Source organism: Cupressus sempervirens, chromosome 9 (genome assembly GCF_028749045.1).
Source record: "Cupressus sempervirens isolate cs-2001-9-10 chromosome 9, ASM2874904v1, whole genome shotgun sequence".
Classification (NCBI taxonomy): Eukaryota; Viridiplantae; Streptophyta; class Pinopsida; order Cupressales; family Cupressaceae; genus Cupressus; species Cupressus sempervirens.
In genome coordinates, this window is record NC_143126.1 from 758,319,760 (window position 1) to 758,391,848 (window position 72,089).

At 33.0% G+C, this 72,089-nt stretch overlaps 2 pseudogenes; both read right to left on the reverse strand.

The window, feature by feature from the left end:
- Positions 1–9,210: 9,210 nt before the first annotated feature.
- LOC149540891 (uncharacterized) lies at positions 9,211–32,495 on the reverse strand (annotated as a pseudogene).
- Positions 32,496–44,840: 12,345 nt separating this feature from the next.
- LOC149540892 (O-fucosyltransferase 9 pseudogene) lies at positions 44,841–45,361 on the reverse strand (annotated as a pseudogene).
- Between the last annotated feature and the right edge of the window lie 26,728 nt (positions 45,362–72,089).

The following is a 72,089-nucleotide window of genomic DNA, read 5'->3' on the forward strand; positions in this document are numbered from 1 at the left end:
ATGAGGCAATCAAAGAACTCTTAGAAAAGAATGGATCCCTATAAGAAGAGGTAAGAAAATTTAAAAGAGAACAAGAAATTTAGTCAATAAGATTGTGTGAAATTTTGGAGCAAAGGAATAAGGACAATGAAAACTTGGAGACAAGAAACAATGAAACTCAAAATCAATCCCTTCAGCAAGAAAATCTTATCAATCATCTCTCCAATGCAAATGAGGAAATCATGAGTCTTAGATTTGAAAATGAAAGTTTAAGAAATGATTTAAGCACTAAAAGGAAAATCAATGAAAGATTGAAGGTTGATCTAAATTCTAAAAATCAACTCAATGAAAGAAAAAAGAAATCCCAAGAGGACATGGATCAATTGAATTAGCAAAGTGAGCAGAATCTTTATAGGAAAAAGGGTAAAGTAGGACTTGGATACAAAGAAGAAGGTGAATCCTCCAAACAAGGTGTTCAAAGGAATCAAAGACCTACTTGAAATCACTATGGTAAGATAGGTCATACATCAAAAAAATGTTGGAGCAATGGAAAGGAAAAATTCAATGGAAAATGCTACAATTGAAGTCAACATGGTCATAAAGCAAATGAATGCAAAGAAAAACCAAAGTTTGAAGGTAAATGTCACAAATGAAAGAAACAAGGTCACAAGGCATTTGAATGTAGATCTAAACCATTCAATCTAGGTAAACAATTTGTAAAGAGAATATTTGGTTGGGACTAAAATACTTGGTGTAGATTTCATTACTGTGGATAATATAGACACATTGGCATAAATTGTGCAAGGCATCATTTGAGAAGAAAGGATACTACAATAAGATGTTACACGTGCACTGAACTTGGTCACATAGGTAAGAATTGCATGAATATAGGTAGAGTTGAAGATAAAAAGAAAGCTAAAGCTGATAACATAAAGAAGAAGATGAGACAATAGTGGATTCCCAAATCTACCAAGCAAGCAAGTTCAAATGATGATCATGTCACTCAAGAAGTGGGTGACTCCACCATTTCTAATTAAGTTCTTAGGGAAGAACTAGAACTATACTCTTAGGGTCACATCTTAAATAGTTCCAAAGAAAGGAAGCAAAAGATCCAAATTAGTATTTTAGATATAGAGGGATCACAAAAGTTTAGCATCAATATACACTGAGCAAGGCTAGATCATACTGAGTGAGCTCGGGAATAACAAAGTTTTGTTTGGTCACGGAGTTACAAGGTTCTACCAAGTTATCTAGATAGATAGTGGATGATAGCCTATCAAGCACTATGGCTCTCATCATATTGAGCATTAATAGAAGAATTTTTCATCAAAGGAAAAATTTTGAATTCATTTTCACTATGAATTTAGTATATCTAGAGTAGAGAAATTTACAGAGCATCCAAGCAATCTTGAGCAAAATTTTCAGTGAAGTTTCCAAAGAAAATTTTAGTAGTCTACTAAGCAATCATGGCATCCACTAGTAGTAGTAGCAAGGTGAAGAAAGGTTTTGAGATGTTGGTGCAAGGTGTTGAATGGAAGGCTCCGAACTTCAAACTAGTGCTAATAATTGTGAAATCACTTGATCCTAATGGAGCTCAATCACAAATTCCACAAAAGGTACTCCTTATAAATGATATTTGTACTCATTTTAAATGTTTTGTACAAGAAATTAGAACCCTAGAAATGGAAACTGCCCTAGGAGAACTATGTGTAGATGGAAACCTAAAACCTAATCATAAACATCTAGAGGAAAAAGGCTTGACCCACATTTTGCACCTGCTAAGAAACTTCCAAATCAAATGGATTAGGTATATTTTGAGCCATGTGCATGATGTTTAGTTGTGGTCAAAGCATCCCATCTTGAAAAAAAAGAAGATGATTTACAGAATCACAAGTCTCCCCATGCTTAATAAGGCCAAAGTTACCAAAAACCTAGGTTGAGATGAGCTACAGAAGAAAACCCTAGCTGAGTGGGATGATAGAGGACTAAAAATCAGTAATTTATCTAATGTGGAACTTAGGTTTGGTATTCATATCATTGTGCATAAGATATAAAGCTCCAATCCACTAAATAATGTGTCGTGTGAGGCTGTGGACCTAGCTTACAAGGTAGTAAAGAAGAATTTGGAATTTGATTTAGCAAACTTAATGTTGAAATAGTTGAACAAGAACATGGAAAGTATTAGGACTTCAAAGAATAATCCATGTAAATTTGGGTCTTTGTTAACTTTCCTATTCCTTTATGTTCAAAATATTTTCCCCTCCAAAGGATCAATGGTATGGAGAAAGGATACTCAAGTTTTGTACAAAATTAATGAGTTTATTGCAGAAATGGGTAAAATGTTGACAATATAATGGACAACTATTTTGAAGTCTTTAAGGAAAAGATGAATAACAAGTTTTGAATTCTACCAAAACTAGTTGAAGACTACAAGGATGATGTTTTTTTCATGGTTGACTATGACAAAGTATACATTTAGGTAGTAAGGCCTAGAATTGTATGGGTGAAACCTCTTCCTTATGAGATTAATATTGATGAAACCAAGGAGATAATTGAAGCCCTAGTGAATGAGCTAGCTGATCCAAAGGTAGCCATTTTTGGAACTTATGATGAAGCAAAGGGCATAATAGAGCTTGAGATCAAGCTATCATAGGTAGTAAGTAAAGGTAATTAGGAAGATAGTAAAGTTGAAAACCAAAAATGCTCCTCTTATGCTTACCAAGGGTGAAGGAGAGGATGAAGAAGAATCTAAGGATGAAGAGCACGAATCAGAAAAGGAGGAAGAGCTTATGAAAAAGAAAGGTAGGATGATTATCACTAAGCCACCTAAGGCCTCAATAGCTATGTTTACCAAAAGATCTAAGAAGAAAGGAGATAGTGAATTTGTGTTTAATAAGCCTCCTTCCATTTTTTAGGAAAGACTCAACCAATTAAGAGTAGGTGCTAGAATCAATAACTTCAAAGCACTCAAATATGAAACCAAGAATCCAGTAGAATAGAAAGAGGTTGAAGACCTAATCAAGGACAAGTTAGGAAGATGGAAATTCTCTCCTGGTCAGTTTTCTTCAAAAATCCTTTTAGTTTTGTTAGACAAGGTCAAGGTTAGATGGGAATCAACTATGCAGATAGCCAAGGATATATATGATAAATATTTGATATAGTTGATACTAAATCTTACCAATGCTAAGGTTAAGGAAGAAATGAAGAAAAATGAAGAGAAGATGATGATGAGATTTCATACTTGTTTGATTTTGGTGAAAGATATTGAGCATGTAGTCAAGGATGCTACATCTATGTGGAAAAATGTTTATTATATGCATAAGCCAAGTGAGGATCCAATGGAAATAAATGATGATGATGATAGTGATAATGAAGATGATAATACACCTTGTGTCATTATTGATGCTGAGGATTATTAGGCATTGAAGGATGGTGAAGAAGAGAAATAGGAAGAAGTTGAAGAAGAAGATAAGGAAGGAGAAGAAGAAGAGAATGATCTAGTATGGATAGATGCACAAGTTATAGCCTCCCTTCCTCACTCTCCTCCAAAAACTACTACATAATTTGGCATAGAGATAGCTACAGAAAGTGTGATTCTAACCTCAATAGATACATCATCTTCTCAATCACTCTTTACACCCTCTTAGCTCTAGGCATCATTGATGGAAGTATCTACCACTTCATCCACACAGTTGCAACCCTCCTCTTCTTCAACTCCTGATCAGGGACATCAATAGTATGTACAACATCTAGTTCTACAATTTTGTCTCTTTCAATTTTGCATGCTCCTATAAGTACTTCATTTGTAAATATTTCTATCAGTGCTCCTATTGCATGTACTCCTGTAATTACTCCAATTTTGGGTAGCACATCAATTTTGGATTCTCTTAGCACTCCAGTCAGTATTTCTTTAGTAGGCCCTATATAAGTTTTTATAGCAAGCCTTACTATTTCTACCATTGTTTCTATTTTGAAGTCCAAAGTAGTAATATCAGAAGAGGAACCAAGGACACCACTTAAACTTCTAATTACTGGAAAAGAAATTGATGAAGATATAGATTTGGAAAAAGAGATTGAAATTCCTAAGTTGGACTTTGATAATGCCACTGTAGAAAAAATGAGATTGGTTAGCCAACTTTTGGAGCAAAAGGCTAGATAAAAGCAATTAAGAGAAGAAAGGGATAGAGAATACCGAATTATAGAAAGGGCAAAGAATATCTTAATAGAGGCTATAGGAATGGATGTTGATTCATGTCAACATATTTTGTTATAGTTAGAAGAAGTAGTTAATAAATTCAATGAGGACTCTACTGGTCAAGAAAATTTTATAGAAAAGGCAGAGAAAAAGTTTGACAATAAGGTGCTTGAGCACATTGCTCAGCACATTTCTATTCATTAGGTAGATCTTTCCTTAATTTTGTCTAATCTTGAAATTTTTTTAACAAATGTAACATGTCTTTTTGCCAAGCTATGTGATGTTACTGAGTACACTAAGGAAATAAAAGAAAAAATAAATAAGATAGATGAGGATCTAAAGGCCAGTGCTCAAAAGCTATAGCTTGACCCTAGCTCAAGCTCAACACATCACATGAAGGTCAGATTCCTATCTAAATTGTAGGCTAAATTATTGAGAGAGGAAGCAAGGATCAAGTCTACATTTCTAGACATCCCAAAAATGATGCTTCCAATTGTGTACTTAATGCAGAAGCACATTACCTATTAAAAAATATTGATCCATGATAACAATTTTTCAATTGTAGATCATATAATTGAACTCTTAGTAGAAGTCCAAGTGGCACTTCAAACCTGCAATATTTTGCAAGAGAATGGGATAAGAAATTAGCTCTTATTCTCAAGGTACACTCTGATTTTCTCTCACATTTTAGTGTCTCTATATAAGTATGTTCTATATAAATATTTGGCATTACTATCAAAAAGGGGGAGAAAGATATATTTGTGGAGAGACATATGTACAGTACAGAATAAAGAAGGAGAAATTAAGAAGAGATATTTGTATATTTAGTATGGTATTATGCCTTATATAATATGTACATTATATGGGGGAGATTTGTGCAAATGCATTACAAAGAAAATTTTTGAAAAATCAAAAAATCAGTATGTCACTATACATAAGTTTTGGCTAATAAGTGTTTTTGTCACTAATGCCAAAGGGGGAGATTGTTGGCACTAAGTTATGTTTATCATTAGTGAAAACACTTATTCATAATTTTGTATGGTTACTGAGTTCATCATTTAGTCTCTAGTGTTTACTGAGCATTTAGTGGTTGCAAAGTGAGTTCAATAGTTCAACAGTTCACACCGAGCATTCTAGAGGTTACCGAGTGAAAATAAGCAGTGTGAAGTCTAGTAGTTATCACCAAGCAGTTAGTGGTTATTGAGCTTCAAAGTGTCTACTAAGTCATTAGTTTCTATGATTTGATGCCATTGTCAACTAAGTGATGGATGAATAGTGTTTACTAAGTGCAAGCAAGGTAAACATAGTATTTAGTTTCTACTGAGTTACACTATATCCACCAAGTCTCCAATGTTCGCCGAGTTTGAAGCTACATTGAGTGATTAGTATGGACCAAGCCTCTACTTCTATTGAATGCATGATGATTCCAAGTAATGTAGTAGATGTTGAGTATTAGAAGGTCACCAAGTCAGCTTATAGAACCCAAGTTTCTATATTTGGGCCAACTCAATAATATTTGTGTTAACTTGTGTTTTAGCCGACCTTGTAATTATGAGAATTGGGATGGTATATATGTAATGTATTGTATCATACCCAAGCATGATGAAGAAGTAATATTTTGAGGAGAGAGTGCAAATGTGAATCAACAATAGAGAAAGGCATACAAAAAGGTCAAATTAGGAGTAGTAAAGTTTTATCTATCACAAGAGGTGATTAGCATTTCAAGGATCTAATAAAAAATTCAACTAAAGTTAGATCTACTATTTCATCCTAACAGGTGAATTAGTTTCTAAATCCTTTAATAGGGTAGACTTAATAGTCTTTTCTTTAAATCTCTTAATAAAGTGCATACTTCATTGTATGTTTGTAAAAATTCTAAAAAGGTGGACCTAGCAGTCCTAATTGCTCCTAACAGGGAAGATCATCAAAAGTGATCATTATAAACCTTAATAGGCCAAATTTATACTATAGTATTGAAGTTTTGTGGGTATCATCCCCACCCCAATTTTACTTTCTATTTGGAAGGTTTTTGGGTCACAAAATATTGTGTTCATGTACCATAAATGTTTATCTTTTAGTTTCTCATGCATGTAGTAGATTAGATCAATTAATGGTGAATTAATTATGTTGTTAAGTTCTAAATTTTGTCAAAAATTTTGAGGTTACTGATTCACCCTTCCCCTCTTAGTAACCTAGCTAGTCTTGATTATTTCCAACAATGGAGTAGTAGAGACATATCTATCATAGAAAGGTGATTAGTATACAAAGGAATCTCTTTCAGAAAATCCAATTGCAAATTAGAGATCTACTGCTGCTTCATCCTAATAGGTGAACTAGTCAAAATCCTTTAACAAGGTAGACCTAATAGTCTCTCATAAATCTCTTTACTAATTGCATACTTCATTGTATTTTTGTAAATCCTCTCACAAGGTGGACCTAGCAGTCCTAATTGTTCCTAATAGGGTAGATCATCATAAGTGATCAATGTAAGCCTTAACAAGCCAACTTTATGTTGCAATACTAAAGTTTGTGGGTATCATCCCCACCCCATTTTTACTTTCTATTTTGAAGGTTTCTAGGTCACCAAATCTTTGTCAAAGTGTTATGGATGCTTTCATGATTTTAGTTTCTCATGCATGCAATTAGATCATATGTGATGAATTAAGTGCTAATTAGATTATTGGATTAAGAATTCAAATTGTTAAATTTTTAGAAGCTATTGATACACCCCTCCCCTCTTAGTAACTTAGCATAGTCTTGAATATTTCCAACAATCTTAGCAGCTACAACTTGACCCTAGTTCAAGCTCTGCACATTTCAATAAAATTAGATTTTTGTCAAACATGCAAGCTAAATTGCTAAGATAAGGAGTAAGGATCAGATCAACATTGATTGACATATTAAATATAATCCTTCCAAACATGGATGCAATGTAAAAACATATTGTATATTCAAAAACTTTGATCCATGATAATAACTTCTCTATCGTGGACCATATGATTGAACTATCAACAAAGGTACAAATTGCACTTTATACATGAAAGTTCCTACAAGAAAGTTGGGATAAAACCTTGGCAATCATTCTCAAGATACATTTTGAATTCTTATCCCATTTTGGTGTTTTTATGTAAATAAGTTAGAATAAATCATTGGCATTATTGTTAAAAAGAGGGAGAGACACATAGTATGAGGAGAAACACAGAAGACGGTATGGGGGAGAACTTGTAATAAGTGTGAAATGATCATTAAGACATGTTGTATATAGAAAAAGATGTATAGTATACTATATAAATCTTACAAAATACAAATTCAATTTTGAAAATTCAAAAAAAAAATATAGTATACTCTACTGAGCTAGTATTACATGGTGATGGATACAAGGTATTTAGTTTTTGCTAATAATTTTTTTTTTGTCAATAATGCCAAAGGGCGAGATTGTGGACATATCAGTCAAGTTTGTTAGTAGTGACACACACTTATTCAAATTGTGTATAGCTACTGATCTTATTGAATAGTTTATCAGTGTTTAACAAGAATTGCAATGTCTACTAAGTTTGCAGTTCATGTGATGCGAAGCCAATGCTAACCGAGCTACTTTATGATAACCAAGTGATTTAGTGATTTCTAAGTCAAAAAATATCTACCAAGTCACTAGTGTAAACCAAGTTAAAGATTACTTGAAATTAATTAGTATGGAATGAGCTTCTATGTCTACCAAGTGCATGATGATGTCAAGCATTGACAGTGGATGATGAGTATCAGAACCTCACCGAGTCAGTCTTCAGAACCAGAGTGTCTTCATGTGATCTGAGTTTGTAATATTTGTGTTAACTTGTATCATGGCTAACTTTGTAATTTGTATAATTAGATTTATATATATGTAATGCATTGTATCATTTCTAATGTATGTATGGATGTAATGTGAATGTGGATGCAAAAAGTTCAAGTTGTGAATGCAGTAGAAAAAGAGTGAATTATAAGGCCATAACAACATAAGGAGTAGTAGAGACATATCTATCATAGAAAGGTGATCAATACACAAAGGAATATCTTTCAACAAATCCAATTGAAAATTAGGGATCTACTACTGCTTCATCTCAACATGTGAACTAGTCAAAATCCTTTAACAAGGTAGACCTAACAGTCTTTCATAAATCTATTTACTGAGTGCATACTTCATTTTATGTTTGTAAATCCTCTCACAAGGTGGAATGAGTAGTCCTAATTGCTCCTAGTAGGGAAGATCATTAGAAGTGGTCAATATAAGCCTTAACAAGCCAGCTTTATGCTACAGTACTAAATTTTGTGGGTATCATCCCCACCCTAGTTTTACTTTCTATTTGGAAGGTTTCTAGATCACCAAATCTTTGTCAAAGTGTTATGGATGCTTAAATGTTTTCATTTTCTCATGCATGTAATTAGATAAAATGTGATGAATTAAGTGCTAATTAGATTATTGGATTAAGAATTAAAATTGTTAAATTTTTAGAAGTTACTAATTCACCCCTCCCCTCTCAGTAACTTAGCATAGTCTTGAATATTTCCAAAAATCTTGATAAAAAAAATTATTATTATTTTAAATCCTAGACAAGAACTATATGGTTTATAAAATAATGATATTTAACAAAACATAGAAGCTCATTCAATTTTATCAATCATCTAATCAAGAAAAAACCTATGTATCAATACAATTTTTTTACGGCTGTGTTGTATGACAAAACATCACAATATTTGGCGCAATAAGAAGTTTCTCTTCAATGGTACTTGGAAGGCATATGTATCCTAAAACTTTAAGAAAAATTAATCAAAGATAACCCTTAGCAATCAATAATTTTCCAATGGCTAATCAGCTATGTTCTAGCCATTGGTGAAACTCTGCCACCTATTTATGATAGAAACCATAATCCAAACTTCTTCCAAAACACCTAAAGGTGAGATTGCCTAGCTAGTTTACATGTTTCTAAATATGGATCTGAAGATGCTAGGAATCAAATCAAATAAGATAAGCTATAGTGAGTTGTGCTCAAATCAATTGTCTATGAATTTATTGCATATTTCATTTGTAGTGTCAAATCCTTGATTCTAGCATCATGTAGAAGTTTGGATACTTGAGTCCCAATTGAAGATATATCACTTCTAGTAAAAATGTGAACACAAAGAGTCCCTACAACTTCCTTGTTCGTGAAGCTCCAAACATGCATATTTTGAAATTCATGCATACCTTGTATTCTCTGTATACATTTAAAGGCCTTCTTTATGTCATGCTCATGGACTCTAGGTGCTCTCTATAACAATATTTCAATAGCATTCCTAAGTAGAGGAATGATAGATGAAATAATCAAAATGGATATGAATATCAAATAGGTTTGAACTACTATAAGCCAGCCTTTATATTTTATCACAAGAGTAGAAGCTACTACTCCCACACTTCCCAAGGTATCAACAAGTACATGCAAGAAAATTCCTTCCATATTATGATCAATGAGACAATGTTCTTTGGATGAATGATTTCCTACCAAATGACTATGTTTCAAGTGGGAATCACCATGTAGATCACTATGCTCCAAATGTGAGTCACTATACAACTAGCTAGGCTTCAAATGAGAATGAATATGCTCCAAATGTGAATTTCTACATGAATAGCTATTCTCCAAATGAGAATTATTGTGTGAACAACTATGCTCCAAATGAGAATTCCCATGCGAATGGCTATGCTCCAAGTCAAAATTGCTATGTGAATGGTCATTCTTCAAGTGAGAATGACAATGACCCAAATGTGAAGGAGAATAAGAGTGAGCATGGACATGATCATGATCATTTTTGTCATGTGAATGGTCATGCTTTAAGTGTGAATTTCTATGTGAATCACTATGCTCTAAGTGAGAAAGGCTATGCCCCAAATGTGATGGAGAATGAGAGTGAGCAGGCACATGATCATGATAGTGTTTGCAATTGTGATGTTGTTCATCATGGTGAGCTAAGCACACATCTTTTACTTGCTTACCCAAAATTAAGTGTTTTTTTCTATCCAAATGATCATTGTCACTTTAAATCTAATGACTAAGGTTGTTGTGACCATCATATTTGTGTGATGATACTACTAGTTGTTGCTACTCATAGGTGATCTATTTAGTCTGGCTAATATGACCATGCCCTTTACAATTTCCACCTTGAAAACTTTGATGGTGATTCTCCTCCTCATTGTGATTGTGGCTTATATGTATATGAGATTTGGGATGGTCCTCTTGCATGTTAATTTGGCATACTTTTTGGATGTCATGATCTTCATGCAAATTATTTGAGGAACTTAATCCATTTTTCACAAGACTGACACAATGCTTTTCCTCCAAACCTCCAAGCTATAGGGAACAATCTTAATTGTGTAGGTGTGGTGGTGATCATGATCTTTGGTTTCATGTGAATGGGCATGAGAGTGAGTTCCATTAGAATGAGAATAGCTACCACCTCCATGGGCATGATTGTGCTCCTCATGAAAAAACACCAACCCCACAATAATTACCAAAAGCCCTCCAATAGAAACAAGCTACAAGCTTTCTATAGAAATTTCTTGTGGATCCAAGATCCTTTCTAGAGACTCTAGCATAATAAGCGAGCCAACAAGTACCAAAAACATAGCATTCACATACCCAAACAAAATCTTGAATCTCACATACCCACAATTAAACTTATTATTTACAGGAAGCCAAGAAATATATGATGCATATAGTCTAATCACAAGGGCCTCAAAATCAAACAACATATAGCAGGCATTTGAAAGAAGACCCAGTTGTTACTCATAAAACGAAAAAAATAAATCAACCACCATAAATTTGGTATTTATGAAAAGAAAAATCACAATTTTCCTTAACTTTCTTTCACTGAGAATATGATGTAGTAGGTTCTTTACCAAGGATAAAAATATTACAAATAAATCTAACTAGGATTCCAACCTAAAGGGTTTTTATGGTTTTAACTTCCACTTCCCAGTTTTAATAAATATTCCCTTCTGCTACAAAGACATAAATAGGATATGAAACAAATTATAGAGTTAGAACATAAATCAAGACCATTAAAGGTCACATTCAGTGAAGAGTCAATGTGGAGAATGCTATGTTGAATGGTGGGGAGTCTAGTTGGCCTTCATCCCTCAATTAATCTAATGTAAGTCCACAAAACTATGGGAAGTGAGGCCAAAAATTTCCCTTTTACCTCTCAAATATTTTAGTCAAGACTTAATTAAAAGGGATCCTTTGATTACCCCAAGTGTCCCTAGGGAGTAAGAGAACACAAAGACAAGAAGATGTCTGATTATTTATAGGCATGGACCTGAATTTCCAATCAGAATTTTTGAAAATTCTTAGTTGTTATATAAAGAGGCTTAGAAGACCAAGAATGAAAATAAATGACATGCATTATCTATTGTTGCAAGAGGTGAAGGTTCTATAGAGCTCTCTTCATTTGACTCTCAAACTCTTATTGACCTAATACTATTTGATTATCTTTTCATAAGAAAGTAAGGGATTGCTTAAGAAATGGAAGGACAACATCATTGAAAAGGGTTATACAATTAGCTTAAATATGTGTGTGTTTATGAAAAAAAATATTATTAAGCACAAAAGGTTGCATAATAGAATGGATGGAAACAAAAGTATCCCTTGAGTTATTAGAGGTGACAACAAGCTCTGATAAATATTAATCAAAACAATATTATAGGAACCCATGTTTTACTTACCTCAACTAAATGGTTTATACAAATCAATTTTATAACCATCAATCCCATTATGGATGCTTTCAAATCCTCTTGAAAATAACCAAATATTCCAGTGACCCAAAACCTCAAATTCCATTATTAAAATTTGTGTCATTTGATACTGTACAAGGACACTTCTTTGTAGGCATCAGAAGAAAAGGGTATATTAAAGTAATTAAAGACATGAAGTATTTGATGAGTTAGAAAACATAAAATAATTCTTTTATTTCCTTATGTCATGAGAAAACTTATAGGGAAAAACACAACTACATTTTTTTTCTAACAACATTTAAATTATACATCAAATATTTTCCAATAACAATGATAATCAGATAAGGAGTTCATACTAGCATTAGGTTAAGGTTTTCTTATAAGTATGACTGATATGACTAAGAGTATAGATTTTGAGTTTCAAAGACTCGTTGATCATTGATTCTCTGCCTTCCAAGAATCACAATCATCATATATATCAATCAAGATGGCAAGGAACTTGTCAATACATCACTAAATAATCTAATTCTTACATTGAATATGATCATGGCAATGGGGTAAGTTTCATATGGTACCTTCAATCCTATTTCTAGAGAGGATAAGGTCAGCTAGGTAATGGTAAGATTATCATCTATTTCTATTGCTTCACAAACTAAAGTTCTTACCCCTAACCTACTTAAGATTGTACATCATAATTCTAGTTGTGGAACATTGTAGATGATTGAGGATCTCTAACTAAAAAATGATTATATCTAGATATGTATTTAAATCCTAAATAGAGTATTTATCAATGTAATTTCTAATTGTATAGGTGTGAACATGACCCCCTAGACATATTCATATTTACCTTAGATGAAATACAACATTATGTTGATACATAGGAATCTCCTTGCATTCACATATCAATATGAAGAGCTTAAGTGATTTCTAGATAATAATGACTAGGGACCACTCATATATAGACTTAATACATGTATCATGATTTACTTATATTCTAACTATCTTCTTCTAGGATTATTAATATTAACTAGCTTTCAATCAATTTCATTCTACAATTTATTGCTAATTCCTAAGATTACTCATGATACTCGTCTATCAACTACTTGTCGGGTCCTTATCAACCCTTACTAGTTCACCACTATTACTTCATATTATTAAAGGTATAACTTATATAAATCCTTAGTTCATAACAGCTTCAAATCTCTTTTTTGAATTCTCATTAACTCTTGATTTACACTATTTACAAGTTATCATTATCACCAACAATTTTGGTACTCACAACAATAGTTCTAATTTATTTCCTTAGTTATTCCTCTATTACAAATTGAATGATGCTTCTCTATATGCATTATCAATCTATTTGATTATGTATACCTAATCCATTATTTGCTACTCAAATTTTCAATATTTTTCTCTTTTCTTTTCACTATCTTATTAGTGCCTTTTTCTTACTAAGTTATTACTAATGATTTATTTACTATCTAATTAATACTTCTTACTTACTAATTTATTACTAATAATTTAATTTTGTTAATTAGAGATTAACATCTAAAGGAATAATCCATTATTCCCTAATCACAAGGTGACCCACTAATTATAAAATTGGATTACATGACTATCAATTAAATTATACTTGCCAACAACTATAACCCAAATTACCTTATTACCGTAGACATCTCACATTAATTTAATACTTAAATTCTTAAAAATCCACTAGCATTACTAACCTAAACTCCCTTAGCCTGTACCCTTTAGCATACAATGAAAAAAACACATATCTTGGCCTTTGCTTAAAATTCCTTTATTAAGTGCATAACCCTTGACATGACCCCTTAAAAAAACTTAAACATACCTCCATGTGTGTTTATCCCCCAAGATATGGGCCCCACTTCTCCTAGCTGACCTAGGTCTTTTCTTATGGTGGGAAACCTTTTTAAGGTGAGATGGGGAGATTATTTCCTAACTTATGTCAGGTTGATCAATGCTTAAGAGCTTGGAAGGCATGAGAGGGGGAGATGGGAAGGTGGGACCCCTTCCTCCCTCTTCCCCATACTATATTTTTTCTTGTGTGTTTGCATAGCATTGATTGCCTTGACTTCTCCACTTTTCAAGTTTAGTTTTTTTTTTTTGCAATCTGCTCTTCAACATGGTTAGCACCTAGAGCCCTAGAAGGGCATGCTTTCCTTGGCCTGAGGTGGCAAAGCTTGGGAAGTGGGGGTTTGACTTAATGTTAGATTGTTCCCTCCCTTAGTAATAGTGCCAAGTTTTGCTAGGTGGTATTTGAATTTATACTTTTTTTTTTGTGTTCATTTGCAACTTAATTCATGATTGGTGGGGATGTCTTAGGGTACATCCTAGTTATCAAGTGCGCGTGACATAGGTACCTAGCCTTTGTTTAAAAAAAACATAATCTTTTTTTTTTTTTAATACTTTTATATTGTTTCCTAAATGATTACATGACCTAAGAGGGTCTTTTCTCATGGATAAAATTAGGGACTAGGCCATTTTTATAGTTTAAGTCTTTCTCCATGTATTATTTTATTAATATTTAAAACAAAAAATTTCTAGTACATTCCCTTGAGTTAAATATTGGTTTATAATCTAGGGAAGGAATTATTTTCCTTCCATACATTTTCCAGAGGACCAATTTTACACCTGCAGGAGTTGTTTTTATGTTTTGGAATATGTATCTTTCTAACAATTTTTCTTAAATCCTACTATAGAGTTAAGGTGTATTTTAGTTGGTGATGTGATGGTGTGATTTATCCTAAGAACTATTAAATTCAAGAACCTAAATGATCTAATATTCATGCACATGTAATAATCTACCAATTAGCATATCTTTCTCCCATTAAAATTGAATACAAAACATGTATAATTACAAATTTTAACCATTCATGCTCTAAACTAAATCAACTATATCAAAAGTATAACCCCTACTAAATATTCACACTAATTGGATTGTACAAAGTAGTGATTTTTTTACATGATTCTCTATTTTACATCAAATTAAAAAATGTGAAAACTCCCAACAAATGTTTCCTAACAAGGAAACTCTATGAGTAAATTTTCTTGATCCTTCTTTATACATTTTCAACTATATACAATAATGAGGATATCCCTCTTTACATCACCATGGAATGAACATAGAAGAATTAACATCTTGACAAATTTCTCACAATTGAACATAAGGTGGTATCTCTTCCTTTCAACATTACATAATGTAAAGATCTCTACACAAGATGATGCACAATCCTTCTAGTGACAAAAGAATAGGAGCAATATTAGAACTTGTCAATCACAAATAGAAACTCATAACAAGATGAAGCTTGTTGCTCCATCATCAAACCAACTACAATAGTATTTCCTCCTCTTATGCAATGAAAAAATTCATGTATTCCAAATACCCAAGTGCATCAAAACCTACAAAGGTCAAAATTATAAAACCATGGAAGCTCACCTCCCAACCTAGGCCTCAAGGAGACCATCCCTGCACTAGACGAAACAAGGCTCAACTGGGATACATTCAAACAACATAAAAATAATAAGAACCAACATTAATACCACAATTTAACAACACATTTACAATCCCCAACCAAGGCTTGCATAATGATTCACGGTTGGAATCATAAACATTGGGTGAAGGTGGGCTCTTCAAGGAGGAGAATGCCATATCCTTGTGAAACAAAAAATCTTGCAATTGCAATATTCCAATAAGGCTTCCAATAACATGCCACAACAAGGCTATCAAATATTACTCCTCTTCACTTACCCTCACTTATACCTCCCATAGAATGATAGAAAGGCATATGGCTTCAATGGAGCCCATACTCCATGAAAACTATCCCCTCTCCGAGAGAAGGATTTCTCAACTACAATGTAAGGCCTAACTAACCCCTTCACCCCAAGGCTTCTCTTCCCTCCTAAGGGTGAGTGAAGCCTTCACACCCAACACAACATTCAATCCACAACCACAATCCAAGAAAAAACAAAACCAAATGCAAATAGATTCAACATGCTCACTCACATACACAAACATTTACAACATGCACCATATACAGAAACATAGATCCTACAAGAAACACTCCTTCAATTTCCATCTTCAACTTTCATGAAATGAAAGAAAGCATTGCATGAAACACTAACCTCCTTCCAAGCTATGGTTATGAAATGGTGATGAAGATATTTCCTTCTTTGGCTTCCAAGCTTCTTCTTCCAAAACCCTATCTGTCTCTACAATTAGAGAGTGGGTAAACAACCACTAAGTTTGGCACAAGCTCCCTAAAATACCTCCACTTCCATCCCAACCTACCCCTCTTACACCCTTCTACTTTTCTACCAATAGGAACTTAACCAAGTGGTGGGATGGGGGAAGAAGTCATGTGAGACTCTGATTTTCGAATTGGCTTGAAAATGACTAGTTTAGAGGGTCTCCTAATTCCCCTAGGCCAACTTAGGATTATATTTAGACCCCCAACCTAAACTACTACAATGTGGGTGACTTATTTTCACCAAAATAACACTTGGGAACCACTTTTAGGCTCTCCAAAGTTCCTATCAAATTAAAGTTGAATTCCATCATTAAGGTGATTCATCCTAACACTCTCCTAGGTGGGTTAATTTAATTCCATAATGGGATTAAGTTTAGGTTAAGTGACTTCATGCCTAAAAATCCTATATGACATGTCATTTACACACACACACACACACACACACACACACACACACACACACATTAAATACCTTACACATCATGATGACATGTCACTAATTAATCATGATCTTTGAACTTATAACACCCATGCACAATCACATTACAAAATTAACACAATACAAAGAGGTTTTGAATCTTCCAAAGATTCACCTTGGCTTTACCATGTTCACATAGGTTTGAACCTTGTTTCCCCAAATAATATCCATGGTTCAACTTTCCTACACACTCAACTTAATATCAGTAGCGCAATGAAATAATATAGAAATACCTACAAATAAGTGCAGAATAATCCAATATCACTTAATTGCATTAAAATATTCAATTAACTTTCATCTAATCATTTCCATAAAAAATTCAAAACATTGAAATATCAAGATATGTATAACATTAATATTTCTAATCATAACATAATTTCTATTCTAAATACCATCACAATCCTTGTCTATCATAGGAAAGAAATACCGAATTCATATCTATTAAATTATTAAAAACATGTAAAATAGATCTTAGTATATATGTCATAAGTGAAAATCACTATTGTGCAAACTTGTTGATTAGTATCCTTTCAAATCAAATGACCAAAGTAATATTTCTAACAATATCCTTTTTATCTTGTTACGAGGTGTGTGTGCCTCTAGGGTTAATTTCTCATGCCATTGAATGTTTCCAAATTATGTCATCATATTTGAAAACCAATCTACAAGTGCAACCATTATGTTTTGTTATCATTTGATCTATACTCATTGTTATCTCTTACGAGATTGAATGTTAGTTCATCTTTCCTAATTTTCTTATAGATCATACCTTCAATTCCTTGACCAAGTTTCTAGCTAGAACATATTGAGTGCCATTTTCATGTGATCTTATCTATTCAACCTAATGTTATTGAATGGTATTACACTTATAATAACCAAAATTTTCTTTAGTCTCTAATAGGATCTTATAAATCATTATTAGTAACAAAAATATCAATCATAACCTAATTAACTCCTAATCATATTCATTTCACCAAGATCTATAATAGGGTACTAATGTGGGCCTTACACCTTATTAGTCTAGAATAATGTGTTGGCTCATAAGGGAGATTAAAGATTGTTGCTTACATTTAAAATAACCAAAAAAATAGATTTTGCCTCCATATGAATGTGACTATATATGTACTAAGATTTAGTTGTTACATATTGTGTCAAAGAAATTAGGTTCAATACTTGACCTATGCTCAAAGAAAAATTACCAAGAAAGAAGGAAATTTTATGAAGATAAATTTTCAGCTAAGATCAAGCAGATGTGTTTAGAAAATGTTACCATTTCACAAAATCATCTTCAGTGAGCTTTAAGAGTTTTATCCTAATAGAATCAAGTTTTGATATCTTCATTATCTTAATGGATATTATATGTGCAATAGGTTAGTCTTTTTCTCTAGTGACAACTTTCGGGGCTAGTAGTAAATTAGATACTGAAGTAGTTTGTTTATTTTTATTTCTTTCAATTGGCATTAAATTTTGTTAAATATTATCTTTAGGAATTCCTTCTTATGTCTAGTTGAGGACAAAGTGAAAAAAAGATTATTCCTTCTTAGAAACCAACTTGTCATTACTCTTTTTTTTTCATAAGATTGTCCATCACCTTCAAAAAATACATATCCCTAGCCTGCAAGTGGATTGATCCCTCTAGAAGTGTGAAAACTAATTAAAAAACCCTAAAAGAACCATTATAAAGAATTTAGATCACCACATGCACTTTTCATACAAAGATTAGACAATAGTAAGACCAACTTTGTCATATTCTTAACCTAGGGTTTTTTTGGTCATCAGTCATCAAATGTCCCTTGAGTCTTTATACCTCATGATACCTACTCTATTGTTGACTCAAATTTTTGACTTTTAACTGATGAGACTTGGGGCTAAGATATATGCCTTTGGATATTTGGGACCCTAGGTCCTCAGATGGCATGGTCTAGACTCTAGAGCATGTGCATTATTAGAAAATCAAAATATATTGTTTTAAAACAACTAGATTAAAGCACTATCATATCTACACACTACTATTTTCTTTATGTTGAAGCAAGCTAATTTTTACCTGTAATTTCAATCTTCAATGCATTAGTACATGCAAGTATCCAACCTAAGTATAAGACATAAATCACATGCCATAGGATTTTGTGTATACAAAATATATGTAATATATATAGTAAGACAAGAATAACAAGGATTTTAATCTCCCAAACTTGAAATCTAATATTCAAAGCTATATGTAGTTATTTATAGTCATGATTTCTTCATTTGAATAGAAAATTCAAAATAATGGTTGTGATTTTCTTGAAACTGGCTTAGTGTAATTATAGTTTTAGATATGACAACACTGGCTCTAGGATAGTTGAATATGGAAAACTAAAATGTGAGACTTTTGATCATGGAGAGTACAAAGGAACGACTACTAGCTAAAAAGATAATCACATTGGCATCTATGATAACATCTAAATAGGTAAACATTCTATTATTTAATATGCCCTCCATGCTAGAAATTTTTACTTGACTTTTATAGTGCCTGTTCTATATTTTAAAGAGATTCAAATTTTTTTGGTCTAATTATTATATGTTTTCAAGCTATCTATAACTCTTATATTGGGATCTTTCTTTTAATAAACTTAAGCTTCATTTTTCTAAAGTAGGCCATGAGTTTAGCAAAAAGTACTCTTTGTGTAGTGAGGAGTTGACTTTAGTGGAGGTCAAAAAAGATTTGTGTAGTGTAAATGAATGAAAATGGGATGTGATTTTTACCCTCATGTAACAAAAACAATTATCTTGCATTAGGAGAATTTACAAGAAACTCTTGTAAAGAATTTTCAAAATTTAGGAGTCGATATTCTTATAGATTATAGAGATACTATCAGGTGAAGAGTTTATCCAATGGCCATTTATATAGGGTAAATGTAGACACTATGGGGCTCAGTCAAAATCATAATTTAATATTGTAAAGATTGTTTCAAAATGGCGATTCTAATATAAATCTTATTTATTGATTAGAAACTAATAATTAAAGCTTTTAGTTAGTCCTAAGTATTCTTGTGGGTATTGATTGCTTATTGTCTTCTTCATTTTTAGCGATAGTGTTTGATTATTGAAGTTAAGGGATTTTAAATGGGCTTAAAATATTCAACTCTGATTTTCCTTTGTTAAAATTATTGATAAAGCAAAGACATTACCAATTTGACTTAATTATCTTACAACCAACTGCATTTCAAACACATTACCAGTTTGCCTTAAATATCTTACAACCAACTGCATTTCCAATATATATGAGCTTACCATTGAATATGATTTCCTTGTTAATATTTGTATGCAATGCCAGCCTGAAGAGGGACTAAGATGAGCCATTTGCATGATAGAGCATAGACTATTGAGGAACCTCTGTATTGGACAAATGTAACAAGTGGCTTACTTTCACAAATATTTTATATGTTTTCACTCTAATTTTTACATGTGATAATATTGAAACCTATGACCAAATGGAATTTATAGTTGGTTGGTAATTGTAGGACAATATTCTTACAATAGATAGAGAATTCAAACCAATTTTACTTGGTACTAGCTCTGCCTAATCCAATTCTTGGCACATATTTTGTGAGAGCTTCATACGCATGTGTGCACGTGCATGCGTGCATGCGCGCACACACACACATATGTTTGTGTGTAGTTGACATTACAATCTGAACATTCCTATTATCAGACATGAAAAAGTAAAAGAGATTGATGTTTCAAGGATTTAAACAATGACAAAGTCCACTATTTTTAATTGTTGAATTGTTTTGATATGCATTAGTTTTTATTCTAGGTTGATTAAAAACTACATTTGGCTTGAATCATTCAAAGGAATAGCTTCTAGAATAGAAAAGAAACTTATTATGCATTAATTGAAATGTGTTATCATTAATTATTTTTTGGTAGAGGAGGAGGAAATGCAGAGCTTCTAAACTATACTTCAGCGAAAAATATTTTATGGGCAATGTAAGGAATGATGGGCATGCAAAAATTGGATGATCAACATCAATCATCAACAAATTCCATGTAGATTTTGCAAAGCTTGTGAATACCTAGAGTTTGACAGATAACAAAATATTGAATAGAAATTGTACATGGATAAATAGAATATTAGTGTTCAACTACATTGGAAAAGTAACGTAATGTGGACAAACTACAGATTGAATCAATATTTGAGGTTCTATATGAAAAAATTCAAATAGAAGAATAGAATTAGTCAACCTATCTTCAAGAGAACTTGATCTCAATTCTCATGGAAGTTTAAATCAAGAAGCAAAAAAAAAATGACTTTATGGATTGCAAAAAAAATTTAGTTCTATAAGAATATTAGTGCTCAACTATATTGAAAAAGTAATATAATGTGGAGAAATATAGAAGAAAAAATAAGTGTATAATTTTTTGGAAAATTATGATGATTTTAAGACTCCAAAAAATGCAATGATTGTTATGGAAAGACTTACCTTTAAATACCAAGCTTGACTACTTACATGGATAATAAGGAAGGTCAATACCAAATTATCACAATTAGATATAGTATATGTAATTGGAAGTCCTAACAACTAAAAAATAGTACAACCCATTAAATTTGATTATATATTCTTATATAGAAACCTAAGCAAGAAAAATATGACCAACAATTAAATTGAAGATGGGTACTTCAAATTAGTACCCATCTTCTTCCACAAAGTCTTTCAAAAATAACCAACAAACTTACTATCTCTATTAGAAATAATGCTTCTTGGTAATCCATGCAATCTCACAATCTCTTTAAAGAAAAGTTTAGCAACATGCTCAGCATCTAATGTCTTCTTGAATGGTATGAAATGAGCCATCTTGGAAAATTTGTCCACTACAACAAATATGGAATCGTACCCCTTCACTTTCTTGGGTAATCCAAGAACAAAATACATACTGATGTCACTCCAAGGTTTCTCAGGAATAGTAATAGGTGTATACAAACCAGTATTTTGACTCACTCCTTTTGCAATTTGACAAACTCCACAACTCTTTACAAATTTCTAAACATCCTTACACATTTGTGGCCAATAATACTTGTCTTTTAACAAACTCAATGTATTATCAATTCCAAAATGTCTAGCTAATCCACCACTATGCTTTTCCTTAATTAGATTCAATCTCATAGAACTTCTAGGAATACACAACTAAATGCCTTTGAACAACATACCTTCTTGAATGAAATACTCATCATACTTATGTGATCTGCCAAATTTTGTGATCTGCACTCTCTCCACACCATAGAAAAATCAAGATTAGCATCATACGAGTCTTTCATTTCATCAAAACCAAGAACTTCAACCTTCATTTTAGTCAACAAAGAATGTCTTCTACTCAATGCATCAACAACTATGTTAGTAACTCCACTCTTATGCTTAATAACAAATGTGAAACTTTGCAAGTACTCAACCCACTTCATATGTCTCTAATTTAATTTATGTTGACTTCCCAAGTATTGTAAAGCTTTATTATCAGTATACAACACAAACTCCTTAGGAATCAAATAATTTCTCCACTTCTTCAATGCTTGGACAATAGCATAAAACTCTTGATCATACACAAAATACTTTCTTTTAGCATCATTCAACTTTTCACTAAAGAAAGCAACAAGTTTACCTTCTTGACTTAATACAACTCCTATTGCATTACCACTTGCATCACATTCAACTTGAAATACTTTGTTGAAATTAGGCAAAGCCAATATAGGTAATTCAACAACCTTTTTTTTCAAAGTCTGAAAACTCTTATCAGCTCCATGTGTCCACTTGAATTCCTTTTTATCTCCCCTCATTGTCTTAGTCATAGCATTACAAATAGCACTAAAATTCTTTATAAAACTTCTATAAAAACTAGCCAAACCATGAAATGATCTTACCTCACCCACATTCTCAGGTGTAGGCCATTTCAAAATTACTTTAAACTTCTCAGGATCTATCTTCAATCCATTAGCTAAAATTAGAAATCCCAAATACACAATCTCCTCTTGCATAAAATAATGCTTTTTCAGATTAATCATAATCTTTTCTTCTTTCTACCTTTGTAATACTTTTCTAATATGCTAATATGTTCTTCCTTAGTCTTACTAAATATTAGAATATCATCCAAATAAAAAATCACAAGCTTACCCAAAAATCTTTACAAAACTTCATTCATCAACTTCATGAAAGTACTAGGTGCATCAGTCAAACCAAAAGGCATAACCAACCATTCATAAAAACCATCTTTTGTCTTGAAAGTAATCTTCCATTCATCACCTTCTCTGATTCTGATATGATGATAGCCACTCTTCAAATCAATCTTGGTAAAATATTTTTCTCCACTCAAACAATCCATTATGTCATCCATCCTCAGCATAGGAGACCTATATTTCATTGTTATCTTGTTAATGGCTGTGGAATTAGTACACATTCTCCATTCTCTATTCTTTTTAGGTGCTAATACAATAGGTACAACACATGGACTCAAGTTTTTTTTGATCAAACCTTTTTGCAACAACTCATAAACTTGTCTATTAAGTTTTTCATTCTTTTTAGGTGTCAATCTATATGGTGTTTTGTTTGGAAAACTAGCTCTAGGAATCAGATCCATATAATGACTTATACTTCTTATTGGAGGTAAATCATTAGGCATATCATCAACAATAATGTCTTTATACTCATTCAATAATTCTATAATTTCTACTAGTACTTGGCTATCACTATATATTGTCACTTAGTCATTACTAGCTTTTGTAGGTCGATCATTACTACCAACACTTGATCCTCTAGGAACTATGGAAAAAGAAACTTTATTCCTTTTCATTTCCTTTTCAAAGTGTTTCCCATTAACCATGCAAAATTTTACAGCAATACAATTAAGCTCATCTGGACTTTTAATTAAAAGCAGCAATGTTTGTGTATTCCCATTTACCTAAAGAGTATATTGATTCAATCTCCCATCATGTACAACATATCTATCATATTTACAAGGCCTACCCAACAAAATATGACAACACTCCATGGGCATAATATCACACTAAACTTCATCAAAGTAATTTCCAATTTTAAACTTCACAAGGCATTTCTCACTTACCAATATCTTATGCTCATCTTTGATCCATGAAACATGATAAGGTTTAGGATGCTTCAGCCTTTGCAATTTCAACTTTATAACCAAATATTTTGATGCCAAATTTTTAGAACTTCCACTATCAATAATCACTTTGCAGCATTTTCCAACCATCTTACATCTTGTCTTGAAAAGAGTTCTCCTTAAAATAGGGTCCTCATCACTTCCCTTATTACTTAAGGTTCTTCTCACCATTAAATTTTCTCTAGCCTCAGGTCCACTTGGTGAATGCTCATCATCTCCTTGAATCACAACATTTTTGTTACCTTGCCCACTTTTAGAGGATCAACATCCAAAAGATCTATGTCCCTCTTTACCACATCTGAAACAATTACCATGAAATCCACGTCTAGAATAAGAATTACCTCTTCCTTGGTAAGAATTAGTGCCTCCTCGGTAAGAATTACTACTTTTCCATTTGTTCTTGCCTTTTTCATCATTCTTTCATTCAAATTTTCCTTTATCCTACATAAAATTGTTAGATCTACCACCTTCACCATAAGATCTACCTCTACCTTTCTAGAATCTACCACCTCTAACTCTTTGTCTTTATTCATGCTTCTTTGTCAAGATCTCCTCAGCTTTCAAGGCATATTGATATGCTTCTTCTACACTTTCCAACTTCACAAAACTTATGTCATCTTGTATTCCAAATCTCAATCCATTAATGTACCTTGCAATTTTCTCAACATCATCATCCACATATCTAGATTTGATGTCCAATCTATAGAATTCCTTAGTATACTCTTTCACAATCATGTTCTTTTGTTTCAAATTTTGCATCTTTCTCAACAAGCTAACTTGGTAATCAATAAGGAGGAATTTGTTCTTTACCTTGTTCACCATCTTTGGCCAAGTTCTAATCTTCTCCTTTCCTCTCCTTTGTCTATTAGTTTGCAAGTGCTCCCACCATAGTGATGCATTACCTTTCAACCTAGTGATTGTAATCTTCACCTTTCTATTATCAGGAGTGTTTTCATACTCAAAGAACTTCTCCATATTTGATATCCAATCAACACAACATTGGTGTCCAATTTTCCATCATAAGGAACAACTTCTACAGTAGGATTTTAATTTTCCCTAGACAACACTCTTAATAATCTTTCCTCATCTTAATCTTCTTTAGGTTCTGGATTATGGTTTGGTGCTGCTACTTCATCATCACTTATATCCTCAAGATATGCTTCTCTCTTCTAGTTTGTCTCCACATCATCTAATCTAGCTACAATTTGTCTTAATTGATCCAATATAGCACTATCAAAATTATTTCCTCTACCATGACATCTTTACAAATTAGGTTTCTGCAAGATTGTAACCCTCTACAAGTTATAGGTCAAATCTGCAGATCTACAACCCTACAACCAAATCTGAATCAATGTTCTACACAATCCAATATCCACAAAGATGAACCTCAAGATTTGATACCAACCAAAATATGCAAGGCATGAATAACTAGGGCCAAAGGCTCACCTAGATATCCAAACCACTCTACAAGGGTTAACACAATAAAAGCAAACACAAGGAACAACAACCAAAGGAGGAAGAAGAGTGAAGTAATTTTATTGATTCATCAAAATATCTTCATACATGCCCAGCTATAAGGCCTTCTAGGTTATAGCCAAATACAAATACATTCACATTCCAAGATCCAACAACAAATTTGTTCTTTCCAATTCTACTCTACAATCTACTCTCAAAATTTGCCTAACTCTAAGCCTAAACACTCTATATATACTTGCCGAAATGGCTTACAGATTATTCTAGAACATTACATAAGAGGAAGGCTGACCTAACAATGGTCTGGACACATCCCAAGAAAAGATTTTACATAAATTTCATGATAGAAATAAATCCCACAAGTTGGCTCCTAGAAATCATGTCCAAATGCTGACACTCGGCATACACTGGGTAACTTGACACATGAAGAGTCACTTGGCATACACTAGGTAACTTGACATATGAATAAATTGCTATAGTAACTCAGCACATGAAGGAATTTCTAGGAACATGAAGGATTTTCTAGGTACCAACTTGCAGAATGAACAAAAATGAGCAGGATAACAAGGCAACCCAGGATGCTCCTACATCAATGAAGCAATAAAAGATGTCAGTTTTTTTCTTTAAATAGATGTTAGTAATCCATGTGAAGCTATGAATCATGTCATCTTGTGTTCCCTCATCCATGTGCTTTCACCAGTACCACCTTTTGTGTTAAGTGTTTTCTAAAACCAAAATTTATCATTTATGGCCATGTGAATTAGAAATAAATTTTCTTCTAAATTATGCATTTACATAAGTATGTGGAAGTCATACCTTGTATGCATTGCTTGCTTGTATGTAACCCTAATAAGTACCACCAGAAAGGAAGTTTAAAAATAACAATATTATTACTGATTCCCACAATTTTTAACAAAATACCAGTTCTCAGAATGAGACTTCTTAGACAAATTGTGTATATTTCCCTATGAGATCCAACATGTGGAAGGAGGTTTTCCCATGTTGTGATAGATACCATTCCTGCACATGTTTTGACATGATGCAATGGGTATGATGCCACACCCTACTAATTGTTTAACCTAATATGGGGTGATGATGTCGTGTTTCTAATTGTAGTGAGCCAAGCTTGATAGCACGATGCCACATACATAGTCACGTGAAGGTGCTATTTTTTTGTATGTTTTAGTTTCCTACTTGATGTAGAGCATATGGGTGATGCTTGCATTCTTGGGGAGAGGCACCCATGGATGCTTGGTCATGTGTATGTGAAAGTTCATATGGGTGGATAGTAGCCATGTATACCTATGGCTACGGTGTTGCTTACATGAGATTACTATATGAAGTGTGTCTTGCATGTGTCTTCTCCATGAGGAACACTACCATGTGACATATGACTAGAGTTTGATTTCTCCATTTGGTGTATAGTCATGCTAGGTGAGTCAATGTACTTAGTCTATACTACTCAATGTAAGGTGTTGCCAATGTGAACACTCTATGCCATGTGGTTAGTGCACCTAGAGTGCCCACATGAAAGGCTACTGCACTAGCCAGACATTGTTCCCTCCTTCCTTGTAAGGTGGCTAGATATAGTCACACAGTGATGTAATGTGCACCTTATGATTTATTTTATTGTGTAGACCAACAATTTTATTTACTTTGTCTTTGGTAGTTTAGCCACAACCTTGATCTTCATTTTTCACTTAGCTTATTGTTGCAATACATGTAAATTTTCTTATTTTATTATTGTTGAAATATATGATTTAATTTATTTTATTGAAAAATTTATGTGGCTAGACTAGTTTCTTTGGTGTTTTTGAATTTTTTTCTTGTGTTGTAATGTGTTTCCTCATCAAGGATGGTGGAGAAAAACTTGATGAGTGTATGTGAGGAAGCAGATATAGGGAACCCCTAAGGATGGGGGTATCTGAGGCTGTTATGGAGCTATTATCCACTACCTTCCTATGTGTGTGGTGTATATTCCTTAGAGGCTAACCACCTTACATGAACAAAGGATATGACATGTGGTTTCATATGGATGACCTCTTTGTGTGATGGGTCTATTTACCATCAAACCACCAAGTGAGGCTTGGATCATAGATTATTGATTTTGGACTATGGATTATGGACTATGGTTATGTATATGGATTTCAAATAGTTATATGGTACAATGGACTTAAGACCAAGATGAGATTAAAATTTTACCTCTATAACCATTCCTAAACCTTGTGATGTATTTATCCCATTCATGTGGCTTGTGTATGAGTGTATAGGGTACATATCTAGTATTGTTATAGATAAAGAAATAATTACTTGTCAAAATTATGTGGTAGAAGTCTCAATGAATGAAAGTATATGTGTTGGTGCAATTATATTGTTGGGTTCAGTAAATTAGTAGTGAAATTTTACATGTGGATAAGGTGAGTTGTTTTATGATTACAAGAAGAAATTATTAATGCAGTAAATAAATAAATATTTTATACTTCTCTTTATTTAATGGATTTAATATGTAATTTTGACAAAATTATGAACTAAGATGAGTGTTTCAATTTTGTTTAATAAATCATGTTTTATGTATGCTCATATAATTATAAATTGATAAATTTTGGAAAGATCACTTACATAAGTAGGATTTGATAGATAAAGAAAAATACATAAAACATTGCTAACTTCCATGAGGAAGTCAAAGAATAGTGGAGGGGAAAATGTAAGGTCCCATCTAAGTAAGAACTTGAAAAGACCATTAATCTGATTTCAATATATTTTTTTTGGTTTAGAAGTAATCATATTTGTTTTGTCATTAGAAAACATTACATGACTTATGCAATAACATGATTAGGAAGAATCTCTATAGGATTTTCTATAAATATTTCCATGTTATGTGATTATTTTGTTGAATTGAATTTTGTATCAGCTAGCTCAAAATAAAGTACAAAAATGATTAGATTGTAGATAAAATAGTGAATATTGGTGATACTCATTATTTTATTCTAATAGGTGTTATGAGTTGAATCCTATAATTAGTGAGAGTAAGTACTTATGCATGGTGAATTTATAAATGTGTAAGAAATTGCTGATCAATTTAAATGAAAAGATCATTGATGTGAATAAAAATCTCAAGATGGGAATGATGTCATAAACATTGGTGACTTCTAAGAGGAAGTCAAGGACAAGGTGGGGAGTATGTAATACCACATATCATTCTAGAATTAGACTCAATTGTAAGAACTTGATTAATGTGTGTGTAAGGTGTTTTGATATGTATGATATGAATTATTTAAAAGATTGTAATTAGAGAAGCAGTTAGAGTAGAAAGAATGATACTTATTTGTAAATGAATTTCATATACAAATTATTTTGAAGAAAATGATGTTGGAATATGATAGTGATCTAATGGGTTGATCTATGGTTAATTTAGGGATATGTATAAATGTTTATGGTCTTATATTTATATGTTTTGGTTACTGATGTTAAATTTGACTTTGTGCAATGAATGATTATGAAGACCCTCAACATTTCTTATGATAATTAGATGATTATGAAGACCTTCAAGAAAACTATGCCAACTCTTGTACAAAAATCAAAGTCTACCTCAATGAAAACTTCTTGTAAAATCTAATATGAACTAAAGTTGGACTTTAGAGGGGTTAAAATGGACCCTAGAGTGCATTTTGAGTTAAAATAACCTAACCCAATTATACTACCTAGGGTTGGGGGTTAGTTAAAGGTCAACTCATGGTTAAATATTTAATTATGACACCTCAAAGGTACCACTTCCTAAGAGTGACAAAAATGAAAAGTGGGAGACACAATCCATGCCTTCACCCCTTTTTAGGAGATGTGACATTTGAGTGGGAGACAATGGAGGACATAGAGCCTTGTGCCATCATTAAAATAATGGGGATAGAAAATGATAGTGAGGGTTTTAAGAAGAAGGTAGGAATACATGGAAGGGAGAGATTCATTTGTTTGGGGGGATGGTCGGCGAGAAGAAGGAGATGGAGGAAGAGGACGAATGGCTCTTGGTTGAAGATGAAGATCTATCCAAAGGGAGAGCTCTTGAAAAGATAAGTAACTTATATGCATCTAGAGTAGTTCTTTTTGATTGAGATGAAATAATTTTAGAGGGATTATTTAATAATGTTTTAGAGAGAGAACTCTTAGGATTGCATCCATGATCTCTTGGATGAAATGAGTTCTCTTGCCCAGGGGTATGGCTAGGACACAAGAGGCCTCATGATGCCATTATGATAGGATGGAAATGGGAAATGGTGTGAATGGTTTTGGTGACTATTGTTGAAATCTTGTAAATAAATATGAATGGAAATTAGATCTTAAAAGTCTTTGTTAATAGATCTAAACTCGTGTATGGGACAAGAAGTTGTGATAAAAATTATAGAAATGATGGTATTGTTATTTAGGAAATTGTAAATCTTTTCTAAAAACTATTATTATTTATGGTATTATTAGTTAAGCTTTTGCTAAATGAGAAATTTTTTTGGATATATACTTTTTATTTTATTTCATTTAGAGACAATTACCCAATCCTCAAAATCATGTTATCAAAATATCTATTAAAGATCTAATAGCATTGAATCTAAATCTTGTGATTTATTAATTAATTTTTTTTGGTAGGAGATAGTGGGTGTGATAGGTTGCATGAGTTTTTATAACTATCCATATGTTTGAAGATTAGTGACATCATCTGCTCTTCATTGATGTGCCAAAACAACATTCCCTTACTTCTATAGTATAACTTGTTAATGGCTTTGAACTTATTTAGAGGTCCAAATTTTTTTTACTAACATATTTTACCATTCCACATTTTCTCACTCCTCACAATAAAAAAAATGGAGACCAAAAATTTAGGCCCCATCAGTGGCTCTCTTTGAGGACATATGCTCCCTATGAGCATAGCGAGAATCCAGCTATCTCTAGAGGAACAAACTTTCCAACACATAAGGATTAATCAAATCATGAAATAATACATATAAAAACATAATAAAAATACAATAAAACAAAAACAAGAAATAGTACTCCCCTTATTGAAAGAATGACTTAAGGTATTATCCATGGAATGGAAAATCCTACATGTGACCATTTGTATCCAACAAAAAATAAGATTGTTCCCTAGCCTTTGCAAAGATGATAAATGGTCCTAACCATAAGGCCTCAAACTTACCATGTTTTCCTTTGTCTTGATCTTTGGCATTCCATTTCAAGACCCAATCACCTATCTTAAAAGATCGATTTGAAGATTTCTTGTCATGAAGAAATTTAACCCGTTGCCACTTCTTTATGTTTTTTTCTTGCCCTAACCTTCTTACCTCCTCTATCTCAATTAGTGCATTTAATCTATTATCCATGAAATTGATATCTTCTAATTGTTCATCAGTAACATATTTATAAATAGGCAATAAATTATTCAAGGGAAGCTTTGCTTCTTTATCATAAACTAAGTTGAAAGGAGAAAATTTGGTTGACTTTTTTACTGTGATTCTGTCCACCCATAATGCTAGATTTACCTTTGAATCCCAAGTGTGCTTGTTGTTGTCCAACTCTATTCTAATAATATTCAAGATGTTTTTGTTTCTAGACTCTGCTTGTCTATTTCCTTGGGGATGATATGGAGATGAGTATGATACTATAATGCCATATTTTCTACAAAATTTAGCAAACTCATTATATCTAAAACACATACTATTATCTACTATAATCTTTTGAGGAACTTCAAATCTAATTAAGATGTTTTCAATAAGAAACTTAATTACCACTTTACTTGTAGATTTTTGAGTGGGTATAGCTTCTACCCACTTGGTAAAGTAATCAGTAGCCACTAAAATCCAATTATGTCCACTACTTGAGTTCTCACTAATTTCTCCTATAAAATTGATTCCCCACATTTGGAAGGGCTCTTCAGCTTGTAATGTTCTTGAGGGAAGGGCACCATCATATTTCAACTTACCAAAGAATTTTTGAGAAGCCTCACACCTTCAAACATAACCATGACAATCTTTAAAAAGTTGAGGCTAGTAATAACCTACTCACAATATCTTATGTGTTGTGGTCCTAGCTGAAAATTGACCTCCATAGACTCCTTCATGCATCTCTTTGAGACTAACTACTAACTAGGCAAAATCCAAACAAAATAGTAAAATTCTATTCTGATTTTTCTAATGTAAATCTCCTTGAATTGGAACATACTTCATAGACTATAATTTGATAGTCCTTTTTTTATTATCATTCAAATCATCTCTACACTTTGTTTGTTATAAATAATAAAATATATTCGTATACCAAGGGCACCTTTCAATACTAACTTTAGTACATGATCATCATTAATCTAATTTAGCTGCACAGCCTCCAAATTTGATTCTACCATGAGTTTAGCTAGTCCCTATCCTCTAACTAATTTTGTGATGTTTTATATCTATATTAAATTCTTGGATTTGATTTATCCAATGGCATCATCTTCTAGTAGTTTCAAATTGTCTAAATATATCTTTAATAGTAGCATTTGGCACATAAGCAATGACTTCAACTTTGACTAGATAAAAAGATTTAACTACCTTAACAAGAGCATAAGTTTATTTTTCATTGATATCATAATTAAGTTTAGCAGCTTGTAAAGTTTTGCTAAAAATTGTGATTGGTTGCTCATGTCCCTCATCATTCTTTTATAACATGACAACGACTATAGTATGATAAGAAGCAAATGAGAATATTGGAAAAGGCTTTTTAAAATTAGGAGATTTCAAGACTAGAGCTTCTTTTTATAGCTTTCTTTATTTTAGTGAATGCTCCTACAGCTTCATTATACAAAATGATCTCTGCTCCCTTTTTAAGAATCTTAGCAATAGGATTAATGATCTCAACAAAATTAGAAACAAATATTCTTACAAAGTTAATTTTCCTAAAGAATGATTGGATTATCTTGGTTTCTTTAGGTATTTGAATTTTGTCGGTGGCTGTTACCATTTTTGGATCAATTCTTACCCCTTCCTTAGAGACAATATGACCTAATAACTTCCCCTTTGTGACTCAATAATGACATTTGTTAGGGTTTAAAGAAATTCTAAATTCAAGGGCCCTTATGAAAATCTTCTCTGAATGCTTACAATGACCTTCCACTCTTTTCAAATAAGTAGTAAGGTCATCCTGATAAACCACCATAATGAAATCAATTAGTCCATCAAAAGCGACATCCATCGCTCTTTGAAAAGTGGCTCCTACATTTGTTAGCCCAAAAGGCATCCTAGCATAAATGTAAGTACCTGAAGGGGTCATGAAAGTAGTCTTATATTGTTCAGACTCTTTAACTTTAACTTGATTATAACCCGAGAATCTATCCATCGTTGATAATAATTCATTACCAGTTACCTTTTGTAGTAAGATCTCCATATTAGGTAATGCATAGTTATCTTTTAAAAAGGATATGTTCAAATTTATGAAATCTATACAGAGTCAAATATCACCATTCTTTTTCCTTACTGGGACTAAATTTGAAACCCATGTAGAGTGCCTAATAGGTTTAATGATTCTGACATCTCTTAACTTAATGAGTTCATCTTTCATTTTTGGGGCTAGGTTTGGATTTATCAGGCATTGTCTCTATCTAAAAGGTTTTGCATCATGTTTTAAGGGTATTTCATGTTGAAAAAAGTCTTCCCTATAAGCTTTAAGTTCATCATAACTCCAAGCAAAGACATTTCTATATTTTCTTAACAGAGGAATTAGGTCAGCCCTAATCTTGGATGACAACTTCCTCCATATATAAACCTTTTTGGGAGAATTTTCACTTCCTAGGTTTATTTCCTAAATATCATTTTGAATTTTAGTGGATTTTCTATTTTTTGCACTTTCTCTTTCATCGAAAATCCTTTCTAAGGCAACTAGACCTTTTGGTATTTTGTTTCTTTTTAATTGCACTATTTCTTTTCCAAATAGCATTTCCTTGCCATCCTCTTCTTCCACAAATCCATTTCAATCAATGAATTGATTTTCATAATCCTCCTAACAAGTTAAGAAACTAATAATATTTTTTTCATCTTCAAAGACTGGCCAGTTTTGTACGTTATCTGGTATTGAAGGTCTATTTTTCATTTCTACTTGAATGACCTCATCAAATGAAAGATCAATTTTCCTAATAGAAAAGTTGGCCATTATATCAAATAGGTAGTTAGTTGATCTATCAATCCATTAAATATAAAAAACATCAAAAAATTCTAGCAAACCCCATACATAATTACGATATTGTTTTAACCTTGGCTTCCTAGTTGAAAAATTATGCCTAATTTGCGAAACAATCAGATCCGAGTCCCCTAAGATAGTGAGTAATTTAAGCCCATAAGCCTTAGCAATATCAAGACCAATAATTAGAGCTTCATGCTCAACAATATTGTTAGTACATTCAAAATATAATAAGAAGGAAAATTTAAAAATTTTACTTGATGGTGAAATAAATATAATATTGGCCCCATTTCCTTCTTTACTACAAGCATCATCAAAGAATATTTTCCAAATGTTATTACAATATTCTTTTACATGTATTGAAATTGGATTAATAATTTTATAAGCAGGTGTAGTTATACTTACCTAAAAGTTATCCATGTCAGAATGGCAAAAGTTTACTTCAGGATTTGGAATATAATCCTCAACCATGTAATATGATTGGGGCTCCCTCTCAATTCTAATTTTCTTGCCCCATATAGGTATGGTAGCATAAGACAAATCAATTTGGACATGACCACCAACTAGATTTGACCACTATCTAGATAACATGCCATAACTTGCTGAAATCTCAACTACAATGGTGTCAGTCCTATATGATATATGTGGAAATGATGGAAAACAAAATTCAACATTTTTAATAATTCCAACTACTGGCACATATCTATTATCCATAGCATAGCATTTCCTAAAAAGAGTATCTACTTTGAGACCTATCTCTTTCATGACATTAGCAAACATGATATTAATAGTTGTGCTAGAATCAATCATACAATTCTTTATTAATTTATTATTTATAAGCAATGTTAAATAAAATGGGTCTACTTGACTTGAATTTTTATTCAATGTTGTCCCTAGATATACAATAGGTGGCTCTTCATTATTTATCACATCATTCTTATTACTAATATCTTCTATGCTAGATAATATCTTCAAAGTCTCATCCTTGTAATTAGAAAATTTCATCATTTCCATTAGAGGCACTATAACTTTCAGCTAGGACAAAGCATGATTCATAAAATTATGAAAGTCAAATATTTGGTTACCATTAGTATGCATGACTAGCTACTTGGTCACCTTATAGGACTGATTACCTTCTTTTTGGTTGGCTTGAGTTTGATTACCAGATCTTTTAGATGTTTCTACCTATTGCTAATTTTTTGCAAATATACCAGCAGGACTACCTTGATCAGCATTGTTGTCTTTATTTCTTCTTTGGTAAGTGTGTTTAGCATATTATACTATTGCAATAGTATAAGCTTTCTCTTCTTTTGTTGTCAATCTACATAAATTAGGTACATCTTCCTCATCTAAAAAAACTTGTTGAATACAATGTTCTTGATTAGAACCCCTATAATAACAATCAAAACTTTGGTCCTCGTCTATAGAATCATTTTCATCTCTACCCCACAATGGTTCTGATGATATGGCATTAACTACAGGTTTTTCTTCACTTTCCTAATTTTCCTCCTCAAAAATAGATTGTGCAACAATGCAATATTTTGGATCATGAGGCAATCTACATACATCACACCAAAGCTCATCATCAATTATGTTGATTTTCCTTAAAGGATTAGGGGTGTCCTTAACATAATTCAGTCTTTTTGGCTTCCCATCCTTCCAATTCATATTGTAAGGCATGTCCTGTAATCTCATCTTGTCATTTCTGTGAAATGGTGGCCTTTTATTTCTATTTGGTTTGACCTTCATTTCATTGAGCATATCCATTATCTCTTTTAATTCATCCTTCTTAGGGTTTTTTGGATTATATAATTTGGGTCATCCCTTTTATTGATTTTGCCTACTACTTTCCTATCATTTTCAATTGTCGTGGCAATTTTAAAAGCTTGTGGCAGTGAAGAAGGTCTTTTAGATCTTATCTCATAATGGGTTTTACTATCAAATGCACTTAAGTAGAAATCAATTAGAAATGAATCCACTGGTCTAGTCTCCCTCGAAATCCTAGTAAGAACTATTTTCAATCTTTTGTTAAATTCTGATACTGACTCATTTGTATTTTTTTTAATACTTGTTAATTCATGTGATGCAAAGGATGTGTCATTGTGATCACCAAATTGCTCAATGAACTGATCAACAAAATTGCACCATCCAAAAATGGATCCATCCAAAAAACTTCTATACCATTCTATAGTATCCTTAGTTAATGATTGTATAAAAAGTTTCATGAATATGTCTTCATGATCTTCTTCAAAATCTTTAATCACATTTTTTAGATTAATCACATGTCATTCAGAAAATTTTGTTCCGCTTCCTGAAAACTTTGGAATAGCATTCCTTAAGTCATTTGATATAGGATTTGAATATCCTCTAATCCCATTGAAATCAAACTATCTATATCTTTTGATTTCCATAGGCTGTCTTATTAATTGATTTCTAATGCCCTAATTTTGCACTATATGACCTTGGGTGTTTTGATTGTTATTATTTTGGTTCAAACCAAAGGATTGTCTAATGTTTCCATTATTTTGTGGAACTCCTCTAGTATGTTTCCCATTACTCCAAGCCCATTGATTATTGTGGAAATTTCTATTAAAATTATTATTTTGATTCTTATCCCTTTTTTTCTCATATAAGGGATTAACATGACTAGTAGCAAATTGTGATTCCAAATTTTTTCTATGGGGTGGATTGTACTTCGATGATGTATTCACTTCATTTTTTATTTGAGCAGACCTTTCTTCCCTCCATCTATCTAATTTATCTTCATTACATGCTTTTCTAAATGGGGAGGCAATAAGATTCTTTGATATCCCTATTTTTTCAAGAATATCATTTGGCTACATTTTTAGCATTTTGGCTAATATTGGACTATTTCCATTTGTTGTTTCAGTCATCTTTTTTATTATCATATCCCATTGCATTATTTTTTCTTTCTCTTCGTCATCATCAATATGAGTTATCTCACATTTTGGCTCTTCATCTACACTAGGAATGTGAAAAAATGGATTACAATTTTCTTCATCTTTTTTAGGGCTGTTATGACTTGATTCACACATTTTAGGTTGTTTGTTTGTCCTTTCCTGAAAGTTTTTGTGTCCTATGTAAAACATTTTTTGCTTTGAATTTTTAACTTTCTTCTTTCTTGGTTTTTTCTCAAAATTTAACTACTCAAGTCTTTTAGGTTGTGGATTTACTAATCTTCTTCCCCACATACACTTCAAAAGTAAAAAAATGTTGCTCAATAAAATGTATTGATGAAACACAATAGAGTCACCAGTTTCTCTTAAGAAGAAAGAAATAAATGTCTAGGTTCTTATCTAGTAGAGTTAATGCCAATAATTACTTGAGAATGGTTTTCTAAAAATAACAATGGAACTTTAGTTTTATTTGCTTTCAAATTTCTACATAAAATGGAGACAACTTTAGATTAAGTGAAAATTAAGGCTTTTGAACACAATTAGAAATCTCAAGAAGAACCTTATGAATTTTTTTTTCAAATATTGTTAAGAAAATTAAATTATAGAATTTGAAATCTACAAAATAGCAAATGGAAATACTAAAAGTAAACCTAATAGTATATTTACGATTTGGTTAAATGCTACAAAATACACAATCTAAAAACTTACCAAAATCATCCTTAAATGAAATTCTACACTGGTTTGATGAAGTAAGTATGCAAAGTTTACTTGCAACTTTGTCCCCAGTACAGTCACCAATTTATTGGTTATCAAAATCATTGATTAGAAACCTATGAGCCTTGCCTTCTCAAAGCTGGGATATCTAATTGATTTTGGCCAACTTGATAGTATCAATCAAATTGATTTAAATCCTTTGTGCTTTTGGCTCTACTAAATCAAGGCCTATACACCTAATCCTGGATAGCAAACTTGGATCCAAGTTGATTTATAATGAATAGATTATAACATAAAGATAATTTCCTCAAGTGTCGAGAATTCAAGGAAAGCTTCAGGATTGTAACTAATGAGTATTATTCTTCAAATTTTGATTACTTTAGTAGAATTGTGAGTTGCTGAAAAGAAATTTTTTAAATGAATTACTAAAACAAATAAGATTAAAATCTTAAAGGAAAGAGGCTAAAGTATTGCTAGCATATGAATTGAAATTTGTGAGCAAATTAGTGATTAGTGCCAGGGTTTAATTGGGTAATAGAGTCAAATATATATTTCTCACATACAACTTTATGATACTAGTTATATTATATTTTTAAATGATTCAATTATTATGATGCCTCAAATTGTTACACTTTTCACGTATTTGCATCAGTCTATGATGTTTTAACTCTTACATGGACAAAATAGATGCAACTAAAGAAAATAATAATATCTTACAATATTTGTATTTATCATATCTAAATAGTAATGAACAATTTGATCCAGCTATCATAATAATGAATTATAAATAAATAAAGAGTAAAGTGATCACAAAGGACAAATCACATATATTGTAACTCTAAAATAAACAAATATCTTACAGATTATATTATAGGAAAATTGGTATTGAAGACACTCTAATTATCAATGCTCCATTCAAAACCACTTGAATCCCATACAATGTTGAAAGTTATGCTCAAAATTTTGAATTTTGTTTTCTTAGTTCAAACTTCAAACTCTCCTTCTGAAGAAAATTTAACAATATATGTACATTTTCAATATGCAGAGCTTCTTTTACAAGCAATATGAATGGTCATTTGAATTTTCATTCACACATGTTTATAAACACTCAAAGGGTATCAGTTGCTTTGCTCATACATTGCAACCCTTCATAAAAGAAAACTAACCAATGTTTATATGATTTTAAATAGAACCAACAACAAATGCCTGTTAATCATTTGTTTTATATATGTTAAGCAGCAGGTGTTCATGACTTTTGCATCCACTTGTGACTGCATGTAACTTCATCCTTTCCCTCATATACATCCTTAGTTTATCATTTACAAGAGGTGATCCCATCCAAGGCTCCGCAAAGAGGAAATCTAATCTTGTGCTAAGACCTACAAGGCACAAAAAGAGAATCAGTAATATTTTAAGTGCCATTTCAATGCAAAAGTCAATTTTGTATTGCTTAATCTTCACCTTATCCCTGTCGTAGCACACGACTATAGTCTTGTTATCTAGTCATAAAGTGTTTCAAATTTTGAACCTATTAATCCCCTAGTTATGTGTGAAATATTTTACATTTTAATCATTAGAGTGGTCATTTTGTCTCTAAATTTTTATGCATTTCTAAATCTTCATGTCTTCGGCTCATACCCAACTTCGCATAGCACTTGAAATTTTTAAAATCTGGCTTCTGAGCTCCAACTTATCATAGGTTAATGGAGAGACTCAAAATACATGTTTTCAAGTCTATCATTAACCATTAACCTCTCAAAAGGTTAATGATAGCTTCCAAAAACACATTTTTCTTAACCTCTGAAAATGTTAATGATAGCTTCCAAAAACACATTTTTTTTAACCTCTCAAAAGGTTAATGATAGCTTCCAAAAACACATTTTTCTTAACCTCTATGAGGTAATTATTAGCTTGTTTACAACCCTTCCATAAGAAGTTAGATATGTACATGAGAGCAAGTGGCAATAACATTGGAAATGAATCAAATGGAATCCTTGATAATTCATCATGTGTAATAAGAGATATTTTAATTTAAGTAAGCATTGTGGAAGCTTCTTAAAGGCTCAAATCAAGTTTTTCTGCCAAATACTAGATTGGCTTTCCTCGACCTCTACTAAATCTCAGTGCTGAAGTATTTCAAGTACAGTGGACATTGCATTCCTTATCAAACTAAACCTATTGTTTTATCCTTATGCAAACCCTCTCAATTATCTACTAGCAAGCTATCTACCCTCAACTCTGATGAGCAATAGTAAAACATCTCATAGCAAGACTTTTTAAGAGCAGAATCTATATAGAATGCTGAGATTACATGGGGTTCCTTCTACACAAAGAAGATGAATCATTAATACCACTCAACAACAATACATAATCAACTCGCCTTCATTGTAGAAAACACAACCATGATAATATAATAATTATTATCATATATTACCCTAGACAAAGTTGGCCTTTCAAAGTGCTATGACCTATTTAGAGAAATATCTATTCTTATCCACGTGAACAAGATAAATGATCTTATAAAATACATCTTGTATATTGCATTGGGAAAACATAAATGCTTTATGTTTCTCCTTTGATCACTGCACACTCATTGATGTTGTACACTCATTGATAACGAGACTACATGTAATACATTCACAATGGATTTTTAGAATACCGTAGCATACACAAAAGAGCACATTATTATCTTTAAGCTAGTAGGGTGAAGATAGTTTAAAGAAAAGGAAACTAAGCCTTTGGTTTCTTAAAATATTTATATGTCACCTGTTCATTCTATCACCAAATCTCAACCTTGAAGGTGCTGACGGGGAAGGCTTCTTAAGAGCTTTCATGGCAAAATGTTTGCAATACTTGAGATTACTCTTAACTTGTTTGACATAATGCAAAAATAAAAAGGTGGTGAACATGAAAAAAATATATAGAATGTTAGCAAAGTGTTCAAAAAAATGAAATATTTGCTCCTGACCTATAGCTTTGGAAGCTTCACTCATTAAATCACTTGAATTCAGATCAGCATCCTCATTTTCTTTGGTGTTTGGCAAACTTGAGAAAAAAATTGTAATCAAACCATGAAGTACAAGTATCAAAGGCTGGATTAAGCTCCTATTTTGAAGAATACACTTCAAGATATCAATGATACCATTCTAGGAAATGTCTACCTTCAAGACTTCTAGTCATCTCTTGTGAATGAGGAAAGGACCCCATTAGCCGAAAAAATATTGGAAAGTGGCTTGGCTCAAGTAGGCGGACACCCGATTTATGTACAATGCCTAGACCTAGTATTGGAGTGTGCAAAGGCTTACCATCTAAATACTAGAAAAGTTATTTCATCAAACAATAAAGTAATTGTCCGTCTAGACCCTGCCTCTATTGCTACTATTTTCTGATTGCCTACTAGGATGCAATATGCCAGCATCAATCTAAGAACCACCAAGGAGTATTTTACTACAAATCAAACCCAATGTTTAAATATTGTGGCAAGGTCATGGTTCTTGCAACTAAGAAGAGGAAAATATCAATTAGGAAAATCCATTCATAGATCATTACTCAAAGAAGATGTGGCAAACATGGTAACTCTATTGAGCAGTATCATTGGTCTTTGGGATTCACATTAGTTTGAAGGTTGGATGTTCCTATTTATCAATATGGTCTGTGAAGGAAAACAATATATTGATTGGGCCAAAATTATCAACGACTCACTACATAGACAGCTCATGGGACTTCAAGAAAATGACTACTTTTATATGACTTCATATCTTTTCTATGCTATTGCAGGCACCAAAAGTTGGGCTAGGACTTAACTGATAGGGTTTTTATGATGACACAACCATCATTTATAATCATCTTCCTCAAATTTAGTATGATAATAGCCTGCACCATTTTAGAAGAGTGAATGATGTATTCACAATGCTAACTATAAGGGAGATTAAAGGGAATATTGGACTTAGAATTTCACCAGAAGCAGGGATGAAAGTACAAAAATATGGAAGTGTTTTCATACAATTCCCAAAGTTTACTTATATCAGGTTAGCTTCTTATAATGGGTGTCCACTAATGCTACCTAGATTTGTTGATGATAAATTGATCTTGATCAAAATGTGTAGGCAAATTAGTCAAACCAATAAACTTTGTAGGAATAGGAGGATAGATGAAATACCTTTTCCTATTGGCATCGGATATTATAGTTGTGATACTACATCAGATGCTAGGAACATTGAAAGATCCATTTCCATGATAAATTTTCATCCTTACACGATGCATTTCCCTTATGATAGTAATGGCTATGCAGTGAATGAATTAAAGTTAAATCCTAGTCTTGGTCACTTCCTAGCTCTAGAAGACTTTTGGGAGAACTGTGAAAATGACTTTGAAGTTAGGAAGAGAGATTGGATGAGGCTTACAGTTCCACAGGTGATAGACTTCAAATTGGACATTGATGTGATAGGTGTTGATGATGATGAGGTTTCTTTGGTTGATCCTTACTATTATGAGAAAATTGAATTGTTAGATCTCCTTCCTAATGATTGGTCAATTCCTAAGTTAAAAAGCTTGAAGGAGAGGTCTGCCTATGTTCTTAAAAGGACAAGAGACTAGATCAATAAAATCAAAGATGAAAAAGCAACTGGTGAATTTCAAAATAAAGAAAGGAGAAATGATAAAGGGAAATCATCTTAGATGGAAATAGAGGCAACTTCTAGTGAGAAGATACAACAACTAGATATGAGTGCCCAAGGTTAAGATGAAGATCTGAATCAGCCGAATAAGTTTGTAGTAAAAAGAAAGAGGACAAGAATGAAAGGTAGAATGAATTAGGAAGGAAATGAATCCAATGAAAAAGATCAAAGAACCCCTCAAATTTTTGAATCACATGTCCTTGTTACATCCCCTCATGATGTAGTGATTCCTCATTTGAATTTCTCTCCTTCTGATATGCCATTAATAGACATCACGTAGTTAGATAACCCATTATCTAATTCAAAAGACTTTATTGTGATTGCTGAAAATATAACAAGTGATGTGAAAGCTTCAAAAATTATGCATTCATGGTTCTAGAACAGTCTTCAGAAGAAGAAGAAAGTTGTTCAAATAATCCCACCTCCATTTGATGTGATCTCTAGTATTCTTTAGAAGCCTCCTAAGGTGAAAAAGACCAAGGTGATGTCCAAGTTAGTTATTGATGAAACTTCTTGCAACTTATGTGTGGAATTATCCAAGCCCATAATTGAAAAGAGTGTTGATGAAGCATTTGAATTAGATTTCATTCTAGAAAAGGTTGATCTTGGTCCTTCTAATGTAGAAAGAGAGTTTCAAAATTTTGAGGTGATTGTTGCTCAGATGTTGCAAAGGGAAAAGAAAGAGAAAAGAGTCAAGGAGCAACTCAAGGAACAAGTTTAGATGATGGTATCTTATATTAATTTAATCAAAAATCCCTCTAATGCCAAAGCAGTGGTCACTCCATTGGTTTTAGTAGGCCTTGATGGTATTTTAGATCATACTGTTGTTGAAAGAATAGACAACCACAAGTCACGTAGTATGATGATCGAAGGTTGGATAAATAGGATGATAGAGGATGCTTCAAAACTTATAACTAAAGTGAAGGAGATATATGGAAAAGCCATTGAAAAAATATAGGAATTTCCAAAGAGCTGGAAAATAGCAAGGAATAGAAATCCACTTGGCAAAAAGTAGCTGATGAATTAAAAGAAATGGCCAAGTTAGGTACAAGCATCTTACTTCTTGAGAAAATTATTGCTGATCCAAGTGACAACCAAATAGGTATCTGCAGTAAAAGTGTTGGTTGGAAGATGATAAACATCAGCAAAGGGATCACTGAGTTTAAAAAGCTAATAGCTTCTTTAGAGCAGCTAAAAACAAAAGTTACAGATGAATTAATCTATGCTATCACAGGTGGGGTGCCAATAAGTGATCTTCAGCATGTTGATTGTCAGTTTCTCCTTGATTCCTTCAATATCCAAATTCATTCAGAAATAGAGAACCACGTATCAGATGCTGAAACTATGATGAAGCTCAACCTAGTTGTAGTCACTCTAGGAGATTGTAACATTTCAACCTATCAACAAGAGTCAAAAGAAATTCAAGATAGATATTTCACAGCCAAACTCAAGATGGAAAATGTGTTCATTCTAAACTATGAATCAATGATGATCATCTTAGATGTTTATAGGGATTTGTGGGATAGATCAATTGTGTCTAGATAGATAGAGTTATTAGCTAGAAGATCAGTGATTATATATGTAAACATCTTTAGGAACTCTAGCTAAAGTTTTGTTTTTGCAAGTTTCCTTGTATAGGTTAATTTTCTTGAGGTTAATTAACCTCCCCAAAATCACATATTTTGGAGGTGGTTATTAACCATGAAGAGGTAGTTATTAACCTCTATGTCTATATAAGGACACCTAGTAGCTTTGTATGAGGGAATTTTTAGTTTTTAAAAATAAGGGAACACTATGCTGAAATTTTGATCTAGAGATAAATTTTGGAAAGCATGTACACTTTTTATCTCTGAAATTGAAAAATCTCTATTATCTTCTTGGTGCAAGGAAATAAAATGAGATGTGCTTTGGGTTTCTTATTCTAAAATCAAAATTTTTATCTACTATAGTAGAAATTCTCATGGTATTGTGTGAGTGTTTATGAATAACGAATGTGTTTGGTAATACTAGTTTCTTTCAAGCGTAGTTCTTGATCACCTTTGTTATCATTCTTGTTTACCCAAGAAGGTTGTGAGGGTGCATGGTGCATTTTTCCTGAATGGCTTTCTCTTGATCTTTGAAGTTTTAGATTCTTTATTTGTAAATCCTTTAAAAATTATATCATTCGAGGGAGCTACCCCTCTAAACTCAGAGGAAGGCCGCATACCAAGGGCCTATCCAACTGTTGTGAATGGTTTGCCACACACTCTATTGGGAAAATTATACTATGAAAAATATGTTTACCAACAAGTCTTAACAACTCTTATCGGGCCTTCACATCTTTTGTCCAACACCTTATCATTTCCATCTCCAATATCAATCATGAAATGATCAAACACATCAAATAGCAAGCCCTGGACATAAAGAGAAGATGTTTTCCAACAAGAAACTCATGTAGAATACCGTGATGTGGCATTTAAAAACATTTACACCACTTTGAAATAAGATCTCTTAAATAATACTCAATAATCAATCCTCCTCAAATTGACAGTGAGACATAATAGTGCCAGGTTATTGCCATGGATGAGGAATCAATTATTTTTGCACATCGTAAACATCCAGTCCTTCAACAATAATTTTTGTCTGATCTCCATGCATGTCCTTTTGGCATTGCTCTTCTTGGCACCGTGTCTAGTTGTTATTCCATCATAGCTATGACGTGAATTCCATCTTGGCACATAAATAAGGGTTTGGTCGACCACAAACATCTTTCTTTAGGACTCTGAGTGTTTAAAACTAGTATAACCAGAGAATACTAACATGGTTTATAAAGAAAATATTGTCCAATATAGATACTAAATCATAGATCCAATCCACTCTACTCTGATCCTAGACAATAAATCTAAAGCATTGCCGACTTGTACAATGTGGATTTCACTTGAGTACAAACCAACTGAATTGAGTGATATTCATACAAAATGATTTTTGTACTCTGCCAAGTAAATTACAAGGTCATGAGCACCCTCCAATAAAATTTCAGAGTGTTGAAAGAATATCTTTCCTCCTTACGTGTAGATTCAAGAATCAGTGCCTCTAAGTTTTCCCTCATTCTGGTGAGACATACAATCTGGCATGGGGAAGTTATGTATTGATTCATTCACCTTTCTCAATTGAATACCTTTAATATCACTATGATAGTGCATTGTTTGCATTTTTCACTTGAAAGTCTCCCATTTTATCTTTGGATTATAAAAAATTAGTGCCAATTTGCATTTATTTGGCTTAATTGTCTTCGCATGCCCTCTAAAAATATATCTCCTTTGACCCATCAAAAAAAATGTGGAAATTTTCCTCCTTGGGTAGTAATAAAAACTTCATTATACAAGAAAATAGTATAATCTAATGCAACCATCCTTAAGGAATGGTCCTTAAATACAACCAGTTCTTCTGGAGATGCAAGTGTTTCCTTTGTTTGTAATAGTGGAAACATTTGTTGGAATGCTGCCATGTTTTTCTTTGCCTTGTATATTTTTCTAGATGCTAAATATATCGATGTGTTATTATTAAATCCCATACCTATAAGCATCATGCCCACAGATTATTGATAATTATTGTTTTTGTAATTGTCTTTTAGTGACTTTTATAATCTTTTATTGATTGCTTATGTATATCTCTGTGTTCATTTTCAATCAGAGGCACCATGTACTAGTTGCTTCTATTGAATACATGTACTGAAGATTGGTTACATCTATCCATAATGTTTGAAGATCAGTGACATCATCTGCTCTTCATTTATGTGCCAAAACAACATTCCCTTACTTCTACAGTATAACTTGCTAATAGCTTTGAACTTATTTAGAGGTCCAACTTTCTTTTACTGACATATTTGACCATTCCACATTTTCTCACTCCTCACAATAAAAAAAATGGAGACCACAAATTTAGGCCCTATCACTAGCTATGCCTAAGCCAATTATTGGCACATATTTTGTGAGACCTTCATATGTATGCACACACACACACACATGTATGTTTGTGTATAGTTGACATTACAATCTGAACATTTCTATTATCAGACATGAAAAACTAAAAGAGATTGATGTTTCATGGATTTAAACAATGACAGAGTCCACTATTTTTAATTGCTAAATTATTTTGGTATGCATTAGTTTTTATTCTAGGTTGATTAAAAACTACATTTGGCTTGAATCATTCAAAGTAATAGCTTCTAGAATAACAAAGACACTTATTATGCATTAATTGAAATGTGTTACCATTAATTATTTGTTGGCAGAGAAGGAAAAGCAGAGCTTCTAAACTACACTTGAGCAAAAAAAAAAATGTCTAGACAATGTAAGGAATGAAGGGCATGCAAAAATTGGATAATCAACATCAATCATCAACAAAGCTCATGTAGATTTTGCAAAGTTTGTGAATACCTAGAGTTTGACAGTTAAAAAAACACCGAATAAAAATTGTATATGGATAAACAAAATATTAGTATTCAACTATATTGGAAAAGTAATGTAATGTGGACAAACTATAGATTGAATCAGTACTGGAGGTTTTATATGAAAAAATTCAAATAGAAGAATGGAATTAGTCAACCTATCTTCAAGATAACTTGATCTCAATTCTTATGGAAGTTTAAATCAAGAAGCAAAAAAATAAATGACTTTATGGATTTCAAAAAATTGTTAGTGCTATAAGAATATTAGTGCTCAACTATATTGGAAAAGTAATATAATGTGGAGAAACACAGAAGAAAAAATAAGCTATATAATTTTTTGGAAAATTATGACAATTATAAGACTCCTAAAAAATGCAATGACTATCATGGAAAGACTTACCATTAAATAGCTAGCTCGACTCTTTACATGGATAATAAGGAAGGTCAATACCAAATTAAAACAATGAGATATAGTATATGCAGTTGGAAGTCCTAACAACTAAAAAGTAATACAATCCATTAAATTCGATTATATATTCTTATATAGAAACCTAAGGAAGAAAAATATGACCAACAATTATTTGTGATTCTTTATTTTCATCTTCTAAACAAGGCAGTCAAATGTACTCACTTTTTCCTATTTCTAAATCCCATTGTTTTATTGGGCTCATTGCAGCTCCAGCAACTAATAAATCTTCTTGGGAATCAAATACCATGGATTTAACTAGACTTGTGTAACCTAAAAAACTCTATATAATTCACAATCAATAAATTATTGCATGTAATGTCTCTTATACCAGGTTTAGAATGGATTCCTCTTAATTCAATTACACAGGTTCTTTTATCTATTGATTTATAATTGGTCTTTGGTTTTCCACCAATTGTACAAGAATCATCTATAATTCTTACCAAACATTAAACTTCATGAAAAACATTTGAACAAACACTTGATTGTCAAAATAGTCAAGAAATAATTACTACTTTATTAGAGGCATTAAATCAAATACTTTGCATACTAAGCCACATTCTTTCCATCATTCCATACATTAGGCATTTGGTCAAACATTTGGGTAGATATGATTATTAGAACTTACCATTTCTTCCTTAAAGAATTTTTGTCAAAAACTTGGTAGAATTTCTTCAGATTATAAAGGAGTCTCTATTTCCTCATTCAAATCAATTGAATTTTGTTTACTTAGTTAAAGGAATGCAAAAGGTAGAGAATTCTTCCAATTATCACTAGCAATAAATTTAGATTATGGGCTTGTTCTAGACTTATGCCAAACTAGATTGGCATCGATAAATCCCTTTTAAACTTTTAATGAAATAATAGAAGCAAAGAAACCAATGTTGGAAATTAGAATGAAGTAATTGAGAGGGGTAGGGGGTGAATCAGTTACTACAAAAACATTTCATAGTCCCTTAGATGTCTAAAAGTTGGATCTATTTTACAGATTACTGAAACTTGATATTGCAACAAATAATAACAATCATTAAGAACTGATATCAAAACAATTCAGCAAACTCAAACACTAGAGACACTAGATTTAACGTGGAAACCCAATATGGGAAAAACCACCAATGTAACTAGTTACTATTTTTCACTCTTCTGAAGTGAGCCCTGTTAGGAGCCAACCCTGTTAAAGGTTACAAAAAAACACTGTTAGGTGTGACCCTGTTAGAGGATTTAAACACTTTGTTAGAAGTGGCCTTGCTAGAGGTCTTTAAAACAATTCAACTGAATTGTCACCTTGTTAGAGGATTTGCAAAATGGTTATTAAACCAACTCTGTTAAGAGATTTGGATTCACTGCTGCAAATGTTATAAAGCAACAATGAAGTGACCTGAATAATATGCAACTTATCTTTTGCTGATTACAGATCTCTGTTCAGCTTGATTGGATCCTTACTAATCAAATACAACTTTACAGCTCCTTTAATCCTTCATCAGGATTCGCTTAGTCTCCTCTTATCCAAGTATTTGCTTTCGCATCCTTGCTTTCTCTTGTTCTTCACTTGTTTTTACACCTTTTTTTCTCACCTCCTTTTACAACTTGAATAACTCTATATATATATATATATATATATTTCAGATTATCAAGTCGGCTCAAATAACTTGGAAAACAATTATTCCAATAGTCAGCTAAATTGTAAGATTTAACAAATCCCTTTACTGGCCAACCCAACATGGTAAAATCTATTCAAAAATAATTCCTGTGTTAACTGACTGAGCCCAGTTAATATAGAGAATTCCGTGAAATGCTTCAGTCGCCGAGTGAACTCGGTAAGCACTGAGTTCCCTGTGATGACCAAGTGAGCTTGGTGAAATTGACTCCACTTTGATGACTGAGTGAGCTCAGTGAAAACTGACTTCTCCATCTTTTCTTCAATGACCAAGTGAGCTCGGTGAAAACTAACTTTTTCATCTTTCCTTCGATGACCGAGTGAGCTCAGTGAAAACTGTCTTCTCCATCTTTCCTTCGATGACTGAGTGAGCTCGGTGAAAACTAACTTCTCCATCTTTCCTTTGATGACCGAGTGAGCTCAGTGAAAATTGACTTTTCCATCTTTCCTTCGATGACCGAGTGAGCTCGGTTATTACTGTCTATTTTATTTTCTTCGATGACCGAGTGAGCTCGATTATCATTGTCTGAACTCGGTTAATTGAGATTAAAGACTGATATGACATTTTGTGTGACATCAAGGACAACACTATCCAACAATCTCCCTCTTTGGAATTGATGGCAACACAACATGTCATAACAGAATGAAATTTTGAAAACAAGATAACAGACTTCTCCCTCTTTCACTAGTCTCCTTCTTTTAAGGAGCTTCATAGCAGATTTTTTAAGTCTCATAAATTTCAGAAGGATATGACAGTAAATCTCTCCCTCTTTAACAACACATGCCAAAGACAATAGAAGTAAAGTGAACTGCAATGTACCTATAGTACTGATTCATATGTAATGATTTCTGATTAAACTGCATCAACAGATAGATCTTCAATCTGGTATGCGTTGATGCATCACTAAAGCTTCCTTTAGTGAACTTCAGATAGGGCAATAACCCCTAACTTACCTCTAAGATATAAAAATACATCCTTAGACAAGGGCTTTGTGAATATATCAGTAATTTGTTCCTTTGTGTGGACATATTCCAATCTGATCTCCTTGTCTTGCACCAATTCTTTGACAAAATGATATTTGATTGCAATATGCTTGGTCTTGGAATGCATCACTGGATTCTTGGATATATTGATTGCACTTGTATTATCATAGAACATAACAACTGGTTCTTTGATTTCCATCTTCATTCCTTGCAATAGTTGCTTAAACCAAACAATATTAGAACAATTTACTACTGCAGCAACATACTCTACCTCTGCTATAGATTGGGATGTACAATTTCTCTTTTTGCTTGTCCAAGAAACCAGTCTCTTTCCAAGAAAGAATGCTCCTCCACTTGTGCTTTTTCTGTCATCAAGGTTCCCTGCCCAATCAGCATCAGTAAAAACTTTCAAATCCAAATTACCTCCAAATTTGTACCATAGCCCATAATCTTTAGTTCCTTTCAAATATCTCATTATTCTCTTGATTGACATCAGGTGAGTTTCTCTTGGTTTTGCTAAAAATATTGCAACAATACCAACTGCAAGAGCAATATCTGGCCTGGTATGAACTACATACTGCAATTTTCCAATCATAGATCTATACAATGTTTGATCTACCTCTTTGGATTCATCATCTTTTGTAAGTTTCAATCTAGTATACATAGGAGTTCCAACAGGTTTACAGTCCTCCATACCAAAAATTTTCAATATCTCCTTGATGTATTTTGACTGAGTGATGAAGATGCCATTCTTATTTTGTTGGATTTGAAGACCAACAAAGAATTTTATCTCACCAAACATAGACATTTCAAACTCCTTGTTCATTTGTTCTGAAAATTCTTTGCAAAGATCATCATGCCCTGTGAAAACAGTATCATCTACAAATATTTCTGCCAAGACACTCTTATTATCTGGACCTTCCTTTATATACAAGCTACTATTATCATTAGCTCTTTGAAAACCAATCTGAATAAGATAATTATGCAATCTTTGATACCATGCTCTAGGAGCTTGTTTCACACCATACAGTGCCTTGTGTAATTTGCAGACCATGTTCCTTTTATCTGGATCAACAAAACCTTTAGGTTGTTCAATGTAAACTTCTTCATCCAGTATTCCATTGAGGAATGCTGACTTGACATCCATCTGATAAACTTTGAATCCTTTGTGACCAGCATATGCAAGTAAGGTTCTGACTCCTTCCAATATTGCAACAGGAGCAAAAGTTTCTCCATAATCTATACCTTATTCGTGTGAGTATCCTTTGCATACCAATCTAGCTTTGTTTCTAGATACCTTACAATCTTCAGTCAACTTGTTTCTGAATATCCACTTGGTTCCAATTATATTCTTGTCTTTAGGCCTGGGTACAAGAGTCCATGTCTTATTTTTCTCTATCTGTTCTATTTCCTCATTCATTGCCTCAATCCAACTACCATTTTCCAGTGCATCCTTAATACTTCTAGGTTCAAAATCAGTAAGTAAACAAGTATTTTTCAACTTACTTCTTGTTAGGGTTCCTTCAGATTTGTCTCCAATGATCTGATCTGGTGCATGATGTCTTCTGACATATTTTGCTAATACAGGTTCCTTGCCTCTTAAATGAATTTCATTGCTATCCTTCTATACTTCAGATTCTTGTTGTTCTGCCTTGGTAGATATTGGCTCGGTTGATTCAGACTCGGTAGACACTTGCTCGGTAGTGTCTGAAAGTTGCTGAGGCTCGGTTTGAACTATTTACAACTTGTTTACTAAAGACTCGGGAGTTGAGGATTCTTGAGTGAACGGTATACTTGGTATAGTATCTAGTTCAATGTAAACAAATCTCTTGTAGTCTTCAGGTACCTTTTTGCTTTCTTCTTTTGATTTGTCTGCAAACTCATCAATTTTCACATGTGCACTTTCTATGACCTTTTGAGTGGATAGATTTAAACATCTATATGCTTTGCTTTTGCAAGAATATCCCAAAAATATTCCTTCATCATCTTTTACATCAAATTTTCCTTTTCTAGATTCTTTCAAAATATAACATTTGCTTCCAAATACTTTCAGATAACTTACATTGGGTTTGTGGCCATACCATAATTCATAGGGAGTCTTGAATGAGTCCTTTTTTAGCTATACTCAGTTTAATGTATGAACTGTAGTGCTGATGGCTTCCTTCCAGTATTTGATAGGAATGTTCTTTTCTATCATCAGGGTTCTTGCACAATCCATAATGGATCTATTTCTTCTTTTAGCCATTCCATTTTGTTCTGGAGTTCCTGGTGCTGAAACCTGTCTTTTAATACCTCTTTCAATGCAGAAGTTATTGAATTCATGTGAAATGATTTCACCACCTCTGTTTAACCTTAAACATTTCAGTCTTTTCCCTGTTTCTTTTTCTACTCTTGCCAAATACCATTTGAATTTCTCAAATGCTTCTAATTTATTTCTTAGATACATGACAGTCATCATTCTTGAGTAATCATCAACAAAGAGAATGAAAAATTTCTCTCCAGTATAGCTTTCTATTCCAATAGGTCTACATAAATCAGTATGCACAATTTCTACTATATCTTCAGATTGATAGTTTTTACCTTTAAAACTTGTCCTTCCCATTTTACCAATCTGACAGTTCTTGCATAGACCAACCTCAGGTTTCTTAATATTAGGAATGCCTCTTACTTTCTTGAATTTGCTTATTTTTATCAAATTATCAAAATTGACATGACACAACCTTTTATGTCATAACCAACTCTCTTCAATTTGAGCAATAAAACATGAGCATTCGCTAAGTTCTAGATAGAATAAGTTACCTTTAGTTTGGGTGCAAGATCCTATTAGCTTTCCTTGCTCATTCAATAGTCTTGCCTTTCCATGCATGAATTCCACCTTGAATCCAGTATTGAGTAACTGTGCCACACTTAGCAAATTATGTTTGAGACCTTCAACCCAATAGGAATTATTACAAACAAGTTCTTTGGTTAGACAGATTCTTCCTCTTCCTTTTATGAAACGAAGTTCATTATTACCAAACCTTACACTGCCACCATCATAATCTTCAAACTAATCAAACTTAGTTTTATCACCCATCATATGATGTGAGCAACCACTATCTATAATCCATGTATCATTCTTACTTATATGAGAGATAAGAGCAATTTTATCTTCCTCATCATTGTCAGAATCATCTTTAACAGCAATATAAACAATTTCATCCTCACTATTATCAGAATCTTCAAAATTTTCAGCCATGAAACATGATTTCTTACCTTTGTTCTTGAATGATTTGAAATCTTTCTTGCCATTCCATTTATGATCCTTCTTTTCATCATTGTTCTACTTGTTCAGGCACCTAGCTGCAATATGACCAATTTCTTCACATGAAAAACATATTAGAGGAACTTTACCTTTATATTTTCCTCTGCCTCTGGAGTATTTTCTTGCTAGAAGAGCTTCAATTACTTCAAGATCACTGTCTGAGCTTAGATCTGATTCATCTTCACTTTCTGACTGAAGTTTCTTTTTTCTTTTCTCCTTGAGTGAAAGTTTGACCTCAAATGCTGATTCTATGTTCTTGGAAGCTAGAACATAGTTGTCAAAGTTAGCTAGTTCAAATGCAGTTAATCTCCCAACTATGGCCTCAAGATTTATCTGATGATTTGCTTCACATCTTCTTTCCTGAATTGCAAACACTCTGATTGCATAAACGGGAAGCAAGGTTCTGAGAACTTTTCTTACAACTATTTCTCCTTTGATGTCACCACCAGCTGCCCTGATTGCACTTACACATGCTTTAACTCTTTCAAAATACTTTGCAATGTTTTCATCCTCTCTCATCTTCATTTGATCAAATTATCCTCTTAGACTTTTTGCTTTTTCTCTTCTCACATTGTCATCCCCTCCATAGATTTCTTTTAGCTTGTTCCACATGTCAAAGGCGGTTTTGCAGTCCTTAATGTCATCAAATTCTTCATAGCTGAGAGAAAATGCTATGTCTATCATCATGTTGTTGTGAGTTTTCTTTTCAGCAATATCATTGACTGACAGTGTGCCAAAAGGTTCGTCATATTTTTTGTCAAGGTATTTCAGTCCAATATCACCAACAGTAGCCAGATGAAGTTTCATCAGTTCTTGACATGCTGAGAAGTTATCCCTATTAAGTTTTGGAATTTCTCTTTTGTAAGACATACTGATCTTTTGCTTAGATCCTTGAAATCTTCTCCTGCAAGTACCAAAAGCTCTAATACCAATTGTTGGAAATGAGAATGAAGTAACTGAGAGGGGGAGGGGGTGAATCAGTTACTACAAAAACATTTCACAGTCCCTTAGATGTCTAAAAGTTTGATCTATTTTATAGATTACTGAAACTTGGTATTGCAGCAAATAATAACAATCATTAAGAACTGATATCAAAACAATTCAACAAACTCAAACACTAGAGACACCAAATTTAACGCAGAAACCCAATATGGGAAAAACCACCGATGTAACTAGTTACTATTTTTCACTCTTCTGAAGTGAGCTCTGTTAGGAGCCAACCCTGTTAAAGGTTACAAAAACACACTGTTAGGTGTGACCCTGTTAGAGGATTTAAACACTCTATTAGAAGTGGCCTTGCTAGAGGTCCTTAGAACAATTCAATTGAATTGTCACCTTGTTAGAGGATTTGCAAAATGGCTGTTAAACCAACTCTGTTAAGAGATTTGGATTCACTGCTACAAAGGTTATAAAGCAACAATGAAGTGACCTGAATAATATGCAACTTATCTTTTGCTGATTACAGATCTCTGTTTGGCTTGATTGGATCCTTACTGATCAAATACAACTTTACAGCTCCTTTAATCCTTCATCAGGATTCGCTCAGTCTCCTCTTATCCAAGTATTTTCTTTTGCATCCTTTCTTTCTCTTGTTCTTCACTTGTTTTTACACCTTTTTTTCTCACCTCCTTTTACAACTTGAATAACTCTATATATATATTTCAGATTATCAAGTCGGCTCAAATAACTTGGAAAACAATTATTCCAACAGTTGGCTAAATTGCAAGATTTAACAAATCCCTTTACTGGCTGAACCAGTATGGTAAACTCTATTCAAAAATAATTCCTGTGTTAACCGACTAAGCCCGGTTAATACAGAGAATTCTGTGAAATCCTTCAGTCGCTGAGTGAACTCGGTAAGCACTGAGTTCCCTGTGATGATTGAGTGAGCTCGGTGAAACTGACTCCACTTTGATGACTGAGTGAGCTCGGTGAAAACTGACTTCTCCATCTTTTTTTCAATGACCGAGTGAGCTCGGTGAAAACTAACTTTTCCATCTTTCCTTCGATGACCGGGTGAGCTCGGTGAAAACTGTCTTCTCCATCTTTCCTTCGATGATCGAGTGAGCTCGGTAAAAATTGACTTCTCCATCTTTCCTTCGATGACCGAGTGAGCTCGGTGAAAATTGACTTTTCCATCTTTCCTTCAATGATGAGTGAGCTCAATTATTACTATCTGTTTTATTTTCTTCGATGACCTTGTGAGCTTGGTTATCATTGTCTAAACTCGGTTAACTAAGATTAAAGACTGATATGACATTTTGTGTGACGTCAAGGACAACACTATCCAGCAACCAAATGTTACAAAAGAGATGTGACAACTATTCATAATTGTTCTAGTTATAGCCAGTCAAGCACATACTTGCTAATATTCTTTCCTTTAGTTGAATAGAAACGTCACTGATGTCAGTCAGCTAGGTTTTGTAGCTTCTATTACCAAAGTTCCTTGACTATGATTTACTCATCTCCTACAATAATCTCATATTTTTTGTTCTTAGTCTTCACAACACCAATCTTTGTAATTTATTATACTCTTACTCACCTAGCTAACAATTGTTCTGTTCAATCATTTTTTATTTGATGAGTGCCTTATCATTGATGGACTTCAATTAACACAATAATGACATTATACATGGGGATATTCATCCTTACCCATAACTGTATCTTCTTCCAATCAATGAATTGAATGAAACAACCAATCCCCTGTAGAAGCACCTTCATACTGAATAGATTTAATGTCCATTCCATATTTTGTCTCCATCTAAATGGTACATACAAGTTGTAATATGATGTTGATATCCATGTCATTAATTTCCATCCTCCATTGATTGTCTTTTTGACTATATTCCTCTCTAAGTGAACCAATCATGATGAATTCCCTCCTCTTCATTTTTTGGTTATTAATATAGTTGTTGTAATAGTCTTCAATAATTTTCCTATTTCTTCTCAATATTTTCTCAGCATTGAAAATTAAATGATTGTAGATCTGAAAGGTGTTAATTTAAGAGATAAACTGAGAATACACAAAATGGAGACAAGAGAAAGGATATATCATGGTTCACCACAACTGTGGCTATGTCCACATTGAGAGTAGAGAAAATATATTATTTAGTCATTGCAGCTTACAACTTGACATACACAGGGCTTTGCCCTTATATTTATACATTAGTCTTCAAGAGAAGATGTAGAGACAAATAAGAAGAATGTGAAATGAACAGACATGACAGTTGGACTTCACATCCAACAATCTCCCACTTGAAGTTCAACTCATGCTACAACCTCATATTTGAGTATCCTCCCACTCAAACTTTACTTCCCCTTACCAAAACTCATGGTAAGAAAGTTGTCAAAAGATTATCTTCATAGCCAGAATAGAAACCACAACTAATTGCTAATCACATCTAACTATCCATACAAAATCATTAGATTTATAACCATATAACCAACCCTTACTATAAGTTGACTCAATCTACCAATCAACACATAGAAGGCATGGCATTAACTTGAGATGATCTGCGAACCACAACCAACCTACTACAAAATGACATCTTCCAAGTCATCATGAAAAGATCACATATTGTTAAAAAATAATGAAGTACAACAACAATAGATGACCTCAAAAAACTCTTGGAAGGAATACTAACGCAAATCATAACTCATCCTTCTACCAACACCATCAAGTGCCTAGGTATGTCAAGTATGATCTCCTTTACCTCCCCATATTAGAACATTTAAAACACTCAAACACCATAAATTAAAGCTCCTATAAACAAGAAGATCAAACTGCAAACATTCCAAAACTAGGAACAATATCAACCATCTCCTGAACTCAAATACACAAGGAGTTAAATTTGTTGAGAAAATATATTATATATTTTCTCTATGTAAGGATATATATATATATATATATATACATATATATATATATATATGTATGTATACATATATATATACATATATGTATACATATATATATATATATATATATATATATATATATATATATATATATATATATATATATGTATACATATATGTATATATATATGTATACATACATATATATATATATATATATATCTATATATATACATATATATATATATATACATATATATATACATATATATATACATATATATATATATATATACATATATATATATATATATATATATATACATATATATATATATATATATATATATATAAGCACTTAATAATGATTGAATAATAACTATCTGCCAAGCAAATATCTACAATGACTAAATAATATATTAATATCTATTGAGAAATATAAGCTGCAATGACTGAATAATACATTTTCTCTGTTTAAGGATATATATATATATATATATATATATATATATATATATATATATATATATATATATATATATATATATATATATATATATATATATATATATATATATATATATATATATATATATATATATATATATATATATATATATATATATATGCACTTAATAATGGTTTTAAGTTTGCTATAATTTTTAAGCTGTGAATCAAGAGGATGATAAAAAAAGGTTGTCAAGCTATATTTCTAGGGTTTTAGACTCTAAAGCTTCTTAAAACCAAGTTTTTAGTTCCACATAAGCTTTGATCCAACATTTCTCTATGAATGAATGTTTGTGAAAATAGTATACTTTTCTGCTATCATGTTTGTGTGTTACCCATGTACCATGTCATTGCTTTGTTTTAGAACATATGGGTCCATTTTTACTCTATTTTTGTAATATTTTAAATTTTAATCAGATTCAATATTTCTCTATCAAAGAATGTTTCATAAAATGTCTATTATTTTTTGTTGTAATGTTTTCCTATTGTTCATGTTTCTCAAAGAACAAATAGCTCCCCTTTTGAGAGAAGGGTTTTTAGTTGTGGAGCTTTATTTCTAGGGTTTCAAATATTCTTAAAATAAGGGTATCTATTTTTAATAGGGTGTGAAGCTCCAATAAAATTCTCTATGAATGAATGTTTCAATAGTAGTACATCTTTTTTGTGGGTTTTTACCCATGTATCATGTCAGTTTTTGCGTTAGGATAGATGGATCTTTACAGATTGAAATGTCTATTTATCTATGGCCATGTCATTGTCTAGCAGGAATCATCAAAAATTTATTATTTTTGAGATGCAGACGATGTAGCTATGTGGCTAATAATAATCAGTAATTCCATCCACATTGAATTTTATTGCTTACCATGAATTATGTCGTTATTAAAAAGTGTTATGGAATTGCATTGTCCCAATTTTTGGGTAAGAATGCTGCCAACTATATATACTTTTGACTGAGTATGGTTTATTAACAATACAAATAATTAGATAATTATTTTATATTATGTTTTGTATATGATCTCCACATCTTCTTTGTGACACTTTTGAACCACCTCCTTTGGAGCTACTGGTATGATGTGGCTCTCCTCATGTTGTTGCTGTAACTCTTGATCTTTTGACAAATAGATTTCTTGGTGTCAATGGATACGAAAAACTTTTCCACCAATCACAAAAGTTATCTTCATTGTATTATTTTTTCTCTATTTTAGTAACATGAATAGGTTGATAGACAACCTCATGCATATTGTCATGTTCTTCCTTGAGCATAGAGGTATCCTTGGGGTCCTCTTTCTTATATTCTCTATCATGGAGGACTTCATATTCTTCTAGTTCTCAATCAATCTCATGCTTCCTCTTAATTTCATCAAGATGCCTATCCTACACCAACAACTACTCACTTTGTTCATGAAGCCTCATGTCCATTTGCCTACTCTTTTCATGTAGCTTCAAGTCAATCTAGCTCTAGAATCCCACTATAATATCTTCAAGCCTTTTATATGGGGATGTTGGGACTCATGCAGCAAAGGAAGGAGGATGGTAAGGATTTTGAGCATATTGGCTATGTCGTCTTGAGGTTGACATTGGTATTGATAGTTTGAGCAGCATCTTAGTGGCTAGGTTCATCTCTTATTTGATGTCGTGTTTTCCTATTGTTCATGTACCATGCCATGTTTTTTAAAGAATAGATAGATCTGCTTTCAAGAGAAGGGTTTCTTAGTTTTTGAGCTTTATTTCTAGGGTTTCAAACTCTAAAGATTATTAAAACCAAGGTATCTATTTTTAATAGGGTTTGGAGCTCCAAGAAAATTCTCTATAAATTAATGTTTCATTAGCAACACATTATCTTTTGTTGGTTTTACCCATTTACCATGTTAGTTTTTGCATTAGGATAGATAGATCTTTTTGAGACTAGGGGTTTTGTCATTTATCACTAGGGATTTAAACTCTAATATTTCTCAAAAACATGGTGTATGTTTTATCCATTGTTTGAAGCTCTAACATTTTTTTGTCAACGAATGATTCATAAACATCACATTCTACTCTAGTGTTGTGTTTTCCTTCATGATTGTATTTGAGTTTTCATCACTACTAGATGTCTTTTTTTAATCACATTGTGTTGTAGATTGCAATGTCTGTTTGTCTATGACCATGTCATTGTCTAGTAGGAAAAATATTGGCCTTGCAAGTTTCTCCTCAAAATGTCTCTATTATTTCTCCCCCTATTCTTCTTCTTGGGAGATAGGCCTTATATGCCATCTCTTCCTCTTGTCGAGCTATCTCTTGCTTCCTCTCAATCTCATTGAGCCACCTATACTTGCCCAACAACTAGTGATTTTTTTAATGAAACCTCATGTCCAACCTCATCAAACTTCAAGTTATTCTTCCTTTGGAATTCCAAAATCATAACTTCAATCCTTTTTATATTGGGATGTTGGGACTGGTGGAGTGGGTGAAGTGGGGTGGAAAGGATTTTGAGCATATTTGTTATAGCCATTGTGTGGTAGAGATTGATATTGATAATATTAGGGCTTGGGAATATCATTTTCTTTATATGGGGAGGGAATACTAGTCATTTCTATGAAGTGTTTCCATGATTGGAACTTCATAAAAGATCAAAAAACTTGTAAGGAATGGAAACTACTTTAAAAAGCTAGCTAATGGCTTTGTTTAATTTCTTTCATTATTAGTGCTTGTATTGTTGTCACTTAGATTGCACCCTTATGCTAAAAAGTAACTTCCAACAATCTAGTGAGACATGGGATGATCCTTGGCCTATGGGTATGCCATGTTAAGGATCAACCTTTGATACAAAGGGTTGGCTTCCCTTGAATCATCTCTCAAAACTTCAATTAAAATTGATAGGAAAAGAGATACAAAGAATGCATTTAACATAAGTTGATCTTAAACTAAGGTGATTCACCAATGTTATGAAGGTAATGCAACTTTGAAGGGAAAAATTACTACTGAAATGAATGTAACAACTTGATCATAGGAAAAACCCTACTAACATTAAGTGTATGAAATATAAAAAGGTGTGGGATTTAAAAGAAGGAAACTTGCTTACAACTTTTAAAGCAAGATTACACACAAATTACATTTTTTTAAAAATTATCTCTCACATGCCTCATAAACACTTAAGTTTTAAGTCAAGGATTTGAAGCAAGGATTTTTAGAAAATCACAACTTAAAGCTAACAACACTTAGAAGAAAAATGCAAAATTAGGTATAAGATCAAGGAGGATCACTATTGCATATTTATTTAGAAGGAGCTAACATGCTCAAAAGTACATCACAAAATGGGACTTGAGTTATAAAACATCATCTCTCCAAGGAGATAGAATGAAAGAACTAGCCAAAAAATGCCAAAGAGGGGATAAATAGGTTCAAAGTCCAAAAATACATCATTCCCTCAAACTTGGAACATATTCAATGACTTGCATCTGTTAATGCATGTAGCTTCGATCTGACGTTACTATGAGAAGCACATACACATGTATATACATGGCAGCTCTAGGTCTTCTTGAAGCTAGTAGATATTTGAACTTAGAGTCACCATGGAGTTTGATGAAATTCCTTGGAAGGTTGATGTCAGTGAAAAAAGACACAAATTCTCATTGAACAAATATTTAAATGGCTATTGGTGGACTTATATAGATGAATTTATGTCCCACCATGCATGCCAGAAACTCTTGTCACAAATGTTATCACCCATTTATGATGTGTTATCCCATGGAGACCTTACATAACATGGAAACAAACTCCAAGTGTGGGACATGCACTTTGAGGTTGAATCTCTAGAGAAGGTCAGCTTCCTTAAAATTGTGACCACAAAACTTGCAAGAAGGGAAAGTACTTTATCAAGTTAGTTAGTGACTTTATTTAGTTTCATTTTGTTGTAAATGCACGTACATAGTAGGGTACACTTTTTTAGATTTCCAAGAAGTGCATGTACACAACCTTTCCCTCTAGATCTTTTGTATTTTTGCTCAAGTTGTAGATTTTGGGAAGTTAAAGTGGGCCAACACGTCATAGGTTGCAAAAATGTCACAGTAATTGAGTTTTTTCTATTTCATAGGACACACTTTTTTGAGCTTGCTAAATAGTAAAGTAGGCTCAATATTGAAGGTTTTTCTATTTTGCAAGAGATGAAAAGTGTACCCTCTAAAATAGAAAAATTAAACTAACATGATGGTTAACTACCATTTGGGCATGTTAGCCCACTCTCACTTCACAGAATCTACGAGCTCAACAAAAAAGGAAAAACTCATAATAGCTGTGAGATGGAAATAATGTGCATGTGCACTTCTTGGAAAACTTTAAAATCCACCCTACTATGTAAAAGTATCTACAACAAAAGAAGTTATAGAAATCCATTAACTGGTTCAGTAGGCTAGTTGGCCTTGCTTACAAGTTTTTCATTCATTTCATGTGTGTAGGAAGAAAAAAAGACCAAAAAGTTTTTGGTTCATTTCATGTTGCACTATTGTTGAAAAGGAAACTTTCTAGCATGAGGACACCTTATTTTGAGAAAGACACACATGTTCCTCCTTGGTAAACTCACCCTAATACTTTAAATTAAGCAATGATGAGGAGAAAGTTGCCATTTTTCTATAGAGATAGATGCCTTATGGGGCATCTTATTGATCCACATCTTCTTTGTGATGCTCATAAACCACATCCTTTAGAGCTATTGGAATGGTGTTGCTCTCCACATGTTGTTGCTGCAACTCATCATCTTTTGATGATGGAAAAAATTTCTTGGTGCGTGTGGGTAAGCATAGCTTTTGTAGCTCATCCCAAAAATTATCATCATCATATCTTTCTTTCTCTTTTGTAGTAATATGCATAGGTTAAAGGGTGACCTCATGCATATCAACATGTTATTCCTCAAGGATGGAACTATCCTTGGGGTCCCCTTTCTTTTCCACCATATAATGGAGGACTTCCAGCTATAATGAATGATTTTCTTCCTCATCTTCTTGCAAAAAATCCTTTGATTTGTGTATAGGCTCAGAAGTCATTATTTATTCCTCAAGAGAAGGATATTGATGTTGATATCCTTATTGATACATGTGATCTCAATGTTGGATACAATTGTTCAATTGTGTGTTGACTTTGATGTCACACAAATGTCATATCAGATGACAGATAAAGTTTACCGAGCTCAAAAGGTCAGCAAGGCAAAGGATAGTGCTTATCGAGCTTAGAAGGTCAGCAAGGCAAAGCATAGAGTCTACCAAGCTCATATGATCAGCGAGGAAAAAGGATAGAATCTATTGAGCCCAAAAGGTTAGTAAAGAAAACTTGCAATATCTACCGAGTAAACAGTTCTTACCAAGCTCACTTGGTCATCAAAGGAAATGTGGAAAAAATAGTTCTTATCAAGTTAACTTGGTCATCAAAGGAAATGTGGCAGAAACAATTCTTATCGATTTTACTCGGTCATCAAAGGAAATGTGGCAGAAGTAGTTTTTACCGAGCTCTCATGAAGGAATTTAACTCTTATCGAGTAAACTCAACAGCCAAAGGATTTTATAGATATTGCAATGTTAACCAAGTCAAGAAGGTTAATTTAGGAAATTTTTAGAAGCAGTATATATTGAGCAGGGTTGGCCAATAAAGGATTTCATTATTTTATGAAATAACATTTATTTGTTTAGAGTAATATTTGTAGCTAACTGATGTATGGCTTATTGGTAAATGTAACATGTGTTAGTGTAGTTTTTTATTTTTTCCTATTTTGCTAGGTTTTTCTTACACTTTTAATAATCTCGCTTAGGTTAATAAAGCATGTCTTATTAGGTGAATGGTTGTGAGGTGTCACCTTCCTACATGTGAGCATCTATTAGCTATCTTGGGAAGATACTTTGCTATCTTTAGTTCGATAGATGGTTGCTCCTCATTGGTTGGTGTTGCCACCTCCTCTCTCTTCCTTGCCTATATAAGCATGCTACTTGGCTTGTATTTGTATCTCTTGTTTTTGCATCCTCTTAATGCTATTTTGCTTCCAGCATTTGCATTACTCTCTTGGAGACTAACTCTATGATGCTATTTTGATTTTGTATCATTTGCATTCATAGTTTAGATATTTACTCTTTGCATTAGTTTTCTGGGTTATTAATCTTTTCAGATTCTAACATGGTATCAGAGCCAGCTTGCTGCTTGCTGTTCATGGTTTGTTGAAGCATTTCAGAAGTTGCATTTTTTAGAGGGTTTCAATTTTTATAGTTATTTTGTATTGGATTTGGAGGGGTCATTTTTTCGGTGCATTTTGAGCCCAAATGGACCTCACCGTTGGATTCGTAGCACCCAAAAACCCCTGTTTCCATATAAAATTTGTCCAATTTGGACACAGTTGAAATTTGATGCAAAAATTTGTTACCAGATTTGAGCACGCTTTCCGAAGAAAAGATTTATTTTTTTATTAAAAAAATAAATCATAAAATCAAAAGGCTTTATTAAAAAAAGGCTCATGAGTTTTTATTAAAAAAAGCGTTTGCTTTTTTTTGCAAAAATTCTTCAAAGTTTTTTGTTTTTTGTTTAAAAAAAAACATTTTCAAAATCTTCCAAAAAAGGACGTTGCATCAGCAAAGTATGACAGAGAAGTGACATCAGCAAGGTACTGAAGCAGGTCTGACAGCCGCAGGTGCTGATGTCATCCATCTTTGGGCTGAAATTTGACGGCTTTCAAATCATCATTTCTATAATTTGTTTTGTTTTAAAAGCTATTTGTGGTTTTTTGGCCATATCTTTGTCATACGGAGGTATTTTTTGATGAATCTTATATTGTCGGAAAGCTCTTTCCGAGCCCGTCATGATGGTGCTAGATATTTGGACTTTTGATATAGTTTGGTTTCCTATTTTGGTAGTCAAAGCCAGATGTTCTATTTTGCACTCTGGGAGGCGTATCTTGAGCTTTCGATCTCCGATTTTGGACTTCTTTATATCGTTGGAAAGCTATTTCTATGCTCTTTCTAGTGATGCTAGTTGTTGTTCTAGATTTTGTTCCAAGCACATCCTATTCAGTCTTTTGCATTTTAGCATTCTGGTGGATATCCTGTTTGTTTTAGGTCCAGGGATCGATTTTGTTGCTTCAGTTGCTTTGTTTTGGGCTCTACCTTCTGTTGTTTCAGCCTTATGTCTTTTCTAATAATTTTTGATATTCATTGTAAGCATTTTTATGCAACGCACTGAGATAAAGTGCCACTCTTGCGTTTCGAGATCCTTTTCATCTTTGTGATTCATTGTACTCGCACTATTATATAAAGTGCCATGGGGGGGATAGTTGTTTGCTGCTTATAGGTTCTCTTTCTCTAATTCCTCATGCAGTGTCGATGACACGTGCCTTTATTTGTGTTTGTACCTCACTCTCAATGTGTTTGGCTCCTGTGTTGTAGGAGATTTTTGGCCCACCTTTTCAGCTGCCTGTCACCTCACCTGCCTTAAGGGGAGGTTATATTGCTGTTCTATGCTTCTTTGGTTGATGGTTCGTGCCTTCTATTTCCATGGAGGTTCCTTTGGTTGATGGTTCGTGCCTTCTATTTCCATGGAGGTTCTACAGATCAGCATTTTGACAGAGTTTTGCGGTTCTTCATGCTTCAATGATTCTCTTCTGATCTCTTTGTTCCTTCTTCTGGAACATTCTTTTCTATCTCTTTTTGGAGTAGGGTTTTTCCCATGTGGTTTTCTCTATTTCTCCTCTTTATAGAGATTTTGTTGTGATTGGGTACCTGATCTAGCCTTGTTGCTGGGACCCAATTCTCTTTCATAGCTGTGCTAGGTTAGCTTCCTCCCAAGCTTCGCTTAAGGGGGGGTGTTAGAGTAATTATTTGTTCTAACTTATTAATTAAATCACTTTGATTTAATTAATTAAGTTGCCTATTACTCTAGTTTTCTTAAGCTATCTTGTAGGTGCATATAATTAATATTTTATTAATTATGTTGTGCAACCCTAGCTTTCTTAGGCTTTAGTTTTCCTTTTCGGGTTTCGTGATTCCTTTATAAGGATTCACCTCTTTATATTTTATTGATTCACTTATTGGATTATATGAGATATTGCTCTTTGCATGTCCATAAGATGGATTTGGCTTTTTGGCCTCCTTGATTTTTCCTTGCCTCTGTTCTTTGCTTCATCCATGTGATAGGTTTATGCATGCAAGTGTTCTTGGGAGATTAGTTTTTCACCTAATTCTTCATGATCACTCCTTGTTCCTATTTTAGGGGACAATTTCCCTAGCGAGAGACTTCTTCAGTTCTTCACTAGGTTCTTACCTCTTTTTGGGGGAGGGTTTTTCCCTTGTGGTTTTCTCTCTTTCCCCACTTTCAGAGGTTGCATCTTCTTGCATTGTACTTGGGTACCTAACATGGCCTCGTTGCCGGGACCCATTTCTACATCCACCTAAGCTTCGCTTATGGGGGGGTGTTAGTGTAGTTTTTTATTTTTTCCTATTTTGCTAGGTTTTTCTTACACTTTTAATAATCTCGCTTAGGTTAATAAAGCATGTCTTATTAGGTGAATGGTTGTGAGGTGTCACCTTCCTACATGTGAGCATCTATTAGCTATCTTGGGAAGATACTTTGCTATCTTTAGTTCGATAGATGGTTGCTCCTCATTGGTTGGTGTTGCCACCTCCTCTCTCTTCCTTGCCTATATAAGCATGCTACCTGGCTTGTATTTGTATCTCTTGTTTTTGCATCCTCTTAATGCTATTTTGCTTCTAGCATTTGCATTACTCTCTTGGAGACTAACTCTATGATGCTATTTTGATTTTGTATCATTTGCATTCATAGTTTAGATATTTACTCTGTGCATTAGTTTTCTGGGTTATTAATCTTTTCAGATTCTAACAACATGTAAATGGGCTGACTTGAAAAACTGAATGGTATAATTAAGAGGTCAAGTTGCTAATTCTAAGTGTGAGATGGAAGTGTGGAATTAATGAGATATGAGGACTAATTATTGTGGAAGTGAATTTGAAAGATGATTAGAGGTCATTGAGGAGCAGTAGAGCCATATTTGATCAAGGAGTATCTAATGATGTTGAATGAAGATTTGTAGATTCAGTTGCATCTTGTTCAAGTCAATTCATTGTTGCTTTCTAATCATTGTAGTAGTGATTTCAAATCTCTTAATAGAGTTGGTTTAATAGCCATTTTGTAAATCCTCTAACAAGGCGATAGTTTAGTTGAATTGTTCTAAAGACCTCTAGCAAGGCCACTCCTAATAGGGTGATTAAATCCTCTAACAGGGTCACACCTAATAGTGTGTATTGTAACCTTTAATAAGGTTGGCTCCTAACAGGGCTCACTTCAGAAGAGTGAAAAATTGGTGACTAGTTACTTGGTTGTTTTTCCCATATTGGGTTTCCACATTAAATTTGGTGTCTCTTGTGTTCATTTTGTTTTTAGTTACATGCATGAATGCTTGAAGATAAGTAATAGTTTAATTTACTGAGTTATAGCATTTGTTTACCAAGTATCAACAGTAACTAGATCTTTAAGACATTTAAGGGATCTATGAATAATTTTTGTTAGTAACTAATTCACCCCCCCTCTCAGTTACTCTATCTTTAATCCCAACACTTAAAGTGTCATTTATTTCATTATGTCCATTAGTAGTAGGATGGGGTCCATTATTTTCTTGAATCTTTGCACAACCTTTTACTAATCTGTGATACATTTCTCTTAGTGGCTAGGTTAATCTCGTATCAAAAGAGGGAAAGGCTAGAAATTAAATGGGCTATCACACCCCAATGGAAAAATTTCAATGACATATCTTGCATGCTTCATCACACATGCTGAAATATTTTCACTATTGTTGATCCGTCTGGAACAAATCTGATTTTCCCCCAAAAATGATGAATTTGAATCTCCCCAATGAAAGATTTCAACACAACCATTGATCGATATGAGCTTTTATTTGAAATAGGTGGTTGAGAGGCACAAAAGAATCTCCCAAGGTGAGGTCAAATCTAATGATTGTCACATGTTTACAAAAGGGTGAAAGAATCAATGCAAAAATGTAGGAGCCATTGGATTCAAAGCAACTCAGCAAAAGAACAAACAACATTAACATGAAATGTTAAACCCTCTATTAAGCTTGTGAACCCATTGTAAAGGATACAACCCATTGAAGATTTCTCAAATTGGTTATAACTAGTGGACTGAATGGAGGAAAAATATCCAACATGTACATGTTAGGGTAGATTTTTTAGTTGTCCAAGAAGTTTGTGTGCACACTTGCTTCCATCTGCAACTAATAAGAGCTTTTTCTTTTTTGTCAAGGTTGTAGATTTCATGAAGTAAAAGTAGGATAATGCATTCCCATAGTGGGAAACCTTCACATTACATTCATTTTTTCTATTTCATAGGGCACACTTTTCTTCCATTGTGAAATAGTTAAATGAGCTTAACATTTAAGGGTTCTCTATTTGTAAAGGGTTGGAAAGCATATTTTTTGTGATGTGTTAAATCACTGCAACTTCAAAGGGTCTATGGCCTTAGGAGAAAAGAAAAAGCTCCCAACAACTCCAAGAGGGAACCACTATGCACGTATGCTTTTTGGAAAGCTACAACATCAACCCTACTATGTACAAGCATCTACAACAAAAGGAATCAAACAAAGTAATTAACTGGGTTTTTAAAGTAGTTGCCCTTGCAAGTTTTTTGTTCCTTTCATGTGTTTGGTTAGATAAACATGTCATCAAGTATGAAAGATATATTTTTGCATCTTGAAAAGTCTTCCCAGCATTGAGGGAAAGGAATCTCTCCAGCACTAGGACACCTTGAATTCGAGCAAGACACACTTTCTACTCCATGTTAAACTTGCCCTCATACTTCTAAACAAGTATGACCAAGGGAAACTCATTCTTTTTTTGTAGAGCTAGATGCCTTATGGGGAATCCTCTTGATAGTACTAGGTCAAAGTAATCAACATTGACCACTCCAATATGTTGTGTAATGATGGTTTCATGTTTGTTTGAAAGTGGCTCATCCTTTTGTGAAGATTTGATCTCCACATCTTCAGTGTGACTCTCCTAAACCACCTCCTTTGGAGCTACTAGTATGATGTGGTTCCCCATATGTTGCTATTGAAACTCTTAATCTTTTTATGAAGGAGCAGATTTCTTGTTGTCTATGGATAAGAAAAACATTTCCCACTAATCTCAAAAATTATCTTCATTCTATCCTTCTCACTCTCTTGTAGTAGTAGGAATAGGTTGATAGACAACCTCATGAATATTGCCATGATCTTCCTCAAGCATAGAGCTATCCTTGGGGTCCTCTTTCTTATGCTCTATATCATGGAGGACTTCATATTCTTCTAGTTCTCAGTGTGTCTCATGCTTCCTATCGGTATTATCAAGCTACCTCTCTTGTGCTAGTAATTACTCACTTTGTTCATGAAGCCTCATTTCCATTTTCCTAGCCCTTTCATATAGCTTCAGGTTGATCTTGCTTTAGCATCCCAACATCATATCTTCAAACCTTTTATATGGGGTTTTTGGGACTCATAGAGAAAGGGAAGGAGGATGGTAAGGATTTTGAGGATATTAGTTATAGCCATCTTGAGGTTGAGATTGGTATTGATAGTCTAAGGGCTTAGGAATAAAATTTTCATTATATAGGGGGGAATGGTTATATCTATGAAATTGTTCCATGATTAGAACTTTATAAAAGCTGCAATTCAGATAAAATGTTAAAAATCACAAAAGGTTATGAATGGTATTTAAATAGAAGCTCTAGGTCTTCTTAAAGCCAGTAGATATTTAAACTTAGAGTCACCATGGAGTTTGATGAAATTCCTTGGAAGGTTGATGTCAATGAGAAAAGACCCAAATTCTAAATGAACAAATATTTAAATGGCTACCGATGGACTCATGTAGATGAATTTATGTCCCACCATGTGTGCCAAAAACTCTTGACACAAAATTTATCACCCATTCACGATGCATTATCCCATGGAGACCTTATGTAACATGGAAACAACCTCCAAGTGTGGGACATGTACTTTGAGGTTGAATCTCCAGAGAAGGTCAGCTTCCTTAAAATGGTGACCTCAAAACTTGTAGGAATGGCAACTACTTTGACAAGCTAGTTAGTGGCTTTGTTTAATTTCATCTTGTTGTAAATGCATGTACATAGTAGGTTATGTTTTTTCAGATTTCCAAGAAGTGCATGTACACAACCTTTCCCTCTAGATCTTTTGCCTTTTTGCTCAAGTTGCAAATTTTGGGAAGTTAAAATTGGCCAACACATCACAAGTCATGAAAATGTCATGGTAACTAAGTTTTTGCTATTTCATAGGACGCACTTTTCTAACCTTGCTAAATAGTGAAATGGGCTTAACATTGAACATTTTTCTATTTCACAAGGTATGAAAAGTGTACCCTCAAAAATAGTGAAACTTTCTAGCATTGGGAAACCTTGATTTTGAGCAAGACACACTTTCTCCTCCTTGGTAAACTCCCCCTATTACTTTAACTCAAGCAATGATCAGGGGCAAGTTGTTGCTTTTTTGTAGAGCTAGATGCCTTATGGGGCATTCTCTTGATGGTACAAGGTCTAAGGAATCAACCTTGACCTCACTAGTGTTCTATGAAATGATGGTATTCTATTGGTCTAAAAGTGTCTCCTCCTTTTCTCATGAAGATATGATATCCACATCTTCTTTGTGATGCTCATGAACCACTTCCTTTGGAGTTGTTGGTATGGAATAACTCTCCACTTGTTGTGGTTGCAACTCATCATCTTTTGATGATGAAATAGATTTCTTGGTGCATGTGGATAAGCACAATTTTTGTAGCTCGTCCCAAAAATTATCATCACCATATCCTTCTTGCTCTTTTGTAGTAATATGCATAGGTTGAAGGGCAACCTCATGCATAGCGACATGTTCTTCCTCAAGGATAGAGCTATCCTTGGGGTCCTCTTTGTTATCTTCCATATAATGGAGGACTTCCAATTACAATGGTTGATTTTCTTCCTCATTTACTTGCAGTAAGTCCTTTGATTTGTGTACAAGCTCAAAAGCTATTATTTGTTCCTCAAGAGAATGATATTGATGCTAATAGCCTTATCGATAGGTGTGATCTTGAAGTGTCATTTATTTCATTATGGCCATTTGTAGTAGGATAGGGATCTACACACAACCTTTATTAATGTGTAATATATTTCTCTTAGTGGCTAGGTTCATCTCATATTGAAAGAGGGAAAAGCTAGCACTTCAATGGGCTATCACACCCCTATGAGAAAATATTCCTGACATATCTTGCATGCTTCATCACACATGTTGAAAATTTGTCACTACCATATTCATTAAATACATTTCCTTTCTTTGAATTACAAAAAATGATAAATGGTATGTGTTTTACATTTTTTCTATTACCATGTTCCCTTTGCAAGATTGTAGTGTATGCACAATTTTTTTGATTAGGGAAATATAGGAATCCTATGTGGCACCTCATGTTGTTTATTGGTTCTAAACTCTATTTGGGATTAGTGGTCCACTTAGGTTGTTCATTTGCCAGGATGCTTTGGCAGTCATCAAGAGCATCAATAAATTAGAGGTCATCATTCATATCACCAATCCATTCACAAATTTTTCTATCTATTAGATATGTATATTGCCTTATGTATTCTTATCTTGTGTCTTGTTTTCATAACTTGCATGACACATTTCACATTTATATATGTTATCTTTCATTTGATTGAACATGTTAGCTATTAATAACATATAATCATACATTATATCAACTAGAATGGAGCTTTTGAGGTCATACTCCTTAAGATCCTTAATGTGCAGGCCTTAAATTTTATCTTCTAGGACAACCTTGGGCCTTGACATCTTTGTATATGATTGATGTATTCTCACTTGACAATTTGTATTTCAATGCACACTGGGACATTCTCTATTTATCACATATGTGATCAATGTAGTTATTAATGTCATGGAATTTCCATATATGCCAAGACGAGTTTTGGATGGTCTCGAAGGTAAGAATGGAAATGACGATAGGTTTTGCATGCCCACCTATCATAAACATGCATGCTATTAACTTGATCATTATAATACGCATGTCTGTGTGCATCCATGTGCACATTATAAATTGATAGAGAAGACACATTTTATATGAGAGATGTATTTGGAATTCACACTAGGCATATGCAAAATGTGTGGCATTCCTAATTGCAATGTTGGAATACACACACACATTATACAAACATATATATATATATATATATATATATATATATATATATATATATATATATATATATGAGTGTGCTCACTCGTAGAGAAGGCACATTTCACATGATACACCTGGAACTAACATGTAAAGGACATTGTATTTAGATACTCATCCAATTTCTTCTGACCTAGAATTGTCCATCTTTTCTTGCCAATCAACTTGATGTTGTAGAAATAAGAGAAATACCCTCAACTATACCTCTCTGACATACAAATTAATCATTGATTCAAAATTATTACCCATCAACATCCCATGCATGTAGAACTCAAACATTTAGTTTTGCATGATTTGTGGAGAGCTAGTATAGTCTTCCATAAATTCATAGTCATTGTCATAATCAATCTTCCTGTGCAATTGTATCTGACTGACTTGCCATAGTATAAATTGTTCTTTTAAGAATAATGCATAGAGACAAGAAGCTTTCCTCATAGAAATTACCATATGCAAAATCTAAACCATTTTTTCAATGGTCTTTGTATCCTATGGAAAAAATCCTTTTTATTACCCACGAGATCTAAGAGGTTTAATCTTCTATTGAATGTATTCCAAAATAACAATTTGTTGGAATTCTTTAGAATAATTGAGATGGGGGGGGGAGTTGAATCAGTTATTCAAGGTCCAGATGTCCAAATAAAACTTTTACAATTCAATGAACCCATAAAAATTTCGTAACCATGCATGCATTCATTGTGTATAAACCAAAACTGATATGTTACTATTAAATTAATATGCAAAAATGTAAAGCATAAAACACAACACATCCATCAATATACATGACACAATGATTTAACATGGAAACTCAACTTGGGAAAAACCACTAGTAACATGCTACTCCTTTCTCACTCTTCTAA